The sequence below is a fragment of the Lathyrus oleraceus genome, chromosome 1, assembly GCF_024323335.1.
Source record: "Lathyrus oleraceus cultivar Zhongwan6 chromosome 1, CAAS_Psat_ZW6_1.0, whole genome shotgun sequence".
NCBI lineage: Eukaryota > Viridiplantae > Streptophyta > Magnoliopsida > Fabales > Fabaceae > Lathyrus > Lathyrus oleraceus.
The window spans coordinates 126,582,711-126,654,799 of NC_066579.1; the positions used below are offsets into that span (position 1 = coordinate 126,582,711).

Genomic DNA, 72,089 nt, shown 5'->3' on the forward strand with positions numbered 1-72,089 from the left:
CCTTTTGTGGAATTGAATATTTCTTTGTTGTCAGATAATTGCCGGATGCTTGCAATTTATCCCTTTGAGTTGTCTTTCGTTTACCCGGATGCTTGGTATCGATTGTCTCTCTTTTTGGTTAGTCACCTATTATATACTTCGGTATCTCTGGTGTCTTTTCCTTTCGAGTATTCTTATCCACGGTTTGCCGGTAATGGATATTGTATCTCATGCGCTCTTTAGTTGGAATCCTTTGTTGATTTTCCCCAGCTGAGCAAGATTCGTATTCTTTGTAGAATCGAATATCCATCCTTTAACCAGTTTGTGTTCTGGATGATGAGTGTTTTGGCATATATACCAACTCAAGTTTTCGGTAGATCACCTATTATATACTTCGGTATCTCTGGTGTTTCATACCATGCGAGTTTATTATCTACGTTCTGACGGTAATAGATAATATATCTCATGCGAGGATATTATTCACGGTCTGCCGGTAATGGATATTATATCTCATGCACTCTTTGGGTTTGTGTCCCCAGATGAGTAAGATTCGTTTTCCCATTACGGACTCGAATGTCCATCATGTAAGTCGATTTGCTTTTTCAAGCCCTCCTTTCGGATGATGAGTGTTTTGGCATATATACCAATTCACGCCTCGGTCGGTCACCTATTATATACCTCGGTATCCCTGGTGTTCCTTCCTTTTTGCTCCCTATTATGACTTTGGTCCCTTGTGGAGTCAGATTTTCCTGAGTTTATGTACCTTTTTCAGGTCTTTCTCAGATGTTCGGTTGATTGATATCTCTCACCCTTATACCGGTCTTAGATATTCATTCTTCCTGAGTTTGTTACCCTTATACCGGTAACATCTCATTTCTTTGGTGCTTCCTCAGTGAAGTTTCCTTTTGCTTCTCCCCAGAAGTCAGCTTGTGTCTCTCCAATGGATTTATTCTCCTTTGGAATTCTTTCCCCCAGTGTGAGTCCTTCACTCCCCAGTGAGGTCTCCAGTCTGATTTCTGTTCTTCTAATCAGAGTCGTGTCTTGTTCACGCATTTCTTCTTCTTTTACTATCCCCTACTAGAGTTTTGTTAGAGTCTCTGTTCCTGGTGAGTGTACTACTCCGATGGATCGTCTTTTCTTCTGTGTGAACTATACTCCCCACAAAATTTGTGTCTTTTGCATGCATACATTTGCATCATGAGGTCTCTTAGGGACCAAAATTTGTCTCATTACTGTTATTTAAGCCCATTCTACCGCGTCGAGATGAAGATTTCTAAACTTCACTTCTCCGGCTAGAATGACCTTAAATAGGGGCATCTGTAAGACCCCAATTTTGGCCCTAAGATCCCTCATGGCCCATATCATATCATATCATGGCCTCAAGGATCATTGCATGCCTTTGCTTCCCTCCTAGTTGGTTGGGTTACCTTGTGAGTGTGATTCTTGATCACCAAGCATGTCTTGCATTTGTATATCATTGCTTTTCATATGTTTACTAACCAAAAGTACAAAAATATTGTCATCTAACCATGTTACTTGCAGATGAAGCAATCAACAGTCAAACAGTCAAATCAGCCATTGAACAGTGGATGGTGGCCATTCTTGATGAATTTGGGCACCATGATCATTCATCAAGAGTTCATATGAGTTATGACATCATTTGGAATCAAGATCTCAAGTGATCAGGGTTTGGAATTCATCAGAACATGGTTCAGTCAACCAAAACCCTAACAAAGTCAACTGTTGGTCAACTGTGCATTTAATCAGTGACTTGATGGTGGGAATTGGTTTGAGAGGTCTCATTCATGTCCATATAAGCCTCATATATCATGTCAAACATCATCATGGAAGAATTTGAAGTCAGACAAGAAATTTCCAAAAATAGAAAGTTGACCTGTAATTGGAATTTGCCAAAAATGGAAAGTCTTGATCCTCAAAATTACATCATGATACAAGCTTCAAATGAATTTTTTCCCACATGAAAGTTGAAGATCTTGTTCTCCCATTTCCAAAAAGTCCAAGAACACTCAATTCCCATGTATGGTTGGCAAGTTATGATCAAATCATTCTCAAACATTTTTGAACTTCAAAAGGCCATATCTTCCAAACCATTTGGCCAAATTGGGTGGGGTTTTTTGCTACAATTCACATTTGATGCCCTCTATCCAAATATGTCATCATAATTCACCAAAAACTCACCAATCAAAATGGCATTTTTGAAGTGGTTTGAATTATTTCAAGTAGGGTGAAAAATTGACTTTGCAAATTAAACATTTCCAACACTTTTTATCAATTGAGAATGTTCTGAAAACACATTTTGGACATGTTTGAGGCCCATTTTCGCAGCTGTAACCACATACCTTGCCACTTGAGTGAAAATTGGTCAATTAGCAAAAACACACTTCATTAGCAATTTGGATTACCATTTCCATTAACCAGCTAATGCAAACCTTAAACAGCATATATATTCATCATTTTCTCTCAGAAAACCCTAGCACACTTTCACCAAAACAGACCAAAACTCTTTTCTCTAAAATCTTCATTTTTGCACATTGGAACTTTTCTTGGTAAAACCTCAAAGAACACGAGCTAGCCTTGGTTGCCTCATCATTTACCATCACTTTGGAAGCATTTTTGAGCACCATTTCTCAACTGTAAGCAAGGAATTGCAACTGTTCCATTGAAGCATATACATGGCAGATCTCGATTGGGGTGTTTTCAAAGACTGTTGAGCTAAAACTCCTTGTGCATTCATCATTTGGAACTCGAAGCAACATCTGTTTCAACAATTTACAGCCAAAAAACCCCTGCATCACAACTGTCCTCCAAATTTGGTGAGTTTTCGAATTTCTCCATTTGCAAAACCATGATATGCTTTAGCTAGGTCTTACTTTGCTGGTCATTTTAAGCTTTGAATCACTGAAAATGGTTGAGTATTTACAAAGTTATGTTGACATGAAGATTGATGTTCATTGTTGTTTTTGCATGATTCATCCATGATAGCTTGATTTAATGTTAATGGTTGTTGGATTTGTGATGTATGATGTTTGCTGAGTTGAATGCTACACTTACTTTCCATTTCTGGGAGAAAATTTTTTCCACGATTTTGATGAAGATGAACAGTAGAACGCAAAACCCTAATGCTGTTAAACCCAGAATCCTGTTAATCGTGTTGGCTGTTTTGAATTTCTGTTTTGCATGTACTTACTGTTCCATTGCCCATGAGCGAATGGCTGAGTGACACGCCTTGAGTCCGTGCGCTGCGTTTCATTAACAAGTCCAAATAATTACAAATATGCCACCGGTCGTGCCACATTGAACCATTAATCCATGTTATTCTTCAATATTTATTTCATTTTGATGCTCATCTTTGAAAAATCATATCACACTCATTTTTAATCCAAAATTCATGGGGTTTTTTGCTAATTGTTCATCATGATCTCTAGTTATTTATCATATTTTTTCCAGATTTTTGGCATGGATGGATTTTTATTTGTGCTAGGGTTTTGTTCATGTGTCCATTTTTTGTACACTTTGCCAAATCAATTGTGAAATGATGATGCTTTATCCAATGACCCCCAAATTTTTTGTGCTTAAACTAGACATGTTTATGGTGATTTTGGTGTAGAGTTTGTGAATTTATCATTGCTGGTTTGTGAGTTATGATTTTTTGAATTAGGGTGTGACAATTTGTGTCACACCATTGATGTCTAACTTCATGATTTTCTTTACCATACTTCTTGAACTCAAATTGGCTTGAATTTTTGCATGATTGAACCTATGGATGTCTAGTTTACATGTGAATTTTCTTCGAATTATTGATGGCATTTCCTAATTGTTTGAGATTTTCTACCCTGTTTGGTCATATGTTGACTTTTTGGTGACACATGTTCTCATATTGTTTGTGAAATTCTCATACATTATTGGATGAACTTGAAATTTGACATGTGATTAGTAGACATCTTAAGCTTTGCCATGGTGTTGATCCCATTCATTTCTCATATGTTGTCACTGATTTATGATTTATTGAAGTTGGTATATTTTGGTTGACTTCTTTGAGCATGCTTGAACTTGCCTTGCCTTTCTGATTTTTATTGACCAACTTCCCTTTATCCAAATGAGCTGAAATTTTATATGCTTATCATGTTGTGGATTATAATTGATCATGAATTATTTGATAATTTTTTGAATTGTTTATGATTGGTTTTGAGTTGAGTCTTGCTGTTGACTTCTATGAGCTTCCATATGCCATGCCTTGACCTAATTTGTTTATGAAATCATGATGATGAATGGTATGAACATGAAACCAATTGAGTTTGTTTCTTAATTGTTTGAATATGATTTTGATTGGATTTCACTTGCTGTTTTGACTTTCTCATCCCCTTTTGACCCTAGGCTTGTCCTAGTGGTCCTGTTGCTCATGTTTGAGTTCATTGTTTCAGGTTAAGCAACAAATACCCAAAGAGATCATTACAAATTGATTGAGCTTGATTGTTTATCATGGCTAAAATGTTTGTTTTTGTAGGTTGCTTGGTTCACAAGCTTTGAGCCTTGTGCATTACACATTTAAACTGATTGTGTTGATTGTTGATTCCTTATCTCCTTTTGATTTAAACTTTGAGTTGAGTACTAATTCTGTTTGACTATTTCAGGTACCTTTAGTTGCTTAGTTCTTTAAGAACTTGCTTTGCTTTGCTTAATAGCAATTTGCATTGAGGTATAATTCTTTATCTTCATGTAGTCTGGAAGACCTGGCCTGTTACTTGGCCAGGCAACTGTCTGAAGTCCTCCTTAAGAGGCAATGCTTGTGTGTGTTTACATTTGTCCCAAGCAGGAAAAGTCCTTTAAATAAGGCAATTGGTAGAATCCAAGAGATAAGCAACCTATCTCCTACTATTCTGTGAGTCTTCTCCTTGCTCCCATTACATGGTTGTAGCATTGAGATCTTAACCCAAGATCTATCGAGTCAATAATCTGTGGAGAGAGTTCCCACTTTCTGAATTCCCACACTTTCTGATATTCAAATGCTCTCCCTGACCAGGGATAAGAGCAATGAGGCACACCCCTCATATCCTTTCATCTGCTTCACCTTAGCCCCTCAATGGCAAGGTTAAGAGCACCATTGACCCTATTCCAGTTGGCTTCAATGCCTAACCTTTTGTGTGAGCCTGATTGTTTGGTTATAGTGTGTGCTGAATGACTTTCATTGATTGATTGTTTGCTTCATATGCACATGTCTGCTTGCATACTCTGTGCATTTATCATCATTAATTGCTCATTAGTGCATCATCATCTCATTTGTCTTTGTGACATTATCATTGTTGTTTACCCATTGAGGACAATTGTAAGACCATCCTTTGGCCATTGTTCCTATGATATGGAAGTGAGTATAAGACCATTTCATTGGCCACTCATCTTATCTTTGCTTGTTGCATTGTTTGATTGTATGTGAGGATGCAATTATAAGTCCCTGTAAGTTGGCATTTGCTTTCCTATGATCATATGTTGCTTTGTTTGTTTGTATGTGAGGATACAATTGTAAGTCCGTGTAATTTGGCATTTGTTTTCCTATGATCATATGTTGGAGATTGGTATAAGTCCAGATAGATTGGCATCCGGTATCCATTCCTTTTATTTCTTTGTTTTAGGAGATTAGTATAAGTCCATAGAGTGGCCTCTGATATCCAATTCTGTTTTAGGAGATTGGTATAAGTCCAGTGATTGGCATCCGGTATCCGCTTTTGTTGACTTTCTTCTTTTGCTTTGATTGTTTGTTATTGCTCATTGCCCATTCCAAAGGACACACTTGAATCATCTTCTATATGATTTCAAGAGGTGAACCTTCTAAGAAGTTTTACAATCCATCTTCATCCATTCATCCCCATTATGTCTTAGACCTTTTCACACATTACTTTCAAACTTGAGATAAGTGTTGTGCAAACATCTTCATGCTTTTCAAATTAAAAACCTGGACCCAAGTCCTTGACTTTTTTCAAACTCCATTTCATAATACTTCTTTGAATTAATCTTAATCATACTTTGACTCTACTTTCATAATCATAATCAATTAACTTCACCCATTCAATTGTTTTGGCTTTGTCCCTTGTTAATCTTTCCATACATGAGCTATAGGTTTGATTTATCCTAGTTGGTTGATGTCAATCTCACCCATTTGTCCTTAGTTGATTGAATTGTAAGTCTTCCTTGCTTATTATAGGGTTAACCCCTCACTAGCAAGTTGAAGCTGTTCTCACATGGTGGACTTGTTGTTTGTATAAGGTTGAGTTTTCTCCCGTGGATAACGTAAGACCTTAGGGCTTGTGTTTAAAATTGAATCCACTAACCTTTTGGAAATCTTTAAGCCGAACTACGGCGTTTTGAACCTTACCTTTGATGGAAGGTACGTAGGCAACGGGTTCATCCGTTCGAACACAAAAAATAAAAAAAATTGTATATTCTTTTCTCATCATCCCAATCATGTTTGCACAATATTTATGTCTTAACAAATAACAATCTTTTACAAAGTGTGAAAAGGGCTCCCTAGGAGTACCTAGGACGTAGTGGGTGCCTAACACCTTCCCATTGCGTAATTTACCCCTTACCCAGACTCTCTGATCTTTTTATTAGTTTTCTACGCGTAAAACTTCTTAGGCTTTTGTTCGCTTTTTAGTCAGTCCTTTGGATAAATAAAAGTGCGGTGGCGACTCGAATTCATTGTATGCTTTGCTTATGATTTAATCAATAGATCATATAGCGATGAATACACCGCTACAGCAGGCAGTTTCTTCTTGAACAAAGACGATGTTCTGTATAAGAGGAACTTCGACATGGTTTTGCTCAGATGCCTGGACATACACGAAGCAAACATGTTAATGCAGGAAGTTCATGAAGGCTCCTTCAGTACTCATGTCGGCGGACATGCAATGGCTAAGAAATTGTTGAGAGCAGGTTATTACTGGATGACCATGGAATCTGATTGTTTCAAATATGCTCGGAAGTGCCATAAATGCCAGATTTATGCTGATAAGGTGCATGTGCCGCCGAATCCTTTGAATGTGATGTCTTCGCCGTGGCCTTTCGCTATGTGGGGCATCGATATGATTGGAAAGATTGAGCCGGCTTCTTCCAATGGGCATCGCTTCATCCTTGTTGCCATCGACTATTTCACCAAGTGGGTCAAAGCAACATCATTTGCGAAGGTCACCAGACATGTGGTTGCCCGTTTCATCAAGAAAGAAATCATTTGTCGCTATGGGATTCCCGAAAGAATCATTACTGATAATGGTTTTAATCTCAACAACAAAATGATGAAGGAGTTGTGCCAGAACTTCAACATTCAGCATCGCAATTCTTCCCCTTACCGCCCTAAGATGAACGGTGTTGTTGAAGCAGCAAATAAGAACATAAAGAAGATTGTGCAGAAGATGGTCGTTACGTACAGAGATTGGCATGAGATGCTACCCTTCGCCTTGCATGGGTACCATACTTCAGTACGTACATCGACCGGGGCAACCCCTTACTCCCTTGTGTATGGTATGGAAGCAGTCCTACCTGTTGAAGTGGAGATTCCTTCTCTAAGAGTCCTATTGGATGTCAAGTTAGACGAAGCTGAATGGATTCGGACAAGGTTCAATGAGTTGAGTCTTATCGAAGAGAAACGAATGGCAGTCATTTGTCATGGGCAGTTGTATCAAAGTCGGATGAAGAGAGCCTTTGATCAGAAAGTGCATCCTCGATGCTTCCAGGTCGGAGATTTGGTGTTGAAAAGGATCCTTCCTCCTCAGACAGATCACAGGGGCAAGTGGACTCCTAACTATGATGGACCGTATATTGTCACCAAGGTTTTTGATGGTGGGGCCTTTATGCTTGCAACGATGGATGGTGAAAACTTCACTTCCCCGGTGAACTCAGACGCAGTTAAAAAATACTTCGCATGAAATAGACCCGCTGGACAGTAAAAAGAGTATTCCAGGAAAAAATGGGCATCCCGGCGAACCAAGAAAATGAAAAAGGTTCGGGAAAAAATTAGGGATTAAAAGTGAAAAGATCGTACACCCGGTAAGTTGAAAACCTGAAAAGGCAACTTAGGCTAAAATGGGTATCCCGGTGGATTGAAAACCCGAAAAGGGTGATCCAGGTAAAAGTTAGGGATTAAGCGAATGACTGCGTTCTGAGTAGTTCTGAATCTCATCTCGTGTCAATGACTGGAAATTTTTGAAGGATAGGAAACAGTCCAATCACTCTTTTCAGAAAGTTGATCATCTGGAGGATCTTGAAGACGAGCAAGTCATAGCAGAATTGGAACCCAATAGAAATCCATTTCACATTGCCGTTAGATTAATGTCTGTTTTTATCTTTTGTGCGATTACCTCTTTCCAAGGATTGCTTCATGATGTAGATGCCTATTCACAGAGGCCATTCAATCAATAAAATCATGTTATTCAGTATATCTCTATTTTCATTTTCATTTTACTGTTTTGTTTGCAAGAATGACGTCCGAATTTTTGATAAACATTGCATCATGATACATAAGAGCTTTACAGGTACATGCTTAATAAACATTTAAAATTGTTGTAAATTTTAAGTGCTTTGGATCGTCTATTCAAAACAGGTACCCTCGGGGCATTTCCTTAAAATCCCCTGCAGATGATCGTGAATGTTCTACGCCAACAGACGAATTCGGTATCTTATCCTTGCAGAGATGATCAGAGCGTTGGATTCTTTAATCCCCAGCAGACTCTCACTGCCGTACCTCCCCCAAGCGGTGGTTTCAGATTATACACTCCCCAGTAGAGTTGACAGTGTCAGACTATATACCCCCAGCGGAGTTGACAGTGCCAGACTGTATCTTCCCAGCAGAAGCGGCTTCTTCTCAGAGTTCGATGCCAGATCGACGATCGCGACACCAGACCCATGGTCTCTTTCCTTGAAGTAGAATCTCGGTACCGTATCGGTGTTCGCTTCCCCTGCTGAGTCGTCTCTCTCGCAGATTATGGTTGCCAGAACCACTATCGCTTTCCCCAACAGCAGGTTTTCAGTGCCGTTCTCTCCCCAGTTAGAATCTCGGTATTTCGTCATTGCTAGAACACCGTGTGGCGGGTCATTTCCCCACAGAATTCTTTGTGCTGTGCATCTCTAGCAGCCTTGCCAGGGTCCAGAAGATGGTGATCATTTCCCCAGCAGATCCCCTTGCCTCAGCTTGACATTCTACCCAGCATTTCGCATCCCTGCATGTAGAACCATATTGCATTGCATCCTCCCAAATCGCGTAGCATTTCCATTTTCATGGAGCATTACGCCATTGAAAAATTCAAACATACGCATGTAAGCATAAAACATTATCGGTATCCCAAGTGATAATCCAGAAGTTGTTTCCAGTACTCAGACTGAAGATTGTTCATGACTTACCTTTGTTATCCCCAGCAAGTGTCATTGGCCCATGCGCCGCCTCTATTATCGTTCCCTATTTCTGCCGATGTTGATAGGCATGAAGTTTCCGGTATTCAGACCGAAGTGGCGTTCAAGCTAGTTTTCCGATGTTCAGATCGAAGAAGTTTCCGACGTTCAGGTCGATGCCACTTGTGGCGTTCAGGCCAGTTTTCCGATGTTCAGATCGAATAAGTTTCTGACATTCAGGTCGATGCAACTTGTGGCATTCAGGCCAGTTTTCCGATGTTCAGATCGAAGAAGTTTCCGACGTTCAGGTCGATGCAACTTGTGGCGTTCAGGCCAGTTTTCCGATGTTCAGATCGTAGAAGTTTCCGACATTCAGGTCGATGCAACTTGTGGCGTTCAGGCCAGTTTTCCGATGTTTAGATCGAAGAAGTTTCCGACATTCAGGTCGATGCAACTTGTGGCATTCAGGCCAATTTTCCGACGTTCAGGTCGACGTAACTTGTGGCATTCAGGTCAGCCTCTCGGTGTTCAGACCAATATTAATAATCTCATATCTCCCGATGTTCAGATCGAAGTCATTTCCAGTATTCAGACTGATGAGCAGCATTCAGGCCATGGTTATTTCTGTGTTACCATTTATTTTGGTATCCAGGTTAACATTCTTTTTCGGTATTCAGACTGACTCTCACCGTACTAGACAGATTCTTCTTTCAAGACCACCTCTTTGCCGATTCTGACAGGCATTGTTACTTCACTTCACTTCAGGGCAAATTTTCGGGCTTTTATTGTATTCAATCCCTTGATACGTCGAAAGCACGAAAGCCGTTGCTATCTTCTTTCCAGGTCTCCAGTTGATTGAATAGGGGCAGCTGTAATACACCAAAATTTACCCTTCATCTTTCCTGGAAGCATACGCTTTACGTTAATCTTGAAGGAGCAAAGGTTTGCTCATGAGCTGTCATGCTTGCTAGGCGAAGCCCAAGTGTTTTGAAAAAAAAACGAAAAAAAAAAATAGAAAAATAGAAAAATCTCAAACTTGGACCTCTCTCAAAAGCCCACTATGCTACCAATATTAGCCTATAAATACTAGAGTTTCATTGAAACAAAACAGAGAGAAAAAGGAAGAGAAGCAAAACACTCTGAGGTTTCCTTGGAACAAAACCCTGGACAAAACCTAGAGAGAGACTACCTGACAGAGAACTCGGAGCAGCCTCCAAACCCTGAAGGGAACTTAACTGCACAGAATCACCTCTACCTCACATAAACCCTAAAGATTGTTTTTGCAAACCTCACGGGTGCAACTCAATTTCAATCAAGCTCTCCAATCATGTTTGCCCTATATCCATCATCTTTATGCCTTTAATTTGAATGCTCTGAATGTATGAGGTATTATGGGTGAATTTGATACCCTTTTGATGCATGTGTTTGACAAGAGGTTTAGGCCTCCTACCCTTGGTTGCTTTTTGTGAGCTTTTTGTGAATTGAAAGGGCATGATTCATGTGGTTACATTTTGATTTGGGTGCAACTCTTGATTACCCTATTTTGTTTCTCTAACCTATTTGTTGAGTTTTTGTGAGGGCTCACATGACTTTTGCAGGGATAACTTGCGTGGTTTCCCACTTTATTTGTGGGATAACCCCTGGAGGTTCATTACGATTACCTGTACTGGCCCACTTTCTTTGATGATGTTAGCTTGGAAGGATCTCAGGGTTTATCGTTCCTTTAATTGCTGTTACTTCGGATCTTTATCCGTGTGGTACTTTTACATTTTTCCCGCATTTTACTGCTTTCCTAGCTGGAAGACCTCGATAGGAGGCAATGTTTTGTGTTTACTTTATACAGGTTCCTTTGCCCAGGACTCCTTTTGCATGAGCGTTCCTATAACGCAAGCAAACCTATTGATTTTTCTTCTCTATAACACACGTTTACTCCTTCTACTACAAGCGAGTAAGTCTCCAAAGGTCGAGCATCCGGTAGATTGCGTAGTAACATCGTTCGTCCAAAACCCAATCCATAACCCCGTAGTTAGCCGAACTACAACTTGCTCTGATTCTCATTTCAGATGAGATACGTAGGCATAAGACGCGATGTCTTAGCGAGCACACACCCCCCCAACCCATAGGTCAGCCGAGCTACGAAGACTCTTATTCTCCTATTCAGATGAGATACGTATGTAGTGGATGCGACATCCGTGCGAGTCATTTTATTTTGACCCCCTTTTTTAGTAAATAACACATTAGATAAACCCACACCCTTTAGACAATAACTACAAAAGTGGATCCCGTAGAGTACTATGGATGTGTAGGGGTGCTAATACCTTCCCTTCGCATAACCGACTCCTGAACCCAAGATTTGGTTGCGAGACCTTGTCTTTTCCTTTCCTCTTTTCAGGTTTACTTTGAGCGTTTCCTTTCCCTCCTTTGGGATAAATAACACACGGTGGCGACTCTTCTGTCATTTTCTTTCGCCGATTGTTTTTTCGCACACTGTATTTTTCAGGTTGCGACAGGTGCTAATACCTTCCTCTTGCGTAATCCACTCTCGAACCCGAATATGGTTGCGATGACCATTATTCCATTTCCTAAAGGTTTTATTGATATTTTCCTATCCCTTCATTGGGATAAATAAAGTTCGGTGGCGACTCTGTTCGAACATAAATTTTTCCGCGACCATCGCGAGGAATCGTATTTTTCGAGATGCGACAGTAAGGAGCTCCACAATCCAGTAAATGCCAATGCAGTCAATAAATACTTTGCGTAAATAATCAAAAGAACAACTCGCTAAGTTAAAAACCCGAGTTGACAAGCTTTATGGCAGAGTCTTCATTGAGATTTGTCCGAGTATCCAGATTGTTGATTACTTTGGTCTCCCAGTCTATTCAGTGTGTGTTTTGTCAGCATAAGCATAATAGCCTTCATAAATCATTTCCATGCATGACCGAAGGCAGATTTGTGCTCATTCGCATGTCTCTAGTGTCTCTAATCCATTTTCCTGGTTGACTTTCCCCCTAAAAGAGAGTTTATCTACTATTTCCCTACCGAGTTTGTGCCTCATGAGAAGAATTATATTTCATTTTTGCTCTCCATCTCATTTGTCTGGATGGAACAAATCCCCAACCGAGTTCATTCCTCCTCGGGTAGAGTCTTGATTGACCGCTTATCTCTAGTTCATGCCTGAATTAAACTTTGGTTCCCTGCAACATTTTTTGACTTCTTCAGGATGGAAATGTAGATGACGAAGAAATTGTGTTTTACACCTTTTGGATCCTGTTTCCCTCAGCAAAGAAAATGAAGAATTTAATTCCTCAACAAGTATCGCTTTAGAAATATCCCTGAGATTTTATTCAATGACCAGTGGCAATCTCTTTATTTGAGAAGCTTGGTTGTTCCTGAAATATCAATCCTTATATCCGCATTAAGTGGCCATCTCTTCAGTCAATCCCCGACAGAGAAGCTTGTCGCGACTCAATCGATCAAAGTTAACTCGGGTTCATTTTCTAACAGGTGGTTGTCTCTTTATTGGAGAAGGCTGATGTGATCCCCAATCAGAGTTAAAACATAAATCTCCAGCAACTGAGACCTGCTCCAAGTTGAAGACTGGAATTCGTGGGAAGTTTGTTACCCTTTCCAAGTGGAAGACTTGGTTAAAGAAGAAACTGAGACCCATTACAGGTTTAAGACCGGAAGTCATGTGAAGTTGTTACCCTTTATAGGTGGAAGACTTGGTTAAAGAACTTACTGAGACCCATTCCAAGTTGAAGACCAGAAGTTATGGAAATTTTGTTATCAATTCAAATTTTATCACTGCCTTCATCTATGAGTTGGAAGTATATTCAAATTCTGCCATTGCCTTCATCTATGAGTTAGTAGTATATTCAAATTGTCTCACAACCTTCATCTATGAGTTGGCAATATATTCAAATCTTGTCACTTCCTTCATCTATGAGTTGGTTATATGTCCAGATCTTGTTTACTACCTTCAACTATGAGTTGGTAGTAATTCCTTTTTGACTATTCAGTTAGGGTTTATCCCCCAGTAAGTTCAGTGTTTTTTCTTGCTGCATATTCCTTAGTGGAGTCCTCCACTGTCATTCTCTATCTATTTGGCTTGTGGTTGTGCTTTGGTTTTCTCCTTAGCATAGGACTTCGTGGTGTTGCGTTGTTCCCTAGTGAGTTTTATCTCCCTGTCAGACTCCTTTCAAGTTTGTCTTCATTCATATCGGATTTGCGGTTCGTTTGCGCTGAGTGTGTCTCCTGCAACGTCTTCCTCGTGGAGTCCGAGCATTTACATTCATATCATAAGAATTGTGTGACATCTTAGGGTTAAAAATATGGTCTTTTGTATTTAAGTCTCGTTAATCCTGTCGATACTGAGATTTCCAATCTTTATATCTCTGGATAGAAGAAACTTAAATAGGGGCAGTTGTCATACCCTAATTTTACCCCTAAGGTTCCAACTATCATATCATTTGCATTTCAATCAAGATCACAAGCACGGTATCCTCCTAACTTCACCGCTTGGGTTTTTCCTTTGTGGGAGATCATCAAGCACCCTTTGTGTTTTCTTTTTACCTTTTTGCTTGCTTGCATTCTAACTTTTCTAACCTTATTCAAATTACAAAAATATCTGTTGTTTCCTTTTTCTTATTGTACAAGGTAGGGACTTGCAATCAAATGATCAAGCTTGGTTCTAAATTAGGGTTTTGATTCCCAAGGTCAAAGTTTGGTAAACAAGTGGTCCACAAGAGCTTTACTTTGAGGCATGGACTATAATCTTAGGTCACATTCATGTCAAGCTTCATTCAACATCATTTGGTCAAGAGAAGTTCAAATTTGGTGCATGTTTTCAAAGTTGATTCAAGTATTGTTCATGTGTTTATTTCCATGCCATCTTCATCCAATTTTAAAGAAATTATCAAGATTCTTCAAGGGACAATCAAGTTTCCTTTATTTGGTATTCAAGTGTTTATCATTGGGTCTTTGGATGCAAGAAATGGCAAAGAAATCACAAGTTGGCACATGTTTGGTTGACCAAAAATCAAGTATGACATGTCACTTCGTCCAAACACCATAACTCTCTCATTTCTCAACACTTTTGGAATATACTTTGAGCCAAATGTCACATTTGAACTCCTCTATAACCTTTACTCAAGGGTAAAACATTAATTTTTCGTCTAAGACCATAAGTATTTGAATTTTACAAGATGCCCATGTATGAACACAAGTAGGCCCCAGACCTCGTCGACCTAATGCATGGCCTAGAGTTTCAGGTCAAGACCCTAACTTTCCATCCATACCATTTTCAACTCAAGCATATTTTTGATTTAATTCTTTTCACATTTGATTCTTCGCCGTCTAGAGATCATCTTACACAAAAAATATCTCAAAACGCATGAGTGAATTTCATTTGGCCTAAGTTCCAACATAGCACCTCAAACTCTACTTCTAGCGCAAGTTTCAGGTCACGAATATGATTCCATTTTCAATATGGTACCACCTACACATGTGTAACTCATTTGAGGACCTAAAACGCCTCTGAACAAACACAAAACAACTAGTTTCAAGTGCTAATCCACACATTTCACCCTCACTCTCACACGCTTGGCAAAACATCAAAATTCTGACCTAATTCACACGAATTTTCCTCTACTCCACACGTACCATGAGATGAATTCATTCAATATAAATAGAGGAAGCATTTTCCTTCATTTGCAAGCTTTGATAGCCAAAGAAACTCTGAAACCATTTGAACCTGATACCTCAAAAAACCAGTTAACCATTTATTTGATTCAAGCTCTTTTAGCTTCGCTTCTTCACCCAAAATCACTCATCGACACCTTCTGAAGCTAATTGAAGCATTTTCGTGGCTTGAAAATCTTTCAAACATGACTTCCAAATCCACTTTTATTAACCTTTGAAGCTTCAACTAGAAAGGTAGATATGAGATAAATTTCTGAACAAACAAGTTAACAGTGTGTTCGTCTTGATTCACTGATAAAAATCCCCCAACTACCTTTAATTTTATTCTTCATATTCATCATTTAATTTTACTTTGAAGAACTATGGTTCTTCAGGTTCTTGATCAAATTCTCTTTTCTCATAGCCAATCAAAGGCTCTGAAGAAAAGAGATATGGACGATGATGTGTTGTGAAGCTAACTCCATGCTTGGGTGTTGCTAAAAACATGAGTTCATGATTTGCAGAAATCAAACTCAAGGTTGAAGAATAAGTTGAAATGTGTGTGTTTTGGTTCCAAGATTCAAATTCAACCAATCACATTGTGCCAGCACATTTTTTTAAATCTCTTGACTATTGGTGCCCTAATTCTACTTTATTTTATTTCTAACTCATTTTTAATTCAATTTGATCCAAATTTTTTACAAAAAATATTTAAAAATATTTTGCATCACATACATTTTTTGCATAATTTTGAAAATCATTCTTGCATTTAATTGATATTTTCCTTTATTTTTCATTTAATTTTCATTTTCAATTTTATTTTTGATCATTTTTAAACATTTTGAAATCCAACTTTTGAGGTTCACTTATTCATATTTTTCTTGACCTTTCATAATTTTCTCAACCATTTCTTTTATATTTTGGTTCTTGATTTGAATTTTCTCTTTAATTTCCCCTTCTAAATCATTTTTAATCCTTTTTATTTCATTTTAAATTCAATTTTTGTCATTCTTTTGACTTTGTTTGAGTGATTGCTTGGTTGATGAAATATTCAACATTTAAAGTTATTGATAGATGGTCCCTTGGTTGATTAAATTTTATCTAAGTCAATATGTTGATAGATGATCATTTGATCATATTTTTGACACTTTGAGTTAATGATAGTGTATCCCTTGGTGTAGCATATGTTTGAGTCTTTTGACTTGTTGATAGATGATCCCAATGTGATGACTTGAATTTTTCTTCTAACATCTAACAGCTAACACCTAACTTTACATTTATGTCATTTACATTCATGTCATTTGCATGTTTGCCTTTTACTTTATGCTTTTATTGCTTTCTTATTTCAAAAGAACAAAAAGATGATAAAATGGCTAAGACCCTAAAAAGCTTCAATCTGGTCTTTTGAACTTTGTGTTACTATCCCTTTCTTGAGGAGTATTTTGGACTTTGGACTTAGTGCTTTCCACTTGCTTGGAGTATGTCTGATACTATGTGATTCATCTGAGACCTTGTGATCCCTCGGGTTTCATTGTGGTTTTCTGGATTTGTTATTCTTCTAGATCTTATGATATTCATCTGATCATGTGTTGTTTCATCTTGTGGCTTAACCAAAAAAGAAAGGAATGATTGTTTTAACCAATGTCAAATACTTGCTCCATCATATGGTTAATACACTTGCACACACAAAGGCTTTCTCTTGGGATCCCTTACAATGACACCTTTTATTTCATGTCATTTACTTTACGCTTTAGGAGAGTCTCTTCTTCTCCTTCCCACTTCTTCAATTTTCAAAACCTCTCCCTATTTCAAAACTTCTTGTTTTCAAACTTCACACCTTTTATTAATAAACCTTGACTTTGTCAAGTGGTCCAGAATATATTTTTCTCGACAAATGCTAAAACACCTAAGCATACTTAAACTCTTTTTTCAAACTTCTAAAAAATACAAACCTCATCAAATTTCTTTTTGTGCCTTTGTGAACTTTCCTTTAAGAGCCTTTTTTTAAAAGATTGGATATTATTTTATTCTTGTAGTGATGTAAACCACTATACTTCTATAATATGTTGAGAAATTATTGAAATTTTCCACTTGAACGTTAAGACGTGCTTGTGAGAAAGTCCAAGTAAAATTTATCCATATGAGGATGATGCAAATGCTCATTTCCTCATACTTGCTGGTAGTAAGCTGAGCTTTCCACTTGAATACGACAAAATGTCTTTTCAAATTAAAATCAATCAACAAATAACCCAACTTTTTTATAAACATAGATTTGCAAGTGGTTCCTATGAAGTACCATAGATACGAGGGGTGCTTATACCTTCCCCTTGCATATCCAACCCCTGTATCCAGATTTCTCTTTTGTTTTACCTTTTATGGGTTTTATTCGACCTTTTTCCCATTCCCTTTGGAAACAATAAAGTTCAATGGCGACTCTTACTTTTCTAAGTTAAGTTAATCAATAGCTAATCTCAAATTTGTTCTCGCCGCGACAAATGCCACTTTGTCTTCTTCAGATTCACTTCGTCTTTTTCATCTTCTTCTCTGCTTAACCACTAATTTATTTTCATTTTTCTTCGTCTTCTTTAACTAGAATTCATTCACTACAAATTATTGATAGTATGTCATCTTCATCAAGGCGAAGAAAATCAATATTGTATCATTCCACAAGTTTGTGTAACCACCAGGGAGAAGGTGTAGGTGTAATGCTCGTACCATATCTTACCATTGCAAGAACATACGTAATAAAGGGAGACTTTTTCTGGAGATGTCCATTTTGGAAAAATAAGGAAATGTGCAATTTATTCATTTGGGATGATGATATTGCACAAGGAAAGAATGTTTATGAAAGTGTAGATGAAGAATGGAGAAAATATGAGAGCAAGGCGAAGGAGATGCAAGTTGTCGAAACATTGAAGGAGCTGTATGAATCTTCAATGAAGAAGAATAAGAGATTGTAGATCAAGATGAAGTCAGATGCATTTTATGGAAAGTTGAAGTCAATTCATCTTATATTTTTTGTTTATGGTCAACATGTACTTGTTATTGACGTGTAAATGCTCTAGTGTTGTTCTTCTAATTTTTAATTCTTTTTAATTGATGCTGAAATGTTATTCATTTATTGTTCACTATGTAATCATCACTTATGTAATGCAGTTCAGTTATGCAATGTACTTTAATTTGGTATGACCTATAATTTGGTTTAATTGATTATTAAGTTTCACTTGGTATGAATTATAATTTGGTTTAATTGATTTTCTAGGTTTCACTTGGTATGAGCTATAATTTAGTTAAGTTATGTAAAGTACTATAATTTGGTATGACCTATAAATTTGGTTCGATTATGTAATGTGCTATAACTTGGTATGACCTATAATTTGGACATAATGTGACCTATTAACTTTGACATAAAGTGGCATATTAATTAGACAAATTATGACCTATACTTATGCATAATTGTGACATATATGTACATAGAAATGAAAACAGTTTTCACCAAACAGTAATTGCAATTATCTCATTACATATGCAATACATTACATTCATTACATTCATTACATATCAAAATATTAATTGATCCATTCATTACATTACAATACATATTACATGATGGTTATACAACATCATACAGATATCTTCTTAATATAAGCATAAACATAACATAAATATTGATCTTCAACTGCATCTTCAAAGAGTCTTCACTGTGTTAACCTCTTGCAAACGTATGTCCAACTTTTTGATATCCTACCACCACCAGTTAATTCTTCTGTGGTTTCCTCTTTAGAGATCACCAAAGGATCATCAGGTTTTTTCCAAGGCCAGATACATCCTTTGTTTTAAGGGTACTCAACCTTTCACTATGTCTTTTTGCACCTGCCACATCATCATTCTTCTTTAATATGTTGTTGACCTGGGATAAAAAGGAAAAAAACATAAGAAAAATGACTTAAGAAGGAACGCATATGCATATAATAGGTTTTAATACTCACTGGTTCACTGCAACTTGTCTTTGGTGAAGATAATCCTGAGGGTTTGAAAGGTTTGTTTTTGAAAACTTTTGGTTGTTTATCAAAGAAAGCCTTACCACCACTTGACATTTATTCACTTGGCTTGACATGTGATATGTCAACAGTCAAAAGTTGAATGTCTAAAACATCATCATGTCTCAACAATGCAACCTTAGTCTCAGTATCCCAATCACAGAACTTGTCCAAAGTTGAAGATTTTGTAGGTTGTTGCTTATTGACAGTTGAATCATTGACACTAGGTCCCTCATTAAAAGTTTCCTCATTGACATTTGCATCATTGTTGATAGTTGCTTCATCATTGGCAGTTGCTTCCTTATTGATAGTTCCTCCATCATTAATAGTTCCCACATTTTTCTTCTTTATGCCATTGTTGACAGACCCCTTATGCCTCACCTGGTAGAAACAAATTCATTGTTATACACAATCTTAATATTAACCACACACGAGCACAAATATAAGATTAAGTTAGTGCATTGCCCTTTTATTTTGTGCCAAATGGATTTGGCTAGTCTGACTGGCCTGTGTAGGAAGCTCATGTCTAGGAAGATCCTTTATCATATTCAACATGGAACATGTACAATTTGCTGATTTTTCTTGCAGGTTCATTTGTTGTGGCCTAGTTCAAAACATGTTTTGCACCTATGGCTGGTATTTGTTTTTTTTTTGCCATTTTTTTTGTTTACCTCACCAAGTTCTCTCCTGCGTAGTTTCTTAGGCCTGCATAATAGGATTAGATATTCTAGACCATTTTTTCTGTCCATTTAATGGGGTGATCACTTCATTTTAACATTTTTAATATGTGCTCCTGTGATAACATTTATGTGCATACTTCATCACACCAATCATCATCAACCCACTATCCAGTTCATCATTCATGTAGTCATCGTCAATGACATGTTCCTTACCTATCTCTTATGTGATAAACATCTTGGGGCCTCACTATTAGCTAAAGTTTCAGTTATAGGTTGACCATCAACACCTGAATCAACCCCTTCACCAAACCCTTCATCCTCTCCTATTCACTATCATCAAAGTGTACACCCCTCACATATTCATTACTAGAATCACCACTACATTCACTTAACTTGTCATCCTCTTCTTCACATGTTTTCCCCTTTCCTTTCTCTCTAACTCTATCCATAAAGGTGGTCTCTCCTATAATTGATTTTGGCTAAGAGAATATCTCAACTTCACAATTATTTCCAACAACATACATAACTAACTCAGAAGCATCTCTATCATCTCTGAATGGTTTTAAATCTTCTTCAAGAGATCCTTCATCATGTTTCTACCACATTCTAACAGCACTAAAACCAAACTCAAGGTTTATCGCTTTCCCAAAGTCATATGCTTCAAAAAAGGACCAATGATCAGGATCTTGACTACTAAATGCATATACTTCCCCAACATCATATCTTATGTTAGGGTCTCCTAAAAAACAACCCTTTGTGTAGAACACAACCTTAAATTCGTCCATTTCCTATACAATATATTGACTTAGGTTTAAAAAATTTACCAAATCAGGTCAAACAAATACAGTATGCAGTAGAAATACTCCTTATATACGAATACATATACGAAATTGGTATTAGTAAAAGAAGAATAATTCTTTATCTAACCCTACCATTACTAAATATGCAACAAAGTGAATTACATGGGACCACTGAATGTGACTAACTAGGACAACGCTTGCTTGCAAGTGAAAGGAGGGAACAAAGGCAACGACAAAGTTGTTGTTGGGACCACTCGAAAGAACCTTTGTTCCGGGACCACAGAGAAGTTTTCAACGGAGATAAAGAGTTTGTTGTTCTAGGTACTCTCTCTCTCTCTCTAGAAAATTTGGAGTTGTTTAATTTTGTCAAGATGGTAACTATTATAGGATAATTTGATAATGTTATCAACACATCCACATTGGTGATTTAATAATAGAAATATCCATGTGAGAAACATAAAGATGTTACATGTAAGCCTCTGTTAATGGAAACTAATAAGAGGGTAATATGGAGGGCTTCCAATAATTCAGCTATCATTTCCTCATTTAACAAGTTCATCGATGCCGCACTGCTATAACTTAATTTGGTTGCCTCGTTATTACAGTTTGGTTAGGTAGTAGGTGGCATTGCGCTATGCATGTAGGGGATGTAGGGTTATTGGTCTTGGGATGAATTTTGGGTGAAGGTTTGTGAGTGGTAAAAAGGGAATTATGGTTGGGGTGTTCGGAAGTTTTGTTTTTGTGGGGTAGGTTGTGAGAACGAGTATTTAATTATAGTGGGTGTTGGATGGTGTTTATGGTTGGGTGCATGATGTTGAGGGGGTAAAATTTATGTTTTGTTGTTAGGTGTTGAAGGGGGTTGGGTTAAACGATGCGTATTTTTGATGGTAGTGTTGGCTTGGGGTATAAGGTTGTTATGTTGGGTTGAAAGGTTGTTCGGTGTTATATGTAGATTGTTGGGTGTTACATGTAGGTTGTTGGGTGTAAGTGTTCGTTGATGGTCTGGTGTATTGGAAGTTTGAAGATGTGGGTTGCTTATGAGGGTCAACTAGTAATCTATTTTGTGATAGATACAAATTTAACACAGATCTACACCAATCCATGTATTCCATATTGGGTTTACATTCATTTGGCATGATATCTCCTTGTAAGACATTGTTGTGTTGATTTTTCCATTGACGATGCTCTTAACTATGTTTGTGAATCATGAATTTTTTGGGTTCCATTACATTTATTTATATATAAGATTTGAGCAATGTCAACAATCCCAGATGTTACAGATAATTAATGCATCAAAAGAAGATTCACCAACTTAATTTCCAACGAAGTGTTGAAGAAGAAAATGAGGCATAAGTTGATCATTATTTTAATTTTTTGTTCGAGGAAGGTGATCATGTCGAATCAAAAGTATTTGATGTGGATGACCGACACATTAGTTGGGAATGTATTCCACCTACCCATATGACAAACTTATGTCTAAGTGCTGGCCAATCATCATTCGAATGGCTATACAATCCCCATCCTCCCATGGATGTTGACTTAGTTGTTGGTAACCTATCTAAAAATAAAGTCGAATGCATGATTGCCATAAATAAATGCCACATGAAATATTATGTTGATTATAAGGTAAGTACTTCCGATAAGACAAGATATATAATATGTTGTATAAATGTTATATGCAAGTTTCGTCTATTAGCGTCCTATAGAAAAATAAGTGACTTATGGGAGATAAGCATTACAAAACCCTCCACATAGCTATACAATAACTATTTTTATGAAGGATCATCGAAAACTTAGCTTTCACATGATGTGACAATCTTTAATACCTCTTGTAAGCAAGGATCCCCACCCAAGGTAAGCATTTGTATCAGTCAAATAGTGTATGAACATAAATTTACTCCATCATACCGAAAAACATGGATTGCAAGGAATAAAGCAATTGAACAGGTATATGGGAACTGGGAAAATTCATACAATGAACTTCCACATTACTTGTTAACACTTAATAAATTTCCTCTTGGTACAGTTGTAGAAATGGAGACACTGCCCAAATATACAGACGAAGACACTATTGTTGATCGACAAAAACTCTTCCACCGGCTATGATGGACATTTCAACCATGCATTAGAGGCTTTGCATATTGCAAACCTATACTTCAAATTTATGGAACTCGGTTGAATGGTAAATACAAGGGAACACTACTTATGGTAGTAGCACAGGATGGGAACAACAATATTTTCCCAATTGCCTTTTCCCTTGTAAAAGGTGACACGATAGGTGGTTAGGGGTTCTTTCTACATAACTTACGAAGGCATGTGGCTCCTTAATCCGGTTTGTGTTTGATATTAAACAAACATGCTTCGATTGAGAGTGCATACAATAATCCCAATAACGGATCGCAGGATCCACCATATGTGCATGTCTACTGTATTAGACACATTGCTCAAAATTTCATGAGGGAAATTAAAGACAGAAACCTTTGAAAAAAGTTATTAACATGGGTAAAAAACATTATATCTTAGACAATAAACGATTATAACATCATAACACTTTTTTAACATACATGGTATGCTTTAAACCAACCAATATTTGAATACTATTAAAAATAAATTGTGTTAGCAAATGTTGATGCTTTAAGGTCGTTGGACAATATTCCAGTTCAAAAATGGACTCGGGCATTTGACGAGGGTCGACGTTGGGGTCACATGACAAAGAACCTCATTGAGTCAATGAACTTAATCTTTAAACACACTCGTAATTTTCCCATTACAACATTGGTAAGTGCAACTAACTATAGGATGGGGTTACTATTTGCAGAAAGAGGTGCACAATGGAGTGCAATGTTGGAATTTGGCCAAACATTTACAGAAAATTGCATGAAGGAGATGGGAGAAGAAACAATAAAATCCGACACATATCACATAACTCTTTTGACTACCAACATCACACATTCAATGTGAAGGAGATGATGGACCATAGTGAGGGGAAGCCTATGGGACGTTACAAGTTTCGAGTTTACCGCGTTCCTTGCTCACATGTTATTGCTTCATGTTCTAGTGTACGCCAAGACACATATGCTCACTTGTCCAACACTTACAAGGTCGCAAACCTATTTGGGTTTTACAACACAAGCTTTCCAGTGCTACCATACGAGGAATATTGACATGTTTATGATAGAGATCGAATTTTCCATAATCCAAGTATGCGTCGGAACAAGAAAAGCCACCAAGCAAGCACACATATTAGAACATAAATGGACACGACTGATAAGTTGGAGAGGAAATATGGATTGTGTCGTCTTCCTGGTTACAACCGAACTCGATGTCCCACTTTTGCAACTAGTAATAGTTAAGTTTATTTTGTGCAATATTAATTTCAGATTACCATCAACTGCTTATTAAGTATTTATGTCGTCATTAATTGAAGTTTTCTTAATACAAATATCTTTCACATTTAATAATAGATACTATCTCCATTTTTTATTATAAGTCGCTTTGGAAAATATTTTGTACCACAATATAACTCGTTTTATAATACCAATAAATCATTAATGTTATTTTTCCTATTATACCCTTAAATATTTATTATTCTCTCTTCTTTCAATTATGTCAATTTATCTTTTCAGTATCATTAATGAAGGACAATTTTGTAAAATTCTTCATAATTTATCTTTTTCATACCATAATTATTATATTTCTTAATACGTGTGAAAAGTAAAAAACGACTTATAATAAAAAAATAGAGGGAGTAGCATTTAACAACACTTAACACTGAAGATTATCATCTCAAAATACAACACAAACAACAAATAAAAATACTTCACACCATAACATTTCTAAGAGATTACAACAATCAAAACAATATCATCATCTCTAGACATCAGATCCCTGTCATTATTGTCATCTTTAACTCGCACTCACATACGTTGGACGCCATTGTTGTCTTCTGCAATAGAGATGTACGAAACAAGTCACTCAATACTTCTAATTCTTTTACCGTGTTTAATCTCCCCATCTAACCAACGGGCTAAGTTCCTTTCTAGTTGCTCGAAACTTTGGATGTTCCAAAAAAGCATCTTCATCAGAGGCTTGACACTCGAATAAATTACATGCCCATAACGGTGATTCATGTTAGAACAAATGAACAACGTTAAAAATGAGAAGAAACTGAGAATGAATGTGAAAAAACAAAACACATCACACTTACATTTATATTGGATTCACCACATGGTGCCGCCAAAATAATTGGTAGATCCATTATAGATAAATCAAAGCAATCATCTATTGCAATTCCGGACCTGTACTTAAATAATAAAAAATATAAAGCAACTACCTATTGCAGTTCTAGACCTGTACTTAAATAACAAAAAATAAAAAGCAACGACCTATTGTAGTTCGGATTTATACTTAAATAATAAAAAATAAAAACCACTCGCCTATTGTAGTTCCAGACCTATTCTTAAATAAGAAAAAATTATTACATAAATATAACTAAATATAAATGATTTATTATCATTAAATAACTACTTAATATATATTTATTATTAATTTTAATATTTATTTTTAAATATATTATTTACTATATATTCATTAAATATTTTATTTAAATATATTAAAAAATTAATTGAAATACGTTTCAAGACTGCCGTCCATTTATTGCGCGGTTGTGCCTAATTTTTCATAGTTGTCGCCCATTAATTGGGCGGGTATTCTAAGAGTCTTTTTTTTTATAAAAAAGATGGTAGTTTGGTATATAGTATTGAAATGAATGGTAAATTAGATAAACTTTTTGAATAAAGTGGTATTGTAGTAAAATAACTTTTTTTATCTATCTCATTGTCTCTCTTGAAGAAGTATGGGTCGGCTTGGTAAGGAAAAATTCATATTCACAAAACTCAATTTACTTCATAAAAAGTATAATAAGGATCTTAGTTACGTTATTAGAAAGTAGACAAAACTTGTTGACAAAGTGACTTAAAACATAATAGAATGTAAATTGTGATAAAAATTATTTTGGAAAAACATTTAAGAAAATGATTTATTTTGCTTTATTCATTTTAAGAAAAGAAACGAATTAGGGATTATCCATCAAAGAATAATTTTAATTGGAAATTACACATACACAACTCTTACTAAGTGTTTCTCTCTCTTAACACAAATAATTATCACAGTATAAGAAGTTTCTAAGAAGATAAAGAGAGTAAGAGGAATATTAATATTTCAAATTTCTTATGTATTTTGAAGTGAACTTAAGTCATCCTTATATAGCAAAAAATTTGGCTGAGAAAGGAATGTTTTTTGAATTAGAACTACATCATAATTGATTAGATTGCGACTCTAATTGATAATGACCTAGTAAAACAGTTAACAATTTGTCAAATGTGGAGTCTAGTTGATTTAAATGATTTTTAATCGATTATAGGACTAGTTCGCTCCATAATTGATTAGACAAATGCCTTAATTGATTCAATAAATTTTTTGCTTCCTAATTGATTAAAGAAGCTTCATAATCGATTAGACTTTTGTCAACATTATTTTCAAGACTATTTTGAAAACATATGAAGTTTAGAAAAAAGGTTTAAGTGTGTGTAGATCCCTTTAGTACTTTGAAAACTACTCACATTTAATGTTACACATTAAAAATATTAAACAAATAAAAGAAACTAAAGCACGAGATCACATTTGAGCTTACAAAAGACTTCAATTTCTTTGATATTGTCATTAGCATTTGACTCTCTTGTTCCAAACATCAGAATCTTCTTGCTGTTTCATTTACCTCAAGCCTTTTTCTTCACTTGATGATGCTTATGATAGTTTTTCTTTATTCTCTTTGTCATCATCAAAATCTATTATACATGTTAAGTACATAGAATAATATTCTCCCTCTTTTTGATGATGACAAAGCATCTCTCAAATTGGTGATTTAGAAGAGAGGTTAAGAAGAAAAGTATTGGAGTATACCCCTCCTGAGAGTATACTTATCCCCCTTCAGCAATACGAAAAATAAAAGAAATAGATAATCACATAATAAGGAAAATAAAGTAAGATAGATAAAAACTATCCATATATAAAAGAGATGAGTTATCTGATAAAAGTGAAAAAAATATGCATATAGAGGTACATTTAAAAAGTAAATAAGATCATACTTTCCCCCATGGTGGGTGGCATCTAACCTTAAGGCCAATTTCCTGAGCGAAAGTTGTTGTCGGCCTTTGATTTAGATTTGAGATTCGACTTGTGTATGCATTTAGATTCTTTTGGTTTATTTTATTTTACTCATATTTAGATGGAATATGTATTACCTTATATCCTACTCAACTAGAAGAATCAGTATTAAAAATATAAATTTTAGGGTGTTAAGAAGGTTCTGTAATAGGTAAAGTTTTTAAAATCATTTTGAGTGTCTGCGTGTGCATTACTTTAGTATCTTGAGAGATACTGACACTTAACAAACTTTCACACGTCTTTAGTTCCTTTAATCTTTAGTAATTGATTCTGTTGTGTAAAACATCAAAACCTTTTGACTATTTGATTTACTTAAATCATATTTCTTCACTTAATTATACTTATGATAGTATTGATCAAGGCATTAGTGTTTTTCTGATTGACCATAGACAACCACATGAACTGGTTCAGGGTATCCTCCAATTTTGATGTTCTATCTTGTTGTTGAGGAGCCTCGTTTTAACTTTAATAAGATTGTTGTGTATTTGATGGTCCAACCTTTAATCTACACCCTTGGTTATAGTAATTTCCCCTTTGGAAGTTATTATTATGATATTGTCTCATCTGTTGTTGATTATCGACAAAGTTGACTTCTTCGGCCAATGGTAGACAGATTCTGGTTGGGTGACCTCCGTTGCACAACTCAATGTAAGAAATTTGTTGATGTTTTTTCATTTCATGCATCTCTTTGAGCTGTTGAGATAGTTTTAACAATTTCTGTATAAGTTCATCCAAGGTTTGGGTTAACAACTTGTTTTGTGCCAAGATTGAATCTGAAATCGCATTGCAGTTGATATCATTTATTTTGATGTTATGTCAGTTATTTGATCTTTGTGCGTATGTAATTTGTTAGACATATACCTTAAGAAACCTCTTCATTTATTCAATTAGAATTTGACCCATATAAATTTGTTTTTAGCCTTTTTCAATTTGATATAAGTCAAAATGTTGAGCTACTAGAATCTCAAGTTAGAAGTCTTAAATCAAGGTTTTTGAAATCCTTGATTTGAATCATACATGGTGTGATTCGAATGATGAACTTGTTGGGAAGTGAAAAAATTTCCACTGCCAGATTGATTTGAACCATAGAAGTATGTGATTCGAACCATAGTACTTCCTGACTCGAATCACAAGAATACTGATTAGAATCATAGTCATATAAATTTCTTTAAAACGAAATGTGATTCTAATCACACTTTGCTTTACTCAAATTACACATCTAGTCTTGATTCAAATCAAAAATAAAAAACTTTTCATTTTGTGTGAAGTTTGATGTTTGTATAAGGATAAAGGATCGTTTCGTGTTCACATTATTGAATGGTGTTTATCAAGAAAGAGAATATTTGTCTTCATACTCTAAGGAAGACTTTTGTTGATCTGATTAAAGGTTATCGTATAACGAAGTTAGGAGTTGTCATCATTCGTTGATAGAAAAATCGATCAAACAAGTCTTTGTCATATCTAATTAAAGGGTGCTACAGAATTGAAGCTTGAAGTAGTTTCTTGTGGCTATCAATTTTGTTGGATCAAGATGATTGAAGATCTTGAATTTTAGCAGTCGAGTAATCTGCATCAACAAGAGGAATTATTGTTTTAGATATATGTTGGCTAAAGCATTGAGTTGTTAGTGTTCGGATTGACGATAAGTCGTTGTACCAAAATACTTGAATCTTTAAGTTTAAAAATATTGGAAGAAGTTACCATTTATGATGGGGAAAATCATCGAAGAGTGGAGTAGGCATAATGATGATGAATTGTCAAACCACTATATATTCGATGTACATATTTCACTCCCTATCTTTTTTAATTTCATGCATAATATAATGTATGATTAGATATTGTTCATCATTAGAATAGCATATAGAATTAAATCTTACTTATAGTGTTTTATCATATAAGTGTAGGTATGTGATACATTTAATTCGTTGAACATTTACTCCTTGAATTAAGACTGTGTTGACTCCAAGTCATTGGATTAAATTGTTTGTTAAAGCAACTTCAAGTCACCTAGTGTCGATGATGTTTATTGAATTCTCATTTTTATGATAATAATGAATAATATAGTTTTTGAATCCATCTGCCACATTTTTGCTTCATCACTTTAACTCTGATTTTGTAAAATTAATTGTTTTTGAATTTGGTCTTAAGGGGACATGTCTATTCAACCATCCACTCTAGACCATTTCATATCCATATTATCTCCTAATAGAGTCATTGGTATTCAACTTCATCATTCCATTCTTCCTTAGGGGTGGGTTTTTGTTATATTGTCCCTGGTGATCACTTATTGTCATTATTTTTATTATAGCAATTGCATCTTCGGCACCCTTTAACATGAGAGAACAACCAGTGATTGCATCAAGGAGAAGCTTTGGATGTTGTTTCAATCCATCTCTGAATACGTTAGTTTGAGTAAGGTCGTCCAAATCATGGTTTTGGTATCTTCACGGTATTTACTTGTATCTCTCACAAGATTCACATAGTGTTTCTGACAATCCTTGGGAGAATAAAAGGATGGTGGTCTTTGCTTCCGTAAACTTATTGTATGGGAAAAAATTTAATAAATTTTTCTCAAGTGCATTCCAATTGTCCATCACTAGTGTGGATTGACCCAAGTACCATTATTTGGCTTTGCCTAACAATGAATGATGTAAAATCGCATAAACAATGATTTATCATCTTCTTCTTCTTCTTCTTCTTCTTATTCTTCTACTCCAAGTGTTCTAGATGATTTGTAGAATTTGGTGTGATATGTATATAGACCATCATGGTCAAGTCCTGCAAAATGATTAACATATAAAATTTAGAGTAATCTAGTTTTCATCTCTGCTTGTCTAGCATTTATCTGAGGTTTGACTATGTGAGGCAACCTTATTTGACTATTGTGGCATGACATACCATAACCATTGTTGTTTCCATTGTTGTTATTATTTTATATGATCTATCATTTCTCCTTATTTTGTATTATTTTGTAGAAGAAGTTAATTTTTTTTCTTTTTGATTCTTTTTCTTGGCTAGTTGTTTCTTTTTCCTGGTTTTACTGTTGTTTTTGTGGGAAGTCTTTTAAGTTTTGGGATGAAATAGTAATTGATCTTCTGGGGTTTTACCTCGTATACACAAGTTTTAGCAAAACTAGCCAAGCAACTTTTAGTAGGTTACTTAAATAAAATAAAATATGCACAAATATAAACAAATATGAGCAAGGATACTTAAAACGATAATTATCACAATGCATTCAATATATAAATTCCAGCCCCCGACAATGGTGTCATTTTGTTAGTTATAGTACAACAACAAAAGATAGTAAGTATTTGTTTGTATCTACTCCATATGGACTGCTACAATATTAAAAAAAATCGATAATAGTTATGTTTTTAAGTGGTGTTTGTAGAAAAGTTGTTTTGTTGTATCAACTAAGTGAAAATGCGGTGAATGAAAATGAGGGTTTTAACAAATGGGAAAAATTATTGGGGTTATATTTTATTGTTCTATACTCATGCATCATTGTTATCAATAAAATGCATTTCCATTTAGATATTAATGTTATCACATATCGTTGTGCGTTTGTTGTTTATGTCTAAACAAGAACGTGAAATCAATCATATTTCCTAATAAACAAAATCTCAGTCTATTAACCAATACGATAACATTAAGTTTCTAAACTTAAATTTGTCTCCAGAGTTTTGCATTTAGAAGATGAAAATCTTTAATATAGTACTGAAAAGTGTTTCTCAATATCGATTCAAAACCATTAAAACATGTTATAGTTAGTTACTCTAAAACAACCGTTAAGAATGAAGATGATCATCAGTATTATTACATAATTAAAACGGAATAATCAAGATTGAAACATGAGTGTTCATACAACAAAATCTAACCCCCAAAATACTAAAATTATCTACTCTTACTCATAGTAACTTTATAAAGTCGATCTTGAAGAAAGAATTGAAATAGCATATGCGTCCATTTCTCAAATAGAGCCTCCACCTTTAGTTTTCCTCTTTTCTTTCTCTCTGTTGAGTTTCTGAGTTTCTCCCTGAAGTGTACTCTCAATGGTGTCCAAAAATAATATATTTAAATTAATGGATGTGACTGCTATTTATAGATATCTACAACACTATTCTCGCTTAGCGAGACCTTTAGCTCGCCCAACGGGTTTTCCTTTTTGCACTAGAAGTTGATGTGCAACTCATCCAAGTGGGTTTTTGCACCCTAATTTTGTTAACTAAAACCATGTTTTTCCCGACGAGCCAACCTCTCTTCACCTTGAAGTTACATGATTTGGAATAAATCTCTTAAACTGCCTTACTTTACTGAGCAAGATTTCCATCTCTCCTAGCAAGCAAACCCTTGATTCACCATGAAGTAACTTAGCCTAAAGGAAATATTTGAACCCTTCATCCGCCTTTTCCCGCCCTTGTATGGAAATTTCGCTTAGCAAGGAGATCTATAATTTGGTTACCTTGTTTATGGTTAAGTAAGCCCTTGCTTTGTTTGACGAGGAAGTCATTGGTTGACTGCCTTGTCTCTTAGCTGAGCGAGTCATTGCTTCGCCTAACAAATGTTCTACTTCTGACTAGGTGAGCCCTAATTTTTCCTTGCGAGTTCTCTGCTACTTAGCTCTTGAATTTTGAGATTTTCTTGGTCATTTTCATCTATACTTATAATGAATAACATAGTTAAAAAGTTCACGCATGTGTTTTATGTTCTTTTATGACAAATTGGGGGATTTTCTTGTGATTATTTGTGATTAATCTCATGGAACATTTCACACCCACTGAAGATCTAAGAGCAACAGGGGTTGTGGCAAAGGATCCACCGTACGCCTTTTGCTAGCATACCTATGCTCGCCATTATAATCCAAGGCTTCGTTAAACGTCATGGCTTTAACAACACCTTTTCCAACATGAACACTAGGTCTCAACACTTGTAGATCCATCACTAAAATTTTCAACCTCCAGTTAGAGCTACTCCTTTCAAATCTAGAGACATTAATACTTTTCTATCCAAATTTTAACTAGTCGAGCATGAAGTCTCTCTTCATCCCAAACCTCTTTGAATCAAATGAAACCAAAGTGTGTTATAAATTTATCTCTTTTAGCTTGAATGAAGATGTTGCCGACAGAATCACACCAAGCAAAAATATATCATAACATTATTTCATAAAATGCATGTGAAAAATTAGTGAAGAAGAAAGATACTAACGGGCTTAAGACCCTATTTTGAAAAAGTTTGTTCCAAACAAAAGATTTTTTTTATTAAAATGTTTTTAAAAAAATAAAAAAATCCCAACTTAGTTTTTAAAAACATAATTTCAAAAATACATTTTAATAATGTTATATTGAAATTATATTTTTTGAAAAATTATTTCAAAAATAAATTTTCAATAAAAAAATAACCTTTTTTAAAGAAAACAAAAAAAAAGTCCTTAAAATTGAAAAAATTTAATTTAAAAAAACTTATTTATCTCAGAACTCATTTATTCTTAAAATTCCATGCCTTTCTAAAAAGTCCTATGAATAATTTTAGAGGACATTATTGCCAATGCCTCAACTCTCGACTTGATTACTCAAGAATGGAGATACCTAAATTCTGATAACTTCTTCAACATATGATCATGAGTTTGATCTTTAATTTATGTATGTCAATGAAAAAAAAATTATAGATCCATCTTTAACCTAAGTGTATAATAGAAAAGCCAAAAGTTTATTTGGTTACATACACTGCCTAAGACAATCATCCTCAACCAAATCAAAGAAATTCATTAATCGAAAGCACTAGGAAGTATGAACTATGAAGCAAATCAACTAAATACTATATGAGGTAGACAAAAAGAAATCATAACCATAATTTATTATTCATTGATATAGTTTCATTTTATTACATAACATCAATTACCATCTTCAATTTTTAATTGGTGGAGGGTGAGGACAACATTTTGGATTTAATATACAAGCTTCAACCGGTGGCACACAATAATCTTCTTCGAGTCTTCTTGCGCCATGAACAACTTTCACATAGATAGTTGCAATGGCAACAAACACCAGCATCAACTTCAGCATCATCTTCAATGTTTTTGCCATTATATCTTCAAGTGTTTCTTTTGCAGAGAAAATAAGTTCTTGTGATATTTGTTTTACTATGTGTACGTATTTATACACAAAGGTATTGAGACCTCCATCATAATAATAATTGGGCAAATTTGTCATTTAACTTTGTCAACATTATAATTACTCCCTCTGTCTTAAATTAAGCCACTTATTTACAAAAACAACGTAATAAAATACATTATCTTTTTAATTTTTAATATTGTATTATCAAGTTAACACAAATGACATCATTTTTAATTTAATATTTTTATTTTGCATATATTATAAAAGGAAATAAATTCAATACATAAGAATGTTTTAGTAAAAGTATTTTTTCACTATCTTTTATTCCAACAAATTTTTTTATTTGTGTTAAATGGTACCGATCACAAAATTATTTATGGGAAGAATATATTATATTTTAAATGGAAATCAACTATGAAATAGATTGGAAAGATAAAAGGTTAAATCATAAATAATAAAATTCCATCACATTAATAGTAGGATTATTAAGTTCACCTCAATGTATAAAAAAATGTACCCATATATATATATATATATATATATATATATATATATATATATATATATATATAATATATATATATATATATATATATATATAATGATTTTTAAGAATATAGAAAACTTCCAAATTAACTTCCAAATTACTTGCCATGTATAAGTAAAGACTTGTAAAGTTACTTAAGGTATCAAGAAAATTTTAAATGAAAACTTCCAAAACACTTACCATGAATATGTAATGACTTGCTAAGATTACTTAAAGATATCAAATTGTTTTTAAATGAAAACTTCCAAAATACTTGCCATCTATATGTAATAACTTGTAAGATTTCTTAAAGATATCAAATTGTTTTAAATGAAAACTTCCAAAATATTCGCCATATATATGTAATGACTTGTAAAATTATCAAAATATTATATATATATATATATAATATATATATATATATATATATATATATATATATATATATATATATATATATATATATAATATATATATATATATATATATATATATATATATATATATATATATAATATATTTATGAAAATTATAATTTATGTGAGAATATAAGAAGTAATATGAACTATTATATTTAAGTAAATTGATGAGATGAGGGAAAATTTTTATAGTCACAAATAAAATATTTTAATTTAAATTATTTATTTTAATGAGGAAGGAGAGAGAAAATTATTTGAAAATAAAATGACACATAATTTTACTCATTTATTTTAAATATAATGGTTCACGTTCATTCACATATTCTCACGTAAAATTATGATTCTCATAATATATATATATATATATATATATATATATATATATATATATATATATATATATTAATGATTTGTATCTATAAATCTAAATTAAATTGTGCTTTAATGAAAACTACCAAAATACTTCCCATTTATATAATGATTTGTAAGAGTAGAACATATTATCTATTTAAGGAATGGATGCGTCATCTTGCACATGTATACATATTTCTACATAATAATTTTAACTTAATTAATGTGTTCGAATGAGTCCAAAATAAAATCACATTATCCAAATAAACAAATAGTAATGTAACGTGGTACTAAGAGTAGAGAGAGAGAGAGAGGTGTCAAAGGATATGTTTGGCAAAGAGAGAGTGAAGATATCTTGGGAATGGCGTGGCATCACTTGAAAGAAGGTTTTTCTCCTTTTTTTTTTTATTAAATTCATTTTCCTTTTTTTTTTTGAAATTTTTACAAAAATAATCCACTTTTTCAAGAAAATTCCTAAAATATCCATGGTTTCAAAAAAAATCTCAAACTATCCCACTTTTAGGAGGAGACGCCAATTGAATTGACGTCTCCTTTTAAATACTTGAATGGAGGCGCCAATTGAATTGGCTAGGGCAGGTGCCCTAGTCAATTGGGTTGGCGCCCCTGTGTATTACTTAAGAGGAGACGCCAATTCAATTGGAGCCTTAGTGTAAAATGATATTTTTTTTGGTAAATGGTATACGTGATAGATAAATTTGATATAGGACCAATTGATATTAATAAAATTTGCCGTTTACACAAAGAAACCTAATGGTGATGATCGGGATCACCTAACCGACCTCCGGTCCCACATCCTCTAGCTACCCTAACCCATGGCCCTAACCCACGTTGATGATTCGGTACTGATGTTTGAGCATCTGAGGGGCCAGGAGCGTCACTTCAAACTACAGGAGAATGCATGTTGAGGTAGTCAGACAAGTCGGCATAGTCTTCAGTATGCATCGATGGTGTACCGCCGTAGCTGAGCTCATGACCCATGCTAGAGAAGTTGTGTTGTGGTTGACTCATTGATGGGCGACCGGGACGGTTGAAGGGAGACATGGGTGTGAACGATGCGTCGAGTAAAGGTTGGAAATGTTGTTGGGGTGTTTGGTAGAGATAGGGTTGTTGGATGTTTTGGTTTTGTGAGGTTTGGGCTTCTTGGCTATGGTAGGAGGAGGGGCGGTTGGTGTTGAATGATCGTTGTGTGTTCTGGCTTAGGCGACTTTGGTAGGGTGATGGGGTGGGTGCAAAGCGATGTTGAGTCTCAGGTTGATGGTCAATTTGTTGGTGGTGGTATGGGGTATGCTCTTGGTATTGGGGTTGGGTGTATGGTATGTTTTGGTTGTATGTTTGTGTGTTGGTTGAACGGAACGTTTGGCGGACAGGGGGTTGTGTATATCCGGTCTGACACTGTTGTTAGGGGTTTGATGTTGAGGTGTCAGGTGTGTAAGTCATCTGACGTGGGTCGTACAAATACATATTCTCGGCGATGAACTAAAAACCAACCGATCTGTACCAAGCCATATAAGTATGACTTGGTTTTTCTTCAGTTGGCATGACTGCGTCAGTTAACACATGGTCATGACGGTGCTTCCATTTGCGACACTCCGATCTTGCGAAGCTTTGCCATGGATTGAAGTTTCATTGGTCGTTAACTTTGCGCAAATGCCATTCTCCTAGGCTAGTTGGGGGATCTGTGATGTTTTGGGGCATACCGAACTGCAACTTCACACGATCACTGTTGTGCATCTCCACAGTTGTGAACTGTATTATCGGTGTGCATGCAGTCCATACGACCGCGTCTTCAGCGTTGACCTGATGGTCATGATCCAAATTAAGGTATGGATGCCAAATGAACTGAAATGTGAAAGAAGATAGGATTATAATCTAGGTAGAAGAAGTTAACAAAATATAATGAAATTATTAAGTTATTTTCCTTACGTCTGTCGGTCGAAGGTGATCCAACAGGTTGCGATACTGAGTAATACAGTGTCTTGGACATCTGTTGTAACTCATACCACGTGCAGACCATCTACACGAAAAAGTCAAAAAATATTTGTTAGAGATAATAATCTTTAAAGAAGTAAGTAAAGATATAGCAATTTAAATAACTTACTTTTGTGCATACGGAAATGTGAAAGGGTTGTTGTTGACGAGTGTTAGGGACGGTAGTCTTGACCAACCCCATAATTGTAGCAAAATAGCACATCCAGAAAATGTAGATTTGTCTTTGTGTGAGTTTTTGCACAAGGAGCTATAGAGATAGGCTAGACAAGCAGATCCCCAACTGTAACTTCCTATTCTATCTACATGTCTAAGTAAAGGTAAATATATAATATGCATGCTAGAACCACTACCTTCGGGAAATAAAAACGAGCCAATTAACAGCATAATGTAACACCTAGTTTTTATTATTCGAGCATCTTCGTAGAATGCTCATCTAAGTATAAACTATTATAGTACGACTTAAGGCGTGAAACTAGTATACCTTGACCTCTGGCATTATCATCTAACAAATCAGTCTCCAAGAGATCCATGCAAATTGAATTTGCATAGTTGGTTTTACCATTAACAACCTTACCTTCAATGGGCAGTCCCAAAAGCATGTAGACGTCTTCTAACGTCATAATACACTCACTGATTGGGAACCAAAATGTGTGTGTCTCTGGTCTCCATCTTTCACATAAAGCTAGAATGAATTTGTTATCTACAGACCAAGACAAAATCTTGCTTATATGACCAAAGCCGGCGAGTTCAACATAAGGTTGAACCATCGGGTCCATATGGACATATTCGTGGACCCGAGTCCGGAACCTTGATACATCCTATAAAAGAAAGAACAAAAAACTTGACTAAGTTGGTATGTTAAAATAAAAGGGGGTTGGTGAAGATGAAAGATAAAAAGTTAACAAAAGAAAAAACTTACATATGTTGCGATGTTTGCAACCGTTCCTCTATGTGATTCGCCCATTGTGAGGATAGACATTTTGTCGGGGGGTTGGTGTAGATGAAACTACAAGAACTTGTTGTAGATGAAATTGTAGAAGAAGTATTGTAGAAGAAGTAGTGAGAGTGATGGTGTGAAAGAAGTGTTGATGGAGTGGATGTATTTATAGGCAAATGGATGGGAGCATGAAAAGTTGTGCTTGCATGGTGTCTCCAATTGAACTGGAGACCATGTACAACCTTTAAGAGGGGTCGCCATTCAAATTGGCGCCTCCATAGGGACATGCATGCAAGACCTGGGTTTGATTTCTTGGTTTCGAGGTCTGAATGCATGCTTTGACAAGGTGTCTCCACTTGAATTGGCGCCCATGTGCAAGGAATGAGTGGGGGTGCTAATTCATTTGGAGTGTGTGTCTGCATGTCTGACACGTGGCTGTCCTCTCTCTTGCATGCTGAACATGTCACTTCTTAGTAGCTTGCATGGTTGACACATCATTTCGGAGTAGCTTGCATGTGCGACACGTCACTTGGGAGTAGCTTGCATGTGCGACACGTCACTTCGAACTAGCTAGCATGTGAGACACTTCACTCCTTTATTTAAGTGTCTTACTATCAACATCCAAGACACTTCACTCACATTCATCTGCAGTAAGAAAATAGTTTTCATCTGCACAATGCAATCTTCATCATTATACTGTGTCAATGTTCACTGCAACGGTGAAACATAAGAGTCTGAGCTATATGGTTTTTATTTTCGAAACACTAATACCATTAGACTCACGATCAAGAGAAACACAACCTTCTTGCATTTGAAAAAAAGAATACAATCATGTATAGGAACGGGTATTGTGTCAAAGATCACGTATCAAAGTCCTATATTTTTTTAGAATAGTCAATGCAAGTTTTTCCCCCTTAAGGTACGAGACGATGAAGATGTTGAATACATGTTTGCTAGTCATGAACATTCAGGCTGCAACTATATTGAGTTGCACATTACTCTTCAACCATGTATACCATCTCAACAATCTCAAATAACCAGTCAGGATGAATCTAGTGAATTTGATCCACAATGGTCAGATGACGTCAACCTAGAAGTAGAAGCAGAAGTGGACATTGTTGATGAAGAAGAATAGGAGACCGAGATACAGGTTGATCACATGCTGAACAACGACATTGAAGATAATGATCAACCACCACCAATACCTCCTACTCATGTCTACAATCCGCCTCAACATATGACAAATATGGATCTACACGACGATGAAACATCCAACTGTGTTTTCTATAATCCGTATCCGAGATCAGAAGGCAAATTAAAGGTGGGAGACATGTTTCGTACCAAAGAAGAATGTGTTCTGGCTATCAAAAAATTCCACATGAACAACTTTGTTGATTTTACAGTGAAACACACTGATTCTAGAAGGTATGTTATCGAATGTCATAACATGTTATGTAAGTTTCGTTTGGCCGCGTCTTACAAAAAGAAAAATGACTCTTGGGAAATCGCTTCAATAGACCCACCTCACAGTTGCATTGCAACTAACGTTGGACAAGATCACCGCAAACTAAGCGCAGCGTTGATATGTCAAGACATTCTGCCGTTGGTTAATAAAAGCCCATCCGTGAAGGTGAGTATAATTATATCCCATATCAGAACAACATATGATTATACTCCATCTTACAAGAAAGCTTGGATTGCGAGGACAAAGGCTGTTGAACAAGTTTTCAGCAACTGGGAGGATTCATACAAGGAATTGCCATGGTTTTTATGGGCACTAAAAACATATGTCCCAGGAACTGTGGCAATTATGAAGACATTGCCAGCGGTGATGCCAGAAGGAACCTGTGCTACAGGTAATAGAATCTTTCACCGTCTCTTTTGGGCATTTGACCCGTGCATCAAAGGTTTCACATTCTGCAAACCTATTATTCAAATTGATGGCACTTGGTTATACGGCAAATACAAGGGTACTTTGCTCATGGCGGTTGCACAAGACGGCAAAAACAATGTCTTTCCCATTTCCTTTGTTCTTGTTGAAGGTGAAACGGCTGGTGGATGGGGTTGCTTTCTTCGACATCTCAAAACACATGTGGCTCCACAAGCCAATCTCTGTTTGATTTCTGATAGACATGCTGCCATTAAGAGTGCCTACAACAACCATGACAAAGGATGGCATGATCCTCCTTCTACCCATGTATATTGCATCAGACACATTGCACAAAACTTCATGCGTGCTATAAAAGATAAGAATCTTCGCAAGAAGGTGGTGAATGTTGGGTATGCTCTAACTCAGCCGTCATTTCAATATTATCGTGATGAAATTAGACTGTCTAATGAAGACGCAGGGAGATGGCTAAATAACATACCAGTAGAGCAGTGGACAAGGGCATTTGACGGAGGTTGTCGATGGGGCCACATGAAAACAAACCTTGTGGAATGCATGAATGGGGTATTCAAAAGAATTCAAAATCTGCCGATAACCGCCTTGGTAAGATCGACCTATTATAGGTTAGCTTCTACGTTCGCAACCAGAGGTGAAAGATGGAGTGCAGTGTTAATGTTCGGGAAAGTATTCAGTGAGTGTTGCATGAAGGTCATGAAAGAGGAGAACATCAAAGCTAGCACACACGCTGTAACAGACTTTGACCGTCATAGGCAAAATTTCAGCATCCAGGAAACAATGGATCACAACGAGGGGAGACCAAATTTAGCCTATGCTGTTAGACTAAACAGAAGTTGGTGCGATTGTGAAAAATTCCAGGCCTTCCGCATTCCTTGCTCCCATGTCATTGTAGCATGCGCTTATACTCGTCGAGACGCTTACAGCCATTTATCTGATGTGTACAAGACCATCACCGTCATGAATGTATATAATCAAAGCTTCTCGGTACTACCAATGGAGGAATAATGGCCTCCATATGAAGGCGATATAGTTTGGCACAACGACGAGATGCGTAGAAAGAAAAAAGGAAGGCCAAACAGCACACATATCAGGACAAAGATGGATTCCACATATAAAATGATAAGATTATGTAGTATCTGTCGTCAACCAGGATACAACAAGAACAGCTGTCCCAATCGAGGAGCATCATTTGGGTCTTAAGCTTTTTGTAACATTGTATTTCTATAACCTTCAATCATTATATATCATTAAGTTTTTGTTACAACAAGTTTCACAACAAACATTAGTACAAAATAAGCTATCGGAAAACATAAATATTTGTAACTTATTACAACAATCAAATTGATGTCATCTCGACCGAACATCATTTCACTAGCATCCTTATCAGTCTTCATTCGCACCCAACCAAAGATACTGTCGAGTCTCTCGATACTTCTAATTTTTTCCCTTATGGTATTTTCCCATCTAACCAACGAACCAACTCCCTCTTCAGTTGATCGAACGTAATGATGTTCCAGAACAGCATCAGCATCTGAGGTTTGTCTCTGGCATAAATCACCTTTCCGTATCAGCGACGAACACCAAAAATGATTGCCAAATGATTAATTGGGATGTGGAACAATGACTCACACAACGCATCTATTTATAACACAAAAATTGTATTTTACACTGAGGCGTCAATCCAATTGGCGCCTCCTCTCAAGGTGGGCGCCAATCCAATTGGCTAGGGCACCTGTCTAGCTAATCCAATTGGCGTCTGCATTCACTTTTTAAGAGGAGTCGCCAATTCAATTGATGACTCCTCCTAAAAGTGGGGTAGTTTGGGATTTTTTTTTTGAAACCAGGGGTATTTTGGGAATTTCCTTGAAAAAGTGGGTTATTTTTGTAAAAAAATCTCTATTTTTTCTATTATTTTAAAAATTGATTTTAGATAAATAAAACCAAAATAAATTAAACTATATATCTACTTATTTCTAATTACTTATATTAGTTATTTTAGCTAAAAATATATATATATATATATATATATATATATAGATATATATATATATAATATATATATATATATATATATATATATATATATATATATATATATATATATATATATATATATATATATATATATATATATATATATATATATATATATATATATATATTATATATATATATATATATATGAATAAAAGTCAGGCGCGAAAATGTCAGGAAAAATAAAATGAGTGCACCAAAATGATTAGCGCGAAATAAACTTCTAGAAAACAGACAGATTACTTTATCAAATTTTGAAATAAAATATACTCGGTTGAAAAAGTTTAGGCTGGTTAAAATGCGATCGAAAAAGTAGTCGAAAAAGTAAATCGAGACACGCGAGGTTAAACTACGTGAAATGTAGGTTAAGAATATTGACGCTACAAGCTCGATTTTGAAATTCTCCGCCCACTAATTTGACATACGTTAAATGATTCAACCGATCTTTCTATAGATCCGAAAAATTATTCTAGTTTACATTTTAGGCATTATGCAGAACGAAATGCATGTTGCGATTAGTAGAGAATTGAGATGTCTTGTGAATGCATTGATTTATTAATTGAGGAATTGTGAACAGATAATCAGAGGCAAAGGAATCGCTCTTGGACCATTTGCCTCTAATTATAAATTACAATCAAAACCCTACAAATATTCAGATGATAATAGTACTCTTAATTGTCACCCTCTGGACCTCTGGAACATGGTGCAATGGAATGGAGATGCACTGAGATTAAGAAGACAATCATTTTGACTTCTTAATCAAAAGATGACTAAATGAACATCACCATGACCAGATAAAATGCCAGAACTCCTGACTTTTCATCTAGACCCTGATGAATGCTTTTGACTGATGGGATGCATGATCAAATGAAACGTTTACGCTATTTTGATGCAAGTGAAGAAAACTCGAGATAAAATTTAGGGTATGATAATGATCATCGAGAAAATAAGTTTTGGAAAGGTTATCGTCTAGGTATGGTTGTGTGGCCCGAAATTTTTTTATCGAGCTCCATGGTGGGCGCCATATGTTCATGCAAGAACATCATTTGATAACCACCTTGTTGCTAGCCATGCGAGGTTACAAGATGTGAAGAAGATGTCCATTATCTATCTTATCTTAGTTTTGATGAAGACAAAAGCTTATCATAGAAGAGAGATCAAACAAGAAAATATTGGAATCAAATATCAAGATTGAATAAGCTTTGGAAATCAAAGGATTTGATCATGAAGATTAAAGCACAAAGGAAATTCATATGTATATGTGCTTTAGGTTCTCACAATATTTTCAACTAAACCATTATATGTTTCTTAAACATTCATGCATGATTGTCATTCAAAGCACAACTTTTAAAAGGCAAAATTTCAAGTTTTTAAGGGAGTAATTCAATTTACTCTTAGCATCAATCAATTGATGTGCTCTCTGTTTTAAAATCTGATTTTTGTAAATTATGGCGTCTTAAAACCGCCACAATATTGCTTTTTTTTTTTTCGAAACAACACACTGTTTCATAAACGGTGGCAGTTTAAAACCATCGCAAATTTACTGTTTCTGAAACATCAAACGGGTTCCTAAACTATGGCAATTTGAAACAACTGTAACTTACACAGTTTTTTAAAACAACATACTATTTTTAAAAATATGAACCATTGTGATTCCAAATCATTGCAAATGATCGTGAAACTTTTTCAAAATATTGCATCAAATCAAAGAGACATAGTGAGATGTATTTAAGTCAAAATACATCAGTTTTTTCAATAACCTCTTTCATTACAAAATTCACACACAATTTAAACAATTTTATAAGTGTTCATACATCATAAAATAATGAGATTTTGTGCATGAACTTTCATAGCATTGAATTTCATTCAAATTTATAACCAATTAAGGTTCATATATATATATATATATATATATATATATATATATATATATATATATATATATATATATATATATATATATATTTGAATTGTACATTGAAAGAGAAGATCATTTACATCTTGGAATTCAATTCTAGAAACAACTTTATTCATTTCAATACAAGTGTGTATATTACTTTTCATCATAGTGTGTTGGTGAAAGGTGTTTATAATTAGGAAGTGGTATACTTTTTATTTTGTGAAAAAGTCCTTTGAATCAGAGAGATTCAAAGTCCACCATAGGCTTAGTGTTTGTAAAATCAAAAAAAGAGATATGCTTCTTTGTTGTGTTAAAAGATTATAGGATAGGTATTGGTGTAAGGCTTAACAAATTAGAAAGGGATAATCAGATGTACATCTGTTTTGTCCTCGAGTAATCGGACGCAAGGTGTACATTAATTAAAATTCAGAATAAAAATGGATAATCAAATGTACATCCGAGTTGTCCTCAAGTAATCGGATGCAAGGTGTACACCTTGTTCAAGATCGATTACTCGTCATCTATACAAAAATAATAATTTAAAACTCAGATTTAAAAGAGGTAATTAGATGTATATTCGCTTTGTCCTCGATTAATCGTACACAAGTTGTATGTAACACCCCGATAAATGTGATAATTATTTAAATTAAGTTAATAGTATATTTATTAATTTAATTAAATAATTGGAATATTATTGGATTATTATTATTGGAATAATAAAGTTGGAATATATATAAAGAGTTCCATTTGGTAAAAAGGGTTTTTTTTTCACGTGAAAACCAGAGAAGCGACAGAAAAGTGGAAAAGGGCAAAAAGGAAGAGCAAGAGAACAAGGGTTGAAGAAGGGAAAAGCTTGAAGCTAAAGGATTTGCCGGATTAACTCAGGTAAGGGGGGTTTATCATCGTTTAATGGGTATTATGGGTTAACATGTAATGGGTAGTGATAAGCCATTGATTTGTCCCTAATTGGAATGATGAATGCTGTAAATTGGGAACTGATGGATGAACGAGATATGGGTTATAATGGGAGAAGATTCGTAAGAATTAGATGGAATAATGTTAGAATTTGTGAAATTGAATAGGGTATGATTCGTGTTAGATGATATGAATGAATATAGTGTAAAAATTGGACTGTGGGAGGTTGGATTTGGGAAACCTCGTAGCAGAGAAAACCCATAGCAGATCTGGAAATTCTGGTTCTGGTCATACGCGTATGGCACTAGGCAATACGCGTATGAGATGGCCTGGAGGGGGGGAAAACTGGCACTGATACGCGCCATACGCGTGTATTACGCGTATCCTGTGTTGGTACGCGTATGGGGTGAGGCCATACACGTATGGATGAGGAAGATGATGATTTTAACGTAGTTTTGTCTCTGTTGGTACGCGTATGAGGAAGTGGTACGCGTAGCATACGCGTATGGGACAGGCCAATACGCGTATGGGTTTGGCTAGAAAATGGGCCATACGCGTATGGGCATGAGGCATACGCGTATGGGCAGAATTGTGATTTTTCTGAGCTGTTGTTGTGCATATTTGGTCGTTTCAGCTGAGTAATGTAATTTAGCTGATGTATGCTATAGTAGGGACCATTTCCCGTTGTTTTGAGTAGTGTAGGTATTAGTAGAGTGTGCTAATACTGTGATTGATTATTTGACATGATGTGATTCTGGGATAAATATGCTGATGATGTATGATTGTATGCATAATGCTGTGAATGTATCTGTTATGTATGCAATTGTGAATGGACTGTTTATGGCTTAGAGTGTGAGCATATGTCCATCTTGGATTGTTGTTGTTGTTTGCATGCTAGGTGATTTAGCGTGCATAGTATGGCCTTTATGGTGGTAGCTAATTCCCATGGTGAGGAATTAGTGAGTGAATTATTATGGATTGTTGTTGATATTTGCATGCTAGGTGATTAGCGTGCATAGCATGGCCTTCAGGGTGGTAGCTAATTCCCATGGTGAGGAATTAGTGAGTGAGTCACTAAGTCTCAAATGAGTGGGACTAGTGAGCTTGGTAGCCGTATCTGGATTTGATCGGTGAGGTTGAACTATATGTTCACGAATAGTCGGTACCGCATGCATGGAGTCTCATTGCATAATGTATGTATGGCGTACACTATGCCAAACAAGGGATTAGACAGCGCTTTTTTTGACATTAGACAACGCTTAAAAGCGCTGGCTATACTGGCGCTGGTATAGGTCTTAGACAGCGCTTAATTTACTAAAAAAGCGCTGGCATAGGGGGGGTTTAGACAGCGCTTTTTCAGTAAAAGCGCTGTCTAAAACCCCCCTATGCCAGCGCTTTTTTAGTTAATTTCATGTTGAAATTAACTAAAAAAGCGCTGGCATAGGGGGGGTTTAGACAGCGCTTTTACTGAAAAAGCGCTGTCTAAACCCCCCCTATGCCAACGCTTTTATTAAAAAAGCGCTGGCATAGGTGGTTAATTCAACAAAATATAGTGTAAAAAAGCGCTGGCATAGGGTGGGCTATACCAGCGCTTTTACAGAAAAAGCGCTGGTATAGCCCACCCTATGCCAGCGCTTTTTTACACTATATTTGTTGAATTAACCACCTATGCCAGCGCTTTTTTGATAAAAGCGCTGTCTAAGGTCAAAATTAAAATGCCTTTACCAGCGCTTTTTGCCTAGAAGCGCTGTCTAAGACTCCAAATTTTGGAGGATCTTTTTATACGTTTTCACCACATTATTTAGCACCTGTAAATTGCAAATTTCAGCAGATTTTCATAAATTGGAGCTTGAATCCAATCTATATGCACCTTATAGTTCAACACATTGTAGTTCTATCTTCTGAATATGCACATATACTTGAAAATCTATATGCATTATAAACACATTATAGTTCAACACAATATACTTCTAATTTCAGCAGTTTTTTGAGTATTTATATATATACTTGAAAATGTTTGCCTTTACAAAAAATCTACACATTTCTAATAACCTCCAAAAATGCTAATCAAAATGTATTTCAACACATTCTAGTTCTATCTTCTAAATATGCTATATAACCTGAAACAACACCAAATAAAGATTGTAGTAAGCAAATGGAATTCACTCAAAGTTATTCAGATCACATTCAAAATTAAAGTAAGAGTTCAATACCTCACAAAACCTGTAGCTCGATAATGAATTGACACAATTCCTCTTTAATTTCATCCAACTGATCTTTTGAGTAATAAGCACATCTATATTCATCAAAGTACTACATAATAATATAACATAGTATGATTTAGTTAAATCTATTTAATTATGAGAAATATGTGTTAAATATGAAAATAACTCATAAGTTAGAAATCCATACATCAGATGGAATATCTGTTCGATCCATAAGAAGAGTTTCTTTCATAAACCTCAACGTGTAATATCCACAATCTATATTATTACGCTGTCGAGGACACTACACATGGAAAAACAATATGGATAAATATCCTAAGTTTTATCATGTGTCATCACTAATATAATCAAAATTGTGATAATTAATATACCTCCACTCTATTCCATGTAATGTTATTGGCTTTTCTCTTTGGTACTTGAATTTTTCTTTGTGCTCGAACAGTTTGTATAATGCTATAATGAAATATAAACGAATATTTAGAACAATTCACATAAATAAATAAGTATACACACGAATATTGGGTTATTTGCACTTACGTGTCAACTATCGTCTTCATAGCAGGGTATGTTGTCCAATCCTTGTGTAAAGAATCCAAATAATACACAATTTCTTTAAAAGGATTTATCGCGACCAACAACCAATGTCCACTGTAATAAAACAAATGTTAGATGGAAACTTTCTACACGACGTCAAAATATGAAAAATTATAACAGATGAATTTAGATTGAAGAACTAACCCGTCGCCGGTATTAAACGGTAAAAAGAACAACTTTTCTCTATCTGTGTCGGCCATAAAGCGCTCGACTACATACGTCCTGACTTCATCTGGTTTTCTTATCATTTCGGTTAAGTTCGTTTTCATGGGATTTAAGAATGAGAATCTTTGCTCCAACCCACGCGGACCCATCAATTTGTCATATAAATACCTTATATAAAAACATCATTAACATTTAGACTATTCATATGAAACGAGTAAATAACTTGTTCAAGAATTTAAACAAAGTAGATCGGATATACCTCATGTATGTGTTGATAACACCAACGCTTAATTGCGTATGATACAAAATTTGATCAAAATCCTCTTTACCCAATGGCTCGGCATACTCAAAACCAAAAATAGCTCCATCCATAGGTATTAAACGAACACATCCATCCGAAATATCTGTCGTTTCTAAATATGTATGGAGGCACGCTCTATACTTGGAAGGATTTTTCTTTTTAGCCCCGGTCCTCTTGGAAATTTCAGTCTTCTTAGCAACAGGAATCTAAATATCATATAATTAGTAAGGTGAAGTGTAAGATGACGAATTAACAGGAATCTAAATAGCATATAATTGTGATGTACCTCTTTTTGCGATGCAACTGACTCGATTTCCCGCGCAATCCCCTTATCTTTTGCTTTGGATTTTGTGGGAGTCTAATTAACATTAACATGTAAAAAATGTGTACGTAAAATGCGCGTAAAAAATTTGAATACCTAAAGGTTCATAATGGTTTTAAGCATACCTCATATCCTACGATAATGAGGTCTGTCGGCCATGCAACAAATGAACCTATGGCATCTCCCAATAAAGTTGCATCCGAAACATCGTCAGGATGTGGTAATAACGCATCCTTCTCCAAAGCAATATCAACCGAGACTTTCAAAGATCCAGTAGGGAGCGGTTTAGTGTGAAGTAATTCACCCAAATTGTTATGAACTTTCCCCTTGCCAACCATCCGATAAGCCGGTCTCGCTAAGTAGAGGTGACAAGGTGAAATGCCCTAAAACCAATAATAAATATGACATTTTAATGTGTATATATGACAATTAAATAAATTAAGCTAATTTAATTTCATAATAAGATATATAATTACCTCTGGAATAGTCGGTTGAAAATTACAATTGATACTATCTTTGTCACTAGTATCTTTAAAACCCGCTGCTCGATCTCTTTCTCTTTCCTTTCTTAATTCAAGAACTTCAGCTTTTAATGCTTCCAAAGTTTGCTGCAGTTCTTTATTGCTAGGAGTCTTTTGTTTTTTAATATTCAAGGATTTTTGAGTGATCCCAAATCCCTTGCCCCTCACCCGACCAGAATACTCGGGAACATCTAATGCTCGACTCAGTATGCTCCTGCAATCAGTGTCTTCATATGGAACTATAGATTGAGATAGAGTCTCCTGAAAATCATATGAACATACACACAATAGTAATGTTATTGTCTTAAGTAAGTGTCAAAGTCAAAGTGTTCGAAATTGGACGATTCAAAAGTGTCAAAGTCAAAGTGTTATTGTCTTAAATAATGTTATACTTACACATTTCTCAAATATTTGTTGAACGTCTTCTTTAATCTTTCCATCCTTACCGACACGGGCTTCCTTCCACAAAACATGTGCCGGAAGAGATGTTTCAGAACTATTCTCCTTTGTTAACTACACATTAAGCATAATATGATCAAATATAACTCATGACAAAATATGATCAAATATAACAAGTATATCAATGCAATTTATAGATACTTACTATAGACTGCTCTAAGCGTCCATATCCAACACGCCCTTTTCTATAGGGATACGCCGGACTTGATGCTCTTTGCCGGTTTGTTTCACTTACACTCTTAAATTCTTGGGTTTTTCGTTTGGATTTAAACGTTTCCCATTCTTTAGGTGAAATCAAACTTGCATATTTAGATGGAAGCTCTGCATCAACAAAAGTACCTTCCGTATCCCTAAGAAAGGTGGTTGATAAAAAGGTTCTAAACCCTCTTAGTAACTTTCCGGCCAATTTGAGACAATGATCTCTTCTGTTTTCTTCGATGTCGAAACACCTCTACGAAAAACATACACACATTGCGTTAGTACAATTAATTTAAAGACATAATCGTCATTAAAAACAAATAACATCACATATGGTACCTTTATCTCACTCCATATTTTGTCTTTAGCTTCGTTCAATTGTTTATTTCTCCAATTATCACAAGTAATTGGAACTTCATTCCTTACCAATGCACCAATAAAACTTGTCAATGTTGAACCGTTAGGCTCAATTAGTTGTCCACCTTCGTTCCAATGCACTTTTATTAAAACGCCTCGATCTCTATCTCGAATAACTTTCTTCACAACCGTTATTCCACGTTTAATTTCCCTTTCCGCACCACCAACGGTCTCATCACCATGTGGGTGATCCTCGTTACTAGCCATCTGTAATAAAGAAAAACATAAACACAATATTAAGCAAATATGAATACAAATCAAGTAAGTGTCAAAGTCAAAGTGTATTGAATTGGACGAAAATTACATGGTAGCCTACAAACGGGCCAAAGGACTCAAAAATGAACTCGATTCGTCCAAATTCCGAGTGGAAGCATGTTTTTTGTAACAGTACAGCAACAGTAAAATCAGGGAAAAAGTTGTCCGAATCGAAAAACAAAGTATACCATTGGCTCCGGAATCGTGGAGAAAGTCTATTTTCATTAATCACATGCATTAAAACTCATCACGATTCAAAAATATAAAGAAATCATGCATTATCAGATATAACTTATAATCAAAGCAATTGAAAACAAAAGAATAAAGAAACCATGGATAATTTACCTAAGTCACTAACATCTCTTTCTTTTCTTTGTTGGAATATTAATCACTTGTTTCTTAGCAATGCGTACGGATGAATTGATCCAAATTCCCTCATTATGATCGTTTCTTATATATGACTCATCCGGTATAAGATCATCAACTTCATCATTTCTATTCAACTCATTCCGTCTAATGCATGACTCATTCTCAACATCAATATCACATTGATCGACACCGCTATCATCAGTGACTTTGTTAGAGAAAAGCACTATAGACCATTTTGTACTCTTCGGGTCATTCACATAGAACACTTGTTTAGCTTGAGATGCTAGAATAAAAGGTTCATCTTTGTACCCCACCCTAGTAAGATCAACTTGCAAAAATCCAGACTTATCCATTCGTATGCCACTACTATTCACCCACTTGCAACCAAAGATGGGAATCTGAAACTTCTCGTAATCAAACACCCAAATGTGCTCAATAACTCCAAAATATGACAAATTTGCATATTTGGGGTTTAAGTCCTTCATACTTGATATATGCATTGCTTCAGCTAGCACGGTGACACCACTATTTTGCATAGTACTCTTATCATCTTGTTCTTTGGTATAAAATGTGTATCCATTAATTGAATATGCGCTATGAGAAAACACATGCAAACTTGGACCATATGCCAAACATCTCAACCTTTCTGTTACCGAAGAAGGATCTGAAGAGCGCTTCAAATAAATATGATCCTTCAACCATTGTATGAAACTTTGATTGTGCTCTATAACTATCCAATTTTCATTTCTGTTCGGATTTAACCTTCGGAGTACATCCTTGTGCATTTCAACATATGGCTCAACCTCATTATTATTGTGCAGAACATACAAATGAACTTGATCCCGTTCATCCCTTGATATTGTCACAATTTTATTCCCAATTAATTTTTTACCTTCCATTTTGTCGAAAATCTGAGCTCTGGGGAGTCCAATCGATTGAACGTTAGACAAATATTCAGTACAAAACTCAACAGCTTCTTCAACAATGTATCGTTCAACAATACAACCCTCTGGTCGACTTCGGGATTTCACGTACCCTTTTAATATTTTCATATACCGTTCAGCAGGGTACATCCATCTCATATAAGCTGGTCCACACAACTGTGTCTCTTTCACAAGATGAACAACTAAATGAACCATTATGTCAAAAAAAGACGGAGGAAAATACATTTCAAGCTCACACAAGGTAATTACAATCTCTTTTTGTAGTGTTGGTAAGATCTCGGGATCGATCACCTTACTACAAATTGACCTAAAGAAAAAACACAATTTAGTTATGGCACTTCTTACTTTTTCTGGCAAAATAGAACGTATACCTATCGGTAGAAAATGTTCCATTATAACATGGCAATCATGTGTCTTCAAATTCTTCAACTTGAGGTCTTTCATAGAAACAAGTCTTCTGATATCAGATGAGTAACCTTCTGGAACCTTAACTTCACTCAGAGACTTACACAAAATTTTTTTCTCCTTTCTAGATAAAGTAAAAGCGGCAGGTGGTAGATATGTTCGTCTTCCTTTCTTCACGGGTGCTAATTCAGTTCTCATTCCCATTTTTAACATGTCCTGCCTTGCTTTAAGGCCATCCTTAGACTTGCCTTTTATATTGAGTAATGTACCGATAACACTTTCAAATACGTTTTTTTCAATATGCATAACATCGAGAAAATGTCTCACGTACAAAGACTTCCAATATGGCAATTCAAAAAATATCGACCTTTTCTTCCACCCACCTTTCACAATCTTATGTGCAAAAGGCTTGCCAAACTCAGTACGCACATCTTTCACCTTTTCAAAAACTTGTTCACCTGACAATGCGGGTGGAGCTCTACGATGTTCGGTGTCTCCATTGAATGCTTTTCTCCACCCACGGTAGTGATGTTTAGAATGTAAGAATCTACGATGACCGAGAAACACATTCTTCTGGCAAAGTTCCAATCGAATCGTATCGGTTCCGTCTTCACAAACAGGACACGCACGTTGACCTTTAATGCTATACCCAGATAGATTCTCGTATGCTGGAAAATCATTAATTGTGCCAAACAACATCGCCCTCAAATTGAAACTTTCTTTCCTATATCCATCATAAACCTCCACACCGTTCTCCCACAAAATCTTTAAATCTTCGATCAGAGGTGTCAAGTATACGTCTATGTCATTCCCTGGTTGTTTAGGCCCAGAGATTAACATAGATAACATCATGTACTTACGCTTCATACATAGCCACGGAGGTAGGTTATAAATCATAAGAATCACAGGCCATGTGGTATGTGAGATACTTTGAAGACCATGTGGGTTCATTCCATCAGTAGATAATGCCAATCGAAGGTTTCTTGCTTCTGATCCAAACTCAGGATAATCATTATCAATCTTCGACCACTATGGTGAATCAGCCGGATGCCGATACTTTCCATCAATAATTCTTTCATCTGCATGCCAAGTAAGATGTCTTGCATCGGTTTCACTACGAAACATGCGCCTAAATCTCGGAATTATCGGAAAATACCATAAGACTTTTGCGGGAGATAATCTTTTCTTATATCGAGACAAACCGCATTTAGGGCACTCAGTTAACATTGCATATTCGTTACGAAACAAAATGCAATCGTTAGGACAAGCATGTATCTTATCATAGCTCATGCCAATAGAGCACAACATTTTTTTTGCCTCATAGGTTCGATTAGGAAGAACATTATCATCCGGTAGCATTTCTCTCATAAGGGCCAACAACTCTGTGAAACTTTTATCCGACCATCCATTGCCCGCCTTTAAGTTGTACAACTTTAATACCGCAGAAAGTCTTGAGAATTTAGTGCAACCTTTGTACAACGGTTTCTCTGCATCGCTTACCATCCTCTCAAACATTTCAGAACAATCATGAAGATCTTCATCCAGTGCTTCTACAATCTCTTCAACTCGATCACAATCGTATGTTTCCGTGTCTTTGTCGTATGAAGCATAGGTCGTATTACTTTTCTCCCTCTGTTCAACATTCTCGTTAATTTTCTCACCATGAAATATCCAACACGTATAACTTCGATCAATTCCACGCATCAGTAAATGCGATTTCAATCCATCTGCGTCAACCCGACCCATATAACAACAACCCAAGCAAGGACATTTCATTCGACTGGGGTCTTTGACATGTTCAACAGCAAACTTAACGAATTCCAATACCCCATTCTCGTACTCTTTCGACAATCGATCGGCAGACATCCATTTTTTATCCATGGTTTTCCTAAATTATTCACGCAACTATTTCAAAACAACATAAAAGAAGAATTTCCTAAGATAAACACTTTCGCGTCACAAAAAGAAGATTATTACAAACTAATAAATTTATATATATATATATATATATATATATATATATATATATATATATATATATATATATATATATAATATATATATATATATATATATCTATTCTTCTACTAACTATGAAGTGAAGTAACTATAACTATGTTGTAGTTATGCTATTAAAATCATGACAATTTGGATATTTATTATGATTGAATGTCAAATGATTGGAAATAATTTAGAGGACTAACACCCTATATGAATAAACAACTTATTTCCGCGTTTATCATATAATTGCTTATATTATAAGTCATTTCTATGAAAAAAAGAAGAAGAGGCAATAAGTTACTACCTTTTAATTGTGGATGTCAACAAAGCTTGTTAGCAATAGTCCTCAATTGAGTCCTAAGGAAATGAACACCCTATAAAATAAACAACAGCTTATTAGACATTAAACAGATCAAGCAATGTATCAATCAGTCAGTAAAGTAATCAACTAAAGTACAAGCAATTCAAGTAGGGTAATATGTCAATCCAAAACTAGTTCAGCATTGTCAAAAACCAATTTAATACCAATCCAACTTAGCAAAATATTTTCCAAACCAGTCCAACACATTCAAGCAAATAACAAGTGTAGTTCAAATGTGCAATATAGTTCAGCAGTCCAACATAATTCAAGTTTAATCAGTTCAGTTTCATGGCATCAGAAAAAAAACAATTCAACAAGGTAAAATCACAAGCCAAGTCAATGCAGTTCCATTCAATTAACTTTGACTCACATCATTCCCATTCTAACAAGCTAGCCTTTCTTTAACTGTCTAACAGCTGACCTGCATTTTCTAAACTTGCATTTCAGTTTTTCATTCTAACACTAACCACACTAATTAACTATTTCATTAACACTAACACCATCTCCCTTTAACAGTTCTATCTAATCCTATCCAACTTACACGCCAATGCTAACAATCACATTTAACACTTGCTACAATTCATCATCAGTATAATAGAAACCTAATGGAAGCTAACACAAACCATCTCCCTTTGACATGGTGATTAATATCAAAAATATATACATTTGTTAACATACCACAAAAGAATCAACTGCCCTAACACACAAAAGAATCAACTGCCCTAACACAAGAGAATCAACTGCCCTAACACATGAACCACAAAAGAATCAACCCAGAAGCAAACCTTTATCACTAATAAACTGCCCTAAATAAAGAAAGATGAAACGAACAGAAAATGCACTTACAAAAATGTAAACGGTGATGAACGAAGTGAGTGATGAACGCAGGAATCAAGAATGGAGGTTTTGGGAGAAGCAGTGATGATGAACGCAACGAGTATGAACGCAGTGAGAAGAAGGTTGTGGGAGCGAGGGAAACAAAATGGGTCTTAACGTACTGAATGAATTCATATATTATAATTTACTAAAAAAAAAATTTGGTAAATAAGGCCTTAGACAGCGCTTTTATGAAAAGCGCTGGCTAAGCTCACAAATTAAAATGGCCTTAGACAGCGCTTTGAAGGAAAGCGCTGGCACTGGAGGGGTCAATAGCAGCGCTTCTAAAAGCGCTGTATAAGGTAGGCCTTATACAGCGCTTTTTTTAAAAATTTAAAAGGCCTTAGACAGCGCTTTTGGGAGAAGCGCTGTATAAGGTGACCTTGTCAAAAGCGCTGTATAAGGTAGGCCTTATACAGCGCTTTTGTTGTGATTAATTTAAATAATTTTAAGGCCTTATACAGCGCTTCTCCCAAAAGCGCTGTCTAAGGTGACCTTCTAAAAAGCGCTGTATAAGGTAGGCCTTAGACAGCGCTTTTGTTGTGATTAATTTAAATAATTTTAAGGCCTTAGACAGCGCTTTTGGGAGAAGCGCTGTATAAGGTGGACCTTCTCAAAAGCGCTGTCTAAGGTAGGCCATTTAGCAGCGCTTTTAAAAAGCGCTGTCTAAGACCATCCATTTAGCAGCGCTTTAAGCCATCTACGTATTCAGTTTCCTTATTTTTATTTTTTTTTACCGTGTAGCAGCGCTTTTGGAGAAAAGCGCTGTCTAAGGGGCGCTGCCAAAAACCTGTTTTGGCGTAGTGGTATAATATGAATGGATATATTCCAATATTATACGTGTTATTTTGTGTTGGTTTTGAGTATGATTATGATTATGAGTTGATGTTGCCGTTGCTGAATGTGTGATCTGATTAGGGTGATGATATGTGTTAAATTACTTAGCATTACATGATATTTTATAATGCTTATTATATCGATTGAGGAACTCACCCTTACAACTATGTTTCAGGTAACGAGCAGTGATTGAGTAGAAGCTAGTGCTTGGAGTCTAGTGTAGTTCCTTAGTGGGTCATGCTCTGGTAGATGTAACATCGGGACGGGATGTTTTACCTTGTTTCATTTGTTGGTTGTCGAACAGTTTTACATGTAATGTGTTACAGGGTTTGCATACTGTTAGATCTTCTATCCGCTGCGAATTGTGCAATGTCTTAATTTGATTTATAAATGAGCATGACAAGCTATTTTGATGAATGGTGTGAAGTGTCAAGTGTGACACCCTTAATTGCATATTTACTCTGATTTATATTTTGTTGTTTTAATTTAAAAGTTTGGGGTATTTTAAAAAAGGGTGTTACATTGTACACCTTATTTAAGTTCTATTATTTGTCTTCCACCAAAAAACAAGTCAATCAATCAAACAAACTTTTCCCATTAAGCATTTGAAGACTTCTGAACCTTTGAAGCTTCCTCAGACTTCTGCTTCTCTATCTTTGCTTTTTTTCTTCATCATCTTCCTAATATTCTTATCATAATCCCTCTTTTAAGCCTTATACTACTTTAGTTTACCCATTTTAGCTGAAGAGTAATGTGATCTGGATGGTTATGCAAATGTTTGTTTTTATAAGAAGAAATCTTGGATAATGTACAATCTTCCTTGAAGACTATGCATCTTGGGAAGCTTTGCCTTTCAGAATATGACTTTGACTATCTTGGATATTATGGATAATTACTTACCTTTTTCTCCAGCCATTGAGATTTCGTGAATATTTTATTTCTGTTTTTACTCAGATTCTCTCTTATCTCCTTTTTTTTATCTTCTGTGTGTAGATTATTGTTCTTAAGTAACACAAGTACCTATTTCATATTAACAACATCAAGAAGGAATATGGGAAAAATAACAAGTAAGTATTTTATATTCTTCATTCATAATTGATTGTAAGTTATAATTTCTAAGGTTAATAACTCACAACTTTTTTTATTTGGAATTATAGGTGTTTAAAGTCAAGACATTAAGAGACAAGACACCAAGATAACAAGAAAGTATCATTTCTAATGTTATTCACTCACAAATTTGTGTATTGTTGTTTCTGGTCTAATATAATTCAAAAATATTCAAGTAAAAAAAATAAATAATATCACAACGACTGTTTAATTCAACCGTTGTTATACGTAGCGCGCTACTTAACTTACAACAATGGTCACACGTTCGTTATGGAAACCAACATACATTCCATCGCACCTTACCTAAAACTGACCTACATCTGTCATTATATGTATTTTGCAACTGTCATTATATGCTTTTTCCATAGTAGTGACAATTCTTATAGCAATTACACTACTTTATGATAGTTAAGGCGACCAAACACACACCTAACCAATAACATAATTTTTTATTCTCTCAATGTAATCTCATGAAACATTTCACACCCACTGAAGATCTAAGAGAAGCAGGGGTTGTGGCAAAGGATCCACCGCACACCTTCTACTAGCAACCCTAGGCTCGCCATTATAATCTAGGGCTTCCTTAAACGTCATGCCTTTAACAACACCTCTTCCAACATGAATAGTAGGTCGTAACACCTATAGACCCATCACTAAAATTTTCATCCTCTAGTTAGAGCTACTCCTGTCCAATCTCAGGAGACTAAATGTGATCAGCTTATAATTTTCTATCCAAGTTCTAACCAGTCGAGCATGGAGTCTCTCTTAACCTCTTTGAAGCGAATGAAATCAAAGTGTGTTCTAAATTTATCTCTTTTAGCTTCAATGAAGACGTTGCCGACAGAACCACGCCAAGAAAAAATATATCATAACACTATTTCATAAATGCATGTGAAAAATTAGTGAAGAAGAAAGATACTCAACCCGCATTCGAAGGTGACACATACCCTATCATCTACCTGTACCTAAAGCGGATCGAGTGTTTGTCTTAGCTTCGAGGTAGGTTTTAGTATGTGGTTTTTTCTTGGTGTTCTTTTATTGTTATCTAATATGTTGATTGTAGATCCAGTGGTTTGAGATCTAACATGTTGTTAGCTAAGTTAAATTTAGTAGTTTGGGTTTTCTCTACGAAGTTTCCTTGTCTGGTTTGTAGGCAAGAGTGGTTTTGTTAATTGTTCTTTGTTATTATTTTTTATTTTTGTTGTATTTTAGCATACCTTGTGCTTCATTTTTCATTATTGTACTTTAGTGTTTTTTCACCACTCTTGTTTATATATAATATTATTTGCCATTAAAAAAATCTACATTCGAAGGTGAGACATATCCCAGAAGCCTCAACTAGAGTGAACCCATACTACATACTATGTCATAAATTGAGGATGATGTTATTGCTTGTGTAAATTAGAAAGTGCAAGAGCAAGTTTATCTTTTCTTTTCTTACCATGCTTCATGATAAGATACATGTCACATATCAAATGACATAACAAAGCTACATGAGTTAAGAACTATACTTAACCCTTTATCACCTCATATGTATAGGTGTTAAAAAGACTCACATAATAAAGCTTCATTGACAACAAAAAAAATACTCCATTAATTAAACATTATACTTCAGCATTATACTTAACCCTTTATTTTAAGTTCTATTGAATGAGTACTTTTTATTCTAATCCCCTATTATTATTTTTTATGGAATCTAAGTAAAGGGCTTAAGATCCCACTTATTTTTTCCAAAATACTTTTTAAAAAAATTTTATTGAAAAATAATTTCGAAAACTATTTTTCAATAAAAAAATAATTTTTGAAAATAAAAATAAAATACTCCTAAAAATTGAAAAAATTTAATTTAAAAATCTTTTTTTATTTATTTCGGAACTCATTTATGCTTAAAATTTTGGGATTTTTTTAAAAAGTCCTATGAATAATTCTAGAGGTTATTGTTGAGAATGCATCAACTATCCAGTTAATTACTCAAGAATTGAGATTTTTTTATATATAAATATGATTGTATTATGAGGAGTACAAGAGATAGTCGATCCTTAATACAAAGAGGACAAGATAATTAAATTCTGATAACTTGAATCATATGGAAATCCTTCCCTCGGCATCATCATAATATTGCGATGTGAAAATCACATGGAAAAAAAAGGCAGTTGCGACGTGATGTTCACATCACTAATATTTTTTAATAATTAAATAAAAGAACCACTTTTTCAAATGGTGGTACATTATAAACTTTTTTAAAAAAAGTTGTATCATGTTAAACACGCCGTAACATATATTTTCAAATAAATAAATAAATAAAAAGGCGTCAGTGATTTCACATGGGGGATATTCGAATTTTTAAAAAATTAAGTTGTAACGTTGAAATCACGTCACAAACTACTTTTTAGAAAATCAAAGGAAATCACGTGGAAATCTTGACTGTGTGAATTGATGTTTGGTAGTCGTTCTAACATCTCAGTAGTATCGATGTGTAAATCACGTCGTAAGATAACGGTCATTTTTCAGTTGCCACATGATTTACACGTTGCTGAATTGTAACGTAATTTCCACGACGTTGGCTCCAATATATATTTTGCAACACTCTTCAATTCCTCCACGCACGGAACACCTTCATTCTCATTCTTTCATTTTCATTCCATGCTTCTCTAATTTCTCTCTTCCAACCTTAAATATTTAACTTCATTTTTCTCACCATCATCCAATTAGTTCAAAGGTAAGATTTATTTGATTTTTGTTTAATTGAATTTTGTTGTATTATTATTATTTTTTATTTTTTCGTTTTTTATTTTAGGTTATTAAGATATTCATTCAAGAAGTTGTGACTCCATAAAATATATTGTGTTGCTTGATTGAGAAATTTTGACAATTATATTTTTTTTTCAAATATTCATATATATATATATATATATATATATATATATATATATATATATATATATATATATATATATATATATATACACGTTAGTACCTTAGGATTGACATTAATTTTGTAAAACAAATAATGTAATCACCTCTGTTGGTTTATTATGTTGGGTTGAAGAAGTTCAACATCTGGACCAACATGTCATGTAAGATGTCACAACATCATGACTGTGACATTGCGCCTGTGTATAAAACTGAATTAGTTAATTCAGTTATGTGTTGACTGATTTAATATTTTGGGATTAGTTAGAATCCTATGTGGCGTTATTTGTGGAGTTCTTGAAGACTCAATCAGAATATTTGGTGAATATACAGTTTCTAAGTATGGAGATATTTTAGGAACTAAAAGATTGAAGACCTTGATTGTAGCAGAAGTTTTCTGCTGGCTTTGTAACAGCAAAGGAGAAGTTTGCTGCGATTTCTGAAGGCCCAAATCTAGTTGGGTGTTTAGGTTATAAATAGCAGATTATAACCTAGTTTTTGTAAGCCTCAAATAATGTAAAATTAGGGGTGTGTGTGAGGTAACCTCCCAACCTGTGGGAAGGTTACCATGTGTTTCTCAGTGCTCGAAGGCATGAGATTATTTGTAACTCAAAGCCTGTAGGTAAGAGTTTGTTATGGTCTTGAACGAAGCTGTGAAGCAAGTTCGAGTTGTTCAGCATTACATTGTATTTGTAGTGATAGGAATGGAAACTGGAGGTTTCTATCTAGGAGTTCCTAGGTATAGATTGCATTGGGTAGGGATTAAGTGAAGAGTTGTAAACGGGGGAGTTTAACTTTGAATTAATACTGCTGATAGTGGATCTTCTTCCTGGCTTGGTATTCCCCCAGAGTAGGTGATGTTGCACCGAACTGGGTTAACAATTACTTGTGTTTTTACCTTCTGCACGTTATAATTCTGTCTGTTATAAAATAAGGTCAACCTGTAATGCTGTAACAGGTGATGTTCAAATCAATGTTGAGACATCATGCTGATAACTGTGCAGGCTCAACAGAAGTAAGTGCTATGTTTGATCTCTGTTGTGTCTTTGTACCAGATGGACAGAACTGGGTGTTATTCCATTCTATGGTGATATAGTAGCAGATGTCGTGACATCTGTGAATGTGTGCATATCAGTACTGGGTTTTAATTTGTATAACTGTCTTGCTGTATTAGTAACAATGTTGGATCAGATGTCATTACTTGGAGTAGAACATCTGAACTCTGACTACACCAGAATTTCAATTGGTATCAGAGCAGGCATCCTGTTCTGTTTCTGGATGAGATCCATGGGTGATACTTTCTGGTATCTTGCAAGGAGTTATGTTAGTACTGATGTTGGAACCTGTGGAAGGTTCTGTGATTTCCCTGAATGGTCCCTTGAAGTAGGTGGATGGACTATTCATGATAGGAACTGTGTGTACCTGTCTCTGGAGGTTGGCAATTGGCCTTTGTGTGGGACAGTTGTGCTAGTATTGAATCATATTCAAACTTGGTATGTTCTTGGAGGCTGATCTGGTGAAGTGTGTGTTCATAGGTTGAGTTGTATTATGATTTCCGATGCATAATACCTGGCAAAACTCAAACTCTGATGTAGTTTCCCCTCATATGGATGAAAGGTTGCTGTATTCAAGATTTCATCATAATCTACTGAAGATGTCAAAGATACTTGAGTCTCCTCAAGTCCACTCATCATGACGTTCTCACTTCAGGATGGTAAGAATCACCTGATCACTGATTCTTTTACTCTCTTGTGTAGTGTATATGAAGACCTTGAAGACTTTCAAGGAGGATTTGTTCCAAGGAGGTGGAACTAATGTTCTATGTGATGTTAGAACATGTTGTTCAACAAGTATGCAGCTACTGGTTGAAGAGCAGATGTTTTTAGGTGTCAAACAAAGGGATACTTTTGTTTGGAACCTACTCCTAACCTGGAAGAGGAGACATCTGTGTGTGCTAAGTTGACAAGGGTAGGGTCAACTGTGTGTGTGCTCAAGAAGGTCACTTTTAGAAGTCTGGTCTCTAGAAGTGGAGCTGGTTGAGATGTGACATTGTGCAATTTCCTGCTGTTTGTCTTATTCCTGTAGATTGATCAAGGTTGGATAGTTGTTCCCTGAAGTACTATGTTGTGTTGGAAGACAAGTCCCCTGGATGATAGAAGTCAATAATGGGGTAACCTGATTGCTATTTCATTTAAGAGGACTGGGACCATGAATCTTGTTATTCAAACACCACGCTCAGAAGTGGCAGTTCTTTCAAGGAGTGAGAATATGAAGATTCAGAGGTTGGTTGAGGTAGTATGCTCTGGAAATGCATATCTACTATTGACTGGTGTTTTTTTAGTACTTATGGTCAGCTGGAGTCTGATTGGTGTGATTGGAGTATGTATAGGTATAACTCATAGAGTTAGTTGCCACTGGTAGGGATGGTGTATGTCATGTTGAGACATTTGTGTACAATGCATGGATATTGGTGTGGAGTTTCCATGATTGTTAATTTGAGGGGGAGTTTTGGTTAACCTCTTCACGTTTGGTCAGCCTAGGGTCTGGTTGGCTGTTGACCTGTGTCACATGGGTTCTGGTTGTTGTGTAACACATCTGCAAGGAAGGATTCATCACTCGAATTCCTAAGGGTGAATCTAATCTGGAAAAATTCTCAAAACTGTTGAGGTGCTTGCAAGCAGAAGATGTTGACTCAAGAAGAGTATTCTCGAAGTATTCTTATGGTGGAAGTATCTGAAAGGATAATTGGGAAAGGATTTAAGATCAATGTCTACTTATGCCAAGTACAAGTATTTAATTGATTATCCTTGGAGCTCAAGATAACTGATGTTCTTAAAGATGTTGGAACATCCCTTCTTCAAAACCCTATGCAGAATCACAGGAAGGATAGTACATTGGTTTATGATCTATCTCTTTGGTGGCAGCAAAAGCATATGATCTCTGAAAAGGTTTCCTGGCAAGGAACATGTTCAGCCTTGGTGTGTACAAGATGAAGAAGACATCATAGTCGTGATGGTGGTTACTTGGATCAGTTTATTTCTGATCTAGGTAAGGAAGTGCATTGGCTAATGCACACTGTGGAGTTAAGAACAAGTGGCAGCATTCTTGACATCATGGAAACAACCTTGCTTTAGGAAGTGGAATCCTTGGTATAGCTGAAGGGTTAGTCTCTAACTGGTCCTTCTGAAGACTCATGCATCAGAGTGTCTGATGTCTTTGGAGAAGAAGCAGGGATTCATCAAGGTGTGAGCTTGGAAGACTTAACTGCAAACCTGCAGGATGGAGGTTGTTTACTCAAACTTGGTTCCACAATCAAGTCTATGAGAGCGTTGAACTCTTGTTCTGTGAAGGGAGGAAGTTCTTTCAAGTGGCAGAAGAAGGAGCTGAATTCAATAGCTAGATGTTAAAACACAATGTTGTCAGACCTAAGCATAAGGCATCTAAGCATAGTGCCCCCATCAAGAAACGACAATGGGTTGCTAGGTTAGCTCACACAGCTCTAAGGGCGTTTACCAGAGAAGACTGATACTTTGATAATGGCTGCTCAAGACATATGACTGGTATGGAGAATTTGTTGGTGGATCTACAACCTCACACTACCAGTTATGTGACCTCTGGTGATGGTGCTAAAGGAAAAATCAAAGGTGTTGGTAAGCTGGACAACTCTGGAGTTCTAGAACTGAATAATGTGCTGTTAGTAAAAGGACTAACTGCTAATCTCATCAGCATAAGCCAACTATGTGATCAAGGGTTCTATGTTCAGTTTACTAAGGAATTATGTGTTGTGACTAATGGAGATAATCAGGAGGTTATGAGAGGATCCAGGTCCAAAGATAATTGCTATCTATGGGAACCTAACGTCTCAAACTACTCCTCAATTTGCCCCTCAGCCAAGGAAGAACAGGAGGTGAAGTTGTGGCATAGACGTCTTGGTCATCTTCATTTAAGGGGAATGAAAAAGATCATATCCAAGGAAGCAGTTAGAGGAATTCCAAAGCTGCTTATTGATGAAGGCAGAGTCTGTGGAGAATGCCAGGTTGGCAAGCAAACCAAGATGTCACATCCTAAGCTGGGACATCCTACAACATCCAAAACTCTGGAACTGTTGCACATGGACTTAATGGGACCTATGCAGGTTGAAAGTCTGGATGGAGAAGATGTTACATGTTCATGGCTTATAGACTCTAAGTTTTGTTTAACGTGTAGCGTGAAGTTCAAGTCTCATTTGGAAGGTCAGAATATCTTTGGGAGAAGTCTGATAAACGTGGAGAAGTCAAAAAGTGGCATTTGATTTTGTCATATGAGGATTCATGAAGGAGGTAATCAACCAGTGGCAATTGGTCTATCCCAGAAGTGAGTTCGAAGAATCAAGATAATCAACATATGGCAGCTGATTATTCTTGAGGAAAGTCTGAGACAAATTACTTTTGAGCAGAAAAGTAGCAAGTTGAAGACAAAAGGAGGTGTTTTCTATTCATCTCTTGGAGCTTGTGGTAGAAGTTCTGAGCTATCTATGGAAGATTATATCTTGTAATGGGATGAGAATGTATATGTACCAATTTATGTCTGGGTTCTTTTGGATCAAGCGGGTGACTCAGTGATATCTGAAGATTATCAGATGGTGTTCTTTGTTATGTTGTGAAGGATGTCCTAACTAATGTTAGAATATTCTGTGAAATGGTTTTTTGTTCTGGTTAGAAGAGAGATTGACACAGAGTATGGATGTGTTCAGCCAAGAGGGTTGAACAGAGGGTGTGCTCTTGAAGACATGAAGATGCGTCTTATGTTTTCCATTCATCAAGTGGTCTGGGTTCTCTTTGAATCAGAAAGTATGTGAAGGTCCAACTTTGGGGTGTTGGATATGTTCATGTGTGATCTACAAGTTTCAAGAGGAGAGTGGGTTGATCATGACAGGGGGAGTTCTGTCTTTGTGCTGCAAGTAATCATCAAGATTGTGGTCTATGTGTTCTCAGATAACAAGTGGTGCTAGATGTCAAGCTACCACTGGAGGTAAGAAAGTGGTTTTAGGAAATGGTGATAGGGAGAATACATGAAGAATGCAGACAAAAGTCGTGTTGAATGTTAAGACATCGCTTGTAACGTGTCTGACAACATATATGGAATAGTCTACATGCATTGGAACTGTTGTTTCTGAAAAGAAATAGTCAAGAGCTATAAAAGGTATTCAAAGATAGTCTGGGATATTGTTGGTGATTCTCTGACTGATTCTCAACAAATATTTATGGATCTTGACCAAGTATTTACTCCTGCCGTTAATTCCTAAGCACGGTCTGGCCTATTTAAAGGATGTATCAACACTCCTCTTCTCACAAGAGCGACATTCCATTCCCTCTAAACCATGGGGTTTTTTAAGATTTGGGCATACTGCGCTTGGATCTGGTTTTGTGAAGGTTTCAGTTATAAATGTTTAGCTAAAAGGGGGGAGAGAAACATTGTCCTGAGGATGTACCAGAAGCAAGCAAAATATGGTAGCAAGCAGAAGTTGGTTTCAGGCACAAAAGTCACTAACTGGGTATATCACTTGTGACTTGTGATATGAGTTAAGAGGACAGTTGTGTCGTGTGATCTGTGTTACATTATCTATGTACTCAGCATTACATATTCTTCAGGAAGCTCTAGGGTTGAGGGGAAGGGTTGTGATGCAGCTGATTCTTGTACAACTTCTTCTTTATGTACACCAAAGTTGGTGTTGGTGATGGTGCTGAAAATGACAAAGAGGAAGTGCAGACCCATATTAGTGATGTGGTGTAATGTTTATTTGTTTTAGCTAAAATTTGCCAAAGGGGGAGATTGTTAGTACCTTAGGATTGACATTAATTTTGTAAAACAAAATAATGTAATCACCTCTGTTGGTTTATTATGTTGGGTTGAAGAAGTTCAACATCTGGACCAACATGTCATGTAAGATGTCACAACATCATGACTGTGACATCGCGCCTGTGTATAAAACTGAATTAGTTAATTCTGTTATGTGTTAACTGATTTAATATTTTGGGATTAGTTAGAATCCTATGTGGCGTTATTTGTGGAGGTCTTGAAGACTCAATCAGAATATTTGGTGAATATACAGTTTCTAAGTATGGAGATATTTTAGGAACTAAAAGATTGAAGACCTTGATTGTAGCAGAAGTTTTCTGCTGGCTTTGTAACAGCAAAGGAGAAGTTTGCTGCGATTTCTGAAGGCCCAAATCCAGTTGGGTGTTTAGGTTATAAATAGCAGATTATAACCTAGTTTTTGTAAGCCTCAAATAATGTAAAATTAGGGGTGTGTGTGAGGTAAACCTCCCAACCTGTGGGAAGGTTACCATGTGTTTCTCAGTGCTCGAAGGCATGAGATTATTTATAACTCAAAGCCTGTAGGTAAGAGTTTGTTATGGTCTTGAACGAAGTTGTGAAGCAAGTTCGAGTTGTTTAGCATTACATTGTATTTGTAGTGATAGGAATGGAAACTGGAGGTTTCTATCTAGGAGTTCCTAGGTATAGATTGCATTGGGTAGGGATTAAGTGAAGAGTTGTAAACGGGGGAGTTTAACTCTGAATTAATACTGCTGATAGTGGATCTTCTTCCTGGCTTGGTATGCCCCAGAGTAGGTGATGTTGCACCGAACTGGGTTAACAATTACTTCTGTTTTTACCTTCTACACGTTATAATTCTGTCTGTTATAAAATAAGGTCAACCTGTAATGCTGTAACAGGTGATGTTCAAATCAATGTTGAGACATCATGCTGATAACTGTACAGGCTCAACAGAAGTAAGTGCTATGTTTGATCTCTGTTGTGTCTTTGTACCAGATGGACAAAACTGGGTGTTCTTCCATTCTATGGTGATATAGTAGCAGATGTCGTGACATCTGTGAATGTGTGCATATCAGTACTGGGTTTTAATTTGTATAACTGTCTTGCTGTATTAGTAACAAAGTTGGATCAGATGTCATTACTTGGAGTAGAACATCTGAACTCTGACTACACCAGAATTTCAATATATATATATATATATATATAAGAAACATCCTCACCAAGTGTGGCATCATGCGGGACGTGGTGATAGGTAATGGAACATAATTTAGATATAATAAATTCTAAGAATTAATGGACGGGTTACTAGTATCTCACCATTTCACATATGTGGAACACCCTCAGATCAACGACCAGGAAAAATCAACAAACAGAGCCTTGATGTGCAAATTGCAAAGGAGATTAGATATGTCTAAAGGAATTAGGAAAGATGAGCTCCCAGGCTTCCTTTAGACATATCGCACTACCCCCACACTCTTACCAATTACACTACACCGTATATATCATGATCAAATACAGTGGGGTCAAATTTTATTAATAATTTTTTCTCTCTCTCTTACTTTTAGCTGTTACCATTTTTTCTTCATGCATCATTCTTTGACCTCTTTCTTTTACTTTTCACTGTTACCGTTTCTTCTTCCTGCACCATTCTTTGACCTCTCTCGCACCATTCTTTTATTTGTATATCAGACAATTAAATACCATTAACCAAATTCTTACAATGCATTAATCAACTTTCTTTTATATAATTTTTCTGTATTTTGACGTCTGGATCTATATTAACCAAACTTTAACCAAATTTTTCTGTATTTTGACGTCTTTGATCTCATATGGCCCCACAAAGATAAAAAAGATTATATGAATATTTAACACATTTTATAATACAAAATGAAAATAAGATACAGTGTAGTGTAATTTTATAGTGTCAAAATAGCATACCTGTTTTTTTTATTCACATATGGAACAAAATCAATTATTCTTATGGAAATAGGAGAGATAATTGAGGTTGTCACATCGAACTACCAAAGAGGTCAACGTGAAAGAATTAAGATAAGAGGTAAATCTCTTGGAAGAACGAAGGGACTGGGATGTCTTGAACGAGACTATCATAAAACAAAATATAACATCAAAATACAATAAAAAGTTTCTCCGCAAGACCTTTGCTTGAGAGATCTCGTTATAAGAAGAGCATATGTCGGTTGCAAAAATGTATCAAGCGGGAAATTAATGCCCAATTGGGAACGAATGTACGAAGTACTCACCGGTTTGGATAAAGGGAGCATATAAATTGGAAACTCTCCCTGGAGACACAATTCCATGCAAATGGAACACATTAAAGCTCAAAGTGTTTTACAACTAACAAAAAATTATATATTGTAAGGCTTGAAGTTAAATAATACAAGTCCACTAATTAAGTATATCTTTTCATTTATCTTTGTCTTTACCTTTCCATTTCAATACAAAGAACAAACATGTCAAAATTATTTCTCCAAGAAACAAAGACGAATGTTAAAAAGAAATTCACTAATATGGCAAACATGAGAGCCTCAAATTATTTAGTTAGCCATCATCAAGACGAAATAAATTTCCAAAGAGTCCAACCTTTTAAGAGTTTTAAGACCAAGAAAAAGGTCGAACATATGCACCCTTGCCCAGGAACATCCTTGTAAGTAGATACACACGTTACGAAAATTAACAAAAATAATAAACGCAAATATGATACATATCAAAATCGAGGAAAACCCTTGGCATAATATTCAAGTTACAACAAAAGGGTCGGGATATAATCCATTACCAATGAATGAAACATAGAAAATTAAGGAGAGTTAGTGAAAGTGGAGACCAAATTCCCATCAACAATCGATTTCTCAAGTTTAGCTTATTCAAGATTCATATTTTTGTTTGTAACTGTCTCCACTTCCCATTTCTCCTCACCCAACTTTCTCTTCATGGACTCCTAACTCTCTTTGAGCAAAAAGATCTTACTTTTCTTATTGTATACAAGTGTATGGGAAATATTCAAACTTTTTCATATATATTTAAATAATTCTTAAAGGTCTTCAACTTTTTACTCAAAGCATCCCTTGACAGAAAAACCTCTCACAATTTCTTTGCTAAAGTTTAAGCCTTGGACCAAACAATTTATTCCACAGTAAATATTTCTTGATCCACAATGGGCATTAAACTCTTAAAATTTATTTTTCTAGTTTGGTAAGAAACACACTCGACAGATGATTTTTTATGCTCAGAGGGTTCTATCTCAACTCGTAGATGTAATACCTCATTTTTTTATTAGATATTTTATTATATTTTAATTGTTTGAATTATGGATTTTGATGATTTATTTTATGGTTGGGTGTTGGCGGAGTGTGTATCCTTGAGTTAGGGGTATAGAGGGATGATAGAAGTAAGTAGAATAATTTAGAATTGTTTTGATAATTAAAAATAATATTTTATTTATTTTTATTATATTAATTAGTGAAGATAGAATAATTGGACCAAATATGAGAAATTGAGAAAGTTAGAGGGAGGAAGGAATATGAGATAATAAGTTTGGGTCAAGTTGGTGATTTGGAAAAATTTACCCTAAAAATAAAAAGTTAAGAGAAACCTAGGTTTACGGAAATTTTCACAGTACTTAACATTTGAGAAAAAGAAGTAAAGAGGCAATAGGAAAGGTGATCAAGGGAAGAGAGTGAAAGTTTCAATTCATAATTTTTCAAGGAATTCAGGTAAGGGTGGGAACTTGTTCCAATAGTAATGGGTATGGTAGAAGGGTACAATGGAGGAATCTTTAACCTCCTTAGGGTTGGGTATTTTGATTCATAATTTTGAATTTGGATGCTATGATGGTTGTTATATGATGATTTTATGATGAATTTCGTGTCCCTTATGTGTGTGTATTTTTCCGTTTTTATGACTGAACATATATCAATCATTGTTGCAATTTCGAAGGTTTTAGGCATAATCTTAAAAATGTGATTAAATGATTTAATTGTGTTAAAACTGTAAATTAACTTTAGATAATTAGAGTATTGCATGAGTTGTAATTTTCGGAATGTTTGAATTTTATGGAATCAAAATCGGAGGTCCAGAAGGCCTCCAACGATGAAAAACACAGAAAATTCTGCATTCTGTCCATCACGACCACGCTCACCAGGGGAGCCTTTTTTTATGTTTTTCGGTCGAAATCGTTTTGACCATAACTTTTGATCCGTGACTCAAAATCGAGTGTCGTTTGAAGCATTGGATAACTGACATAGAGAGTTATAACTTTGTTTCAGGGATAAAATAGTTTTAGTGATTATTTCATGGAAGTTTTTGGGGTTGAAGAAGATAAAAATTGTGTTGGAAATTTTAGAAAACAACAACTTTTTAGTAATGCATTCGCACACTGTTGTGCATGATTGTGTAGATGTTGTACTCTATTCTTCATTCTATATCGTTATTATTGAAATGAATTCTCATCCCTTCTATTTGAATGTTTCCTTTACATGGGCATCGTGTAGATACTCAAGAGTAGTATTGCTGAAGTAAGTGGAAGGTAGCTCTTGGATTACTTCTTTATTTTGTCGCTTTTACTAGTGGTACCTTGCTCTGATCATGTAACACCGGGTTGGGTTAAACGCTTATTTTATTCCTTATGTCTGATTATGTTGAAGTCATAAGACTAATTTTGTTGTTGAGAATTCTTAAGATGTTGAGTTGATTGATTAGAACTCTCTTATTTTGTTATTACAATTAAAGTTGAGACTAGATGTTATTACTTGCTTTATCTTCCATAATTATTATGATAATTCCGCTGCGATGATACTTTAAAATGGAAGTGAGCATGTAGTGACAAGTTATGAATGTCTTATTTTGTGAATATATAATACCGATCAGACGAGAAGGATGACGTGTAAACATCCCAGGTATGATTCAGATAAGTAGGATGTTGTGTAAACACCCTTATTACAAATGTGTGTATTGAAATTTACTATTTAAACTCGTGTTACGGAGCAGGTCATGTGTGTTATAAATGTGTGACACCCTACATGGTTTTATTTTATATTTAATTTACACAATAAATTATGTGTGGGGTTTAGGGTGTTACATTAGTGGTATCAGAGCAGGTCGGTCCGTCCGGCCAAGTTGTTTAATTATGTTTGTTCCCTAGTATGCGAAAAGTGTGTGAGAACACTATCGATGCTTGTTTTGTTTTGTATTTGCAGGGTGGGAATGAAACAAGTGGGGGAGAAGCGTTTGCTTCTCTTGGATGTTCCAACTCTATAGAGCTTGGACATCATGTTGCTGCATACAAGAGTGTAGTGTTGGCTAGTTAACATGTTTTGAGAATGTTGTTCTTTTCTTGAACCCAAAGAGAGGTCAGATTCGAGGATGGTGTCGGTTAGCAAAATGGTGTGATCCTTGAGGGAATACATTTTGGTGTTCTCGTTGGTCGCTTCCTTGTGAGGGGGAAGGCGGTGTTTTGGCCAAAGATGAGCCAATGGTGCGTTGAGTATCGTGACGTGTTCCCTGAGGATGTGTATGGTTAGTATTTTGTTGGAACAAGTTGACGTTATTCTTGGAATGAATTGGTTGGAGTTAAACCAAGTGTTTACCAATTGTTTTGATAAGTTGGTGCAGTGTGCCGCTGATTGCAAGAGCTTAGGAGATGGTAAAGTTGTGTTGTTCGTAACACTGAAGATATTGTGGATTCGAGATTCTTGTGTGTCGGTCAAGTTGGGAAGTCTTTAGGGAAAACAATCCGGTATTGTTAATGTTGTTTCTCAGAGAGTAGAGAGCGATGTGACAACTAATGTTATGCTAGTGGTGTGTGATTCTTGATGTTTTCCTGAAGATATTCGTGACTGGCCTCCAGAGTGTGAATTTGAATTCGATGGAGGTGAAGAGTTGACATTTGTATCATTTAAGCAAGTGAGAGAATCCGTGAATGATATGGAACAAGTGTTTGTGATGTTAGCCTCGTTGGAAGCTAGAGGATAGGGAGTAGTTCATGATCTTCCTGGAGTGTGTGAATTTCCTAAAATGTTTTCTGAAGCCATCAGTGATTTGCCTCCAGAGCGTGAAATGGATTTTTCTATAGACTTAGTACCTGGTACTAGTCCGGTGTCGATGACTCCTTATAGGATGTCCGCTTTAGAGTTGGGGAAGTTGAAAAAGCAACTAGAAGATTTACTTGAGCAGAGGTTTGTCCAACCGAGTGTTTCTCTATGGGGTGTGTCAGTATTGATAGTGAAGAAGAGGGATGGTAGTATGAGGCTATGAGTGATCTGAGAATTGTATTGTAGGCATTGAAAGAGAACCATTTTAACACAAAGTTTTCCCAAATGCGAGTTATGGTTAAAGAAAGTGAGTTTCCTTGGTCATGTGATTCTAGTGGTTGTATACTTGTGGATCTATCGAAGATAGATGTCGTGTTACAATGGGAGATTCTGAAGTCTGCCACTAAGATTAGAAGTTTTTCTTGGACTGATTGGTTACTACAGGAAGTTCATTGAAGGTTTTTCAAATTTAGCATTGTCGTTAATTCAGTTGACTCGAAAGGGTCAAGCCTAGGTTGGGATGTGCATTGTGAAAATAGTTTCCAAGAACTCAAGAAGAAGTTGATGTCTGCTTTTATTTTGATTTCGAAGAATCCAAGTGAGTCTTTGTTGTATATTGTGATGCTTCTAAGATGGGTCTGGGATGTGTGTTGATGCAAAATGGCCAGGTTGTGGCTGATGCTTAGAGACAATTTAGATTTCATGAAAGGAATTACCCTACGCATGATCTTGAGTTGATAACAATGGTATTCATGTTGAAGATTTGGACGCACTACCTATTTGGCTCCAAATTCAAAGTGTTCAGTGATCACAAGTGTTTGAAATATTTATTTGATGAGAAGAGTCGAATACGAGGCATGTGAGATGGCTTGAACTTTTGAAGGGTTATGATTTTAATTTGAGTTACCATTTGGGTAAAGCTAATGTTATAGTTGATGCGATGAGTAAGAAGTCTTTACATAGGTCGATGCTTATGGCTCGAGAATTAAAACTAATTGAGCAATTCAAATATATGAGTTAGTGGATGGAGAGACTCCTAACAATG

The 72,089-nt window shown here is 35.5% G+C and overlaps 2 protein-coding genes across 2 annotated transcripts; both read right to left on the reverse strand.

Annotated features, from left to right (window-relative positions):
• Positions 1 to 36,341: 36,341 nt before the first annotated feature.
• LOC127121617 (protein MAIN-LIKE 2-like) lies at positions 36,342 to 37,262 on the reverse strand. Its single transcript, XM_051052076.1, has 2 exons — positions 37,138 to 37,262; positions 36,342 to 37,036 (listed from the first exon to the last, which is right to left on the reverse strand). The coding sequence occupies exons 1-2, from the start codon at positions 37,195 to 37,197 to the stop codon at positions 36,623 to 36,625; spliced, it is 474 nt and encodes a 157-aa protein (XP_050908033.1). The 5' UTR covers positions 37,198 to 37,262; the 3' UTR covers positions 36,342 to 36,622.
• Positions 37,263 to 46,014: 8,752 nt separating this feature from the next.
• LOC127121624 (uncharacterized) lies at positions 46,015 to 54,423 on the reverse strand. The gene is made up of 14 exons (XM_051052082.1): positions 54,294 to 54,423; positions 49,035 to 49,116; positions 48,643 to 48,948; positions 48,435 to 48,551; positions 47,994 to 48,299; positions 47,643 to 47,900; positions 47,482 to 47,553; positions 47,154 to 47,401; positions 46,874 to 47,062; positions 46,673 to 46,783; positions 46,507 to 46,588; positions 46,323 to 46,418; positions 46,124 to 46,223; positions 46,015 to 46,030 (listed from the first exon to the last, which is right to left on the reverse strand). The coding sequence occupies exons 6-13, from the start codon at positions 47,853 to 47,855 to the stop codon at positions 46,125 to 46,127; spliced, it is 1,110 nt and encodes a 369-aa protein (XP_050908039.1). The 5' UTR covers positions 47,856 to 47,900; positions 47,994 to 48,299; positions 48,435 to 48,551; positions 48,643 to 48,948; positions 49,035 to 49,116; positions 54,294 to 54,423; the 3' UTR covers positions 46,015 to 46,030; position 46,124.
• Between the last annotated feature and the right edge of the window lie 17,666 nt (positions 54,424 to 72,089).

Excerpts from the sequence above, each read along its gene's own strand:
- LOC127121617 (XM_051052076.1), bottom strand. The coding sequence starts at position 37,197 with ATGTCTATCCTCACAATGGGCGAATCACATAGAGGAACGGTTGCAAAC. Across the intron at positions 37,037-37,137 it reads TTGCAAACATCGCAACATAT|GATGTATCAAGGTTCCGGAC; the intron begins GTAAGTTTTTTC and ends TTTCTTTTATAG.
- LOC127121624 (XM_051052082.1), bottom strand. The coding sequence starts at position 47,855 with ATGGTTGGCAAGGGGAAAGTTCATAACAATTTGGGTGAATTACTTCAC. Across the intron at positions 46,589-46,672 it reads ATGAAGACGATAGTTGACAC|CATTATACAAACTGTTCGAG; the intron begins GTAAGTGCAAAT and ends ATTTCATTATAG. Across the intron at positions 46,419-46,506 it reads TTACATGGAATAGAGTGGAG|TGTCCTCGACAGCGTAATAA; the intron begins GTATATTAATTA and ends TTCCATGTGTAG.